Raw genomic sequence first — 72,089 nt, 5'->3', positions numbered from 1 at the left:
TCAGAGCTTATTTCCCATAATCGTGACCTCAAACATATTTTCAAAATTATAAATTTCAACATCTTCAAAATGAATATTTTGATCACTGACAGCTTATTCACCAGATCCACCATCAAGTGACACCGACACTAATATATGCGTTCAGAACTGGCTCTGCAGTAAATCTCTGAGCCATAAAAATTTTTGCTTTTTTTTTCTGCCTGCGGTAATTATGAGTGAAACGTCACTTCATCATTGTGTATCAGCCACCTTGAGGAATAAAGGTGAATTGCACTCATCCAGTCATCAAAGATTTAGGGCCCTATTTTAATGATCTGAGCGCATGGTCTTAAGTGGCCATGCACATCATGTTCACTCTTGCTAGTTTAACGATGGAAAAAAACGGTTAGCGCTCCATGCGCGGTCTAAAAGGGTTGTACCTAGTCTCTTAATGAGTCATGGATGTGTTTTGGGCATAACATGCAATAAACCAATCAGAGATCTCTCACTCCCTTTAAAATAGTTTTCTAGCTGCACTGTGTTGTATAAAAAACAGCTTCAGAGGGTCATCAGTACTGCAGAGGAAATCATTGGGTGCCCTCTCCCAACCTTAGGAGGACCTACAGAGTTCCCGCTGCCTCAAGTCAAGAGAGCTTACACAGCATCATAAAGGACACATCTCATCCAGGTCACTCTCTTTTGGTGCCCCCTCAGCACTTAGTGCCCTAAGCGCAGCGCGTGATGCACGTGGTGGGAGCGGTAGTGCTGATCCCAGGTCATTAAAGACCCGAGGTATGCATTTAAGGGTTAAATAAAACGGGCAGGAGGAGATCACTGGAGAATAAACCAGGAACTTAGGAGATTGCATACCACACATAAACAAATTAGAACTGACAAGAAGTAACTGAAACACAGGGCTATAAATACACAGGGCAAACAAAGGAAACAAGACAAGACACAAGTGAAACTAATCAGTAACTAAGACAACTATAGAGAGTAATCGGGAACTAAACTGAAAGGGAATACAAGAAACCGAAGCAAAACTGAATATAACTCTTACAGCAACCCAGTTACATTTATTTAATTTAATTTTACAATACATTTTTATTTAATAAATCCGGATTTTACACTGTATTTAAACTGTATCATTCGGACCATTTCTACATGCTAATCTCATTTCAATTTCTCAGTTTTTACACAAATTGCCTAAATAATTGAATTAATATTTGTATTAAAATGATCAATAAATAGAAACGTTTCGGTTACGTATGGTAACCCTCGTTCCCTGAAGGAGGGAACGGAGACGTACGTCGGACGTACCGACGAATTGGGATCACTTCTGGGAGCCCCTATCAGCTTCGAGCTATCTAGAACCGGCCAATGAACAATTGGCGCTCTGCCCCGCGCCGCGGGTATAAACAGGAAGCGAGAGCGAATGCACGCTGTTTTTCACTGAGGAGCCAAACGTAGTGGCTCAACCTGCAGTGATGGTACAGCAACTGTGGCGACGGGACGTACGTCTCAGTTCCCTCCTTCAGGGAACGAGGGTTACCATACGTAACCGAGACGTTCCCATTCAGTCGGTCACGTTCGACGTACGTACCGACGAATTGGGATCCCCTATGGAAAACGCCATAGTTACTACCACTTCCAGCTCCCAGCAATGAGCCCCACAGACCCCGATCTGATGCGGGCGGGAAAGTTCACGCAGGGAGAGTCCAAGCTGCTGTTCCGCAAGACCCACTCAGCTGACTGTATTGGATAATGCTGGGAAAGCGTGCCTGTGAAGGCAGCTGCGGAAGCCACATCATGCCCAGAGGGAGTTACCATGTGGAGAATACACGTATGGGCTGGCCGTGGGCAGCACAACATACGGAAGTCCCAGGGGTGGCCCCGGCCAATTAGGAGGGAGACAACACGTACCTGGGACGGCAGAGGGAACTCTGCCGAGGGAAAGACACGGGCTCGCCGTAGGGAAGAATGGAAGAATCCGTACCGTGGAAGAATACACATTTGGGACCGCCGTGGGGGTCACTACATATGGAACCCAGCCTAACACAAGTTCCACCAATGCATATGAGTGTTAGACCTGGCGTCGAACGCTCCGCCACGTCCGACTGCCGCGGGTTGCGGAGGACTCAACAGGGTTCGCCATTCCGGGGAACTCGACTGGAGCAAAATAAGCGCACGCATCCGTCTACCATAGGGGAGGGAATGGCGCAGCAAGCCGACACTAGAACGGGCACTTCGGTGTTACTGACTATGGGAAGTGAGCACACAGGAAGAGACCGGCTCTACACGGAGGCTATAGAATCTAGCGAACGTGTTAGGTGTCGCCCAGCCCGCAGCTCTACAAATATCTGTCAGCGAGGCGCCACAAGCCAGCGCCCAGGAAGAGGCAACACCCCTAGTGGAGTGGGCTCTTAACCCGAGCGGGCAGGGCACGTCTTGGGACTGATAAGCCAAGACGATGGCATCCACTATCCAGTGGGCCATCCTCTGCTTGGAGACTTCTGCTGTCCTCCGTAACAGACGAAGAGCTGCTCTGAGGTCCTGAAGCTTTGCGTTCTGTCCACGTATGTCCGGAGAGCACGGACGGGACAGAGAAAAGCTAGGGCTGGGTCTTCCTCCTCCGAAGGCAGCGCTTGCAGGCTCACCACTTGGTCCCGGAAGGGAGTAGTGGGAACCTTGGGCACATATCCAGCCCGGGGTCTCATGATCACATGAGAGTTACCGGGCCCGAATTCCAGGCACAATTCGTCGACCGAAAATGCCTGCAGGTCCCCTACCCTCTTGATGGAGGCCAACGCAGTCAGGAGTATTGTCTTTAACGACAGAACTTTCAACTCAGCTGACTGCAGAGGCTCAAAAGGTTCTCTCTGTAGTGCAGTTAGCACCAGAGTTAAGTCCCAAGAGGGTATGGAGGGAGGACGAGGCGGATTTAATCTCCTCGCTCCCCTAAGGAACCTGACGATCAGATCGTGCTTACCTAGAGATTTTGCATCTACGAGCTCATGATTAGCGGCGATAGCGGCGACATAGACTTTGAGGGTGGAGGGAGACAGCCTTCGCTCCAACCCATCTTGTAGAAAGGTAAGCACAGATGCGATCGAACATCTTCGAGGGTCTTCTCGGCGAGAAGAGCACCAATCGGCGAACAGGTTCCACTTCAACGCATAGAGGCGCCTCGTAGAGGGGGCTCTAGCGGAAGTGATGGTGTCAACTACCGCTTGCGGTAGGTCACCTAGAACCTCCGCGTCCCGTCCAGGGACCAAACATGGAGTTTCCAGAGGTCCGGACGCGGGTGCCATAGGGTGCCCCGTCTCTGAGTCAGGAGGTCCTGCCTCAGAGGAATGGGCCAGGGAGGTGCTGTCGCAAGGAGCACTAGTTCCGGGAACCAAGTCCGGTTGGGCCAATACGGAGCGACCAACAGGACCTGCTCCTTGTCCTCCCTGACTTTGCACAGTGTCTGCGCAAGAAGGCTCACTGGGGGAAACGCATACTTGCGTTCTTCCCGGGGCCAGCTGTGGGCCAGGGCATCCGACCCGGGGGACCCCTCGGTCAAGGAATAAAACCACTGACAGTGGGTCGTCTCTGGGGAGGCAAACAGGTCTACCTGTGCGGCCCCGAAACGACTCCAGATTAGCTGGACCGCCTGGGGATGGAGTCGCCATTCTCCCGGAAGCACCTGCTGACGTGACAGCTCGTCGGCCGCACGATTGAGCAGGCCCGGAATGTGAATGGCACGAAGCGACCTCAGATGCTTCTGACTCCATAAGAGGAGATGGCGGGTGAGTTGCGACATGCGACGGGAGTGTAGACCACCCTGTTTGTTGATGTACGCTACGGCCGCAGTGTTGTCCGTCCGGACCAGAACGTGCTTGCCTCTGAGCGGCACTTTGAAGCGGCTGAGTGCAAGACGAACTGCTAACAACTCGAGGCAATTGATATGACATTGCAGTTGAGGCCCCGTCCACAGACCCGAAACTGCAAGCCCGTTGTACGTGGCACCCCAACCCGTTGATGAGGCATCCGTGGAGACAACGGAGTGCCTGGACACTTGTTCTAGGGGGACTCCCGCCCGGAGAAACAGAGGGTCCGACCACGGGCCGAAGGTTTGGCGGCACCTCGGAGTCACTTGGACGCGGAGGGAACCGCTGTGCCACGCCCATCTCGGGACTCGATCGTGTAGCCAGCGTTGAAGCGGTCTCATATGAAGCAATCCGAGCGGCGTTACTGCGGCTGCGGATGCCATATGCCCCAGGAGCCTCTGAAAATGTTTCAGTGGTACCGCTGTCCTGCCTTTGAACGAATTCAAGCAGTTCAACACTGACTGGACGCGCTCCTCTGTGAGGCGCGCTGTCATGGCGACCGAGTCTATCTCCATACCGAGAAAAGAGATCCTCTGTGTGGGACAGAGTTGGCTCTTCTCCCAGTTGACCCGAAGTCCCAACTGGCTGAGGTGACTGAGCACCTTGTCCCTGTGTTCGCACAACTGCTCTCGCGACTGGGCAAGAATCAGCCAGTCGTCGAGGTAGTTGAGGATGCGAACACCATGCTCTCTCATGGGAGCAATGGCCGCCTCCGCAACCTTCGTAAAGACGCGGGGCGACAGGGACAGCCCGAAGGGTAAGACGCGGTACTGATATGCCCGTCCCTCGAACGCGAAGCGCAGAAAGGGCCGGTGTCGAGGGAGAATCGAGACATGAAAGTACGCGTCCTTCAGGTCGATCGCTGCAAACCAATCTCGGGGACGGATGCACCTGAAGATGCACTTCTGCGTTAACATCGTGAACGGCAGCCTGTGAAGGGACCGGTTCAGGAATCGCAGGTCCAAGATCGGTCGTAACCCGCCGCCTTTCTTGGGTACAAAGAAGTACGGGCTGTAGAACCCGGACCTCATATCGGCTTGAGGGACCGGCTCTATCGCATCCTTCGCCAGTAGGACAGCGATCTCCGCCCTGAGCACGGGGGCGTTCGCCTCCACTACAGTCGTGAAGTGAACGGCTCTGAACTTGGGGGGACGCCGGGCGAACTGAATCGCATAGCCGAGTCTGATGGTACGGAGGAGCCACCGAGACGGGCTGGGAAGCGCTAGCCAGGCTCCCAGACTCCGAGCAAGGGGGATCATCGGCACCACAGACGTACCCGCAGCGGGGCAGCGAGGCGGAACGCAGGGATCCGGCTCGGACGGCATGGGAGCGGCCCGAAGCGAGATCTGAGTGTGCTGTGCAACACTTACCTGCATCCGCGGAGGGGACATGCGAGTGTGGGGAGGCCGCTTGTGTGCGTCCCGACAGCCGGCATCCCCTGTCGGCGAAGGGAGAGGTACTTGAGGGTGACTTTCGGTGGGCGAGGTCCGTCGCCGTCCGGAGCTCCCGGAGGAGCTCTGGGTCAGGCCTACCCTCGTGCATGTCAAGGAGTGCTTGGGCCTGGTGGACCTGAAGCAACGCCATGCCATGCAAGGCGGACGCAGCCTGTCCGCAGGCCTTGTAAGCCTTCCCGGTCAGACCGGAAGAGAACTTACAGGCCCGGGACGGGAGACGTGGGTCACCGCGCCAGTTAGAGGCGGTCGCCAGACACAGTTGCATCGCGATGGCGCGCTCCACTGGCGGGATCTCCACGTAACCCTTGGCTGGCCCGCCGTCGAGGGTAGTGAGGGGGGAGGAGTCACTCTGCCGGTTTCTGGCAGAAAAAGGTGCCGTCCACGACCTCATGAGCTCCTCATGCACCTCCGGGAAGAAAGGTGTCGGGGTGGGTCGCGCTGGTTCTCAGGACCAATCGTCCAACCTAGAGGAACCAATCGTCCAACCTAGAGGGTTCGGGACACGGTGGAGGGTTCCACTCGAGCCCAAACCTTTCGGCGGCCCGGGCAAGCATAGCAGCCATCTCAGGGTCCGGGGCAGCCGTTGCCACTCTCCCAGAGGGAGGCAGTACAACTGACCCTTCATCCCCCGAGGACTGAAACTCCCCCTCCGATGCAGCGATCGACATCTGTTCGTCCGCTGGAGCTCCAAAAGTCACCACTGGTCTCCCGTGGGAGGGTCCAGCGGGTTCTCTTGGAGGCTCTACCGGCTGCGGAGCTGAGGGATTAGGGGCCTGCGGAGGATCGCTCGGCGGGTTTGCCCTAAACGTAATCCTCAGATCACCCTGGCCATCCAAAGAAGCAGGTCCACCCGGGTTAGGGGTAGACCTAGTTCGTGGGATGGGTAAGGGGACTCCCCCAGCCCGGAGGTAGGAGAGTCTCGATCTTAGCTCCGAGATAGTCATGTTCCCGCAGTGGGAACATGAACTATCCACAAACGCGCCTCAGCGTGCTGTGTGCCCAAACACGTGAGACAGCGATTGTGACCGTCAGCAGGGGACAGGGAACGACCGCATCCAGAAAAGCACGGGTGGTAAGACATCTTGAAAAAGACGGCACATCACCCGTGAAGCTCTTTTTGTGAGGAAACGCTCTGTGCTGAAGCACTCAGGGGGAAACGCGACAGCGCACGGGATTGTGTGCAGCCCGTGCCTGTACTCAGCAGGAAAACACGCCCAACCAGACCAACAGATTTGCTGTTGCTGTAATAACAGCAGTTTTTCTCTGCTTGCAGAGGCAGCCGATGAGTCAGCGCGGATCCCGCTGAAGTGTGCCGTCTCTCCAACACGCGTCTCCTGGAACTTCTCCGGTTCTTTCTTTCTCTTGCTGATAGCAGCGATATACTCATTGAATGAATGAGAGTCCTCTTCATCTGCCGTTTGGCTCCGAAGTGAATGACAGCGTGCATTCGCTCTCGCTTCCTGTTTATACCCGCGGCGCGGGGCGGAGCGCGAGATGCAAATCTCGCACGCCAATTGTTCATTGGCCGGTTCTAGATAGCTCGAAGCTGATAGGGGCTCCCAGAAGTGATCCCAATTCATCGGTACGTCCGACGTACGTCGAACGTGACCGACTGAATGGGAACTAACATTTGGTCAAAAAACTAACTAGCCTATGTGACTTCTTTATTTCAGCTAAATTTGCAACCCTTACTTGTTTCTATTTTATAGTAGTGTAAAACATTACATATAAAGAAAGTTAAACATCCTTTACTGACAATATGTTGTCAAAAAATAAAAAGTAAAATAAAAACTGTTAAATTTAATTTGTACATTAATAGAAAGTATCAATTTCAATGCCTATGCTCATTGATAGTCCATTTCACCTTGCAACTGGAATAAACTCAAAACTGAATTCATGTTTAAAATCTCTTCAGAAGGATGACACTTTGAAGTACATGAAAAGCTTTCCTAGTTCCTGTCCAATCTATCATTGTCATATACAAACTTCTGCTTCCCTCCCCTAAAGCATAAGCCAAAGTAAATAGTGATTTACAACCGTGATTCATCGGAGTAGCCTCATTAATTAACAAACAAGGATAAGTCTGGTCAAGGGCATGATCAACAGCATATACATCTGGCATTATATTAATACTTGCAAGAGTAATGTGACAAAGATGAATATTTTGGCAGTGATTTTAATATCCATAACAAACTAGGAGTTAAAGAGGAGGTTGTTCTGTATCTTTAGAAATATTATATAGCTTGTACATTTAAAAAATATAGCTGTAAAATATGAAATATACAATGGGCATGAAGAAGCAGTATACAGCCACATAAATGCATTAACTTTCCACATTCTTCAGCTCAATCAGAAACATGTTATTTGATGGTGGCATATACACTCACCTAAAAGAGTATTAGGAACACCTGTTCAATTTCTCATTAATGCAATTATCAAATCAACCAATCACATGGCAGTTGCTTCAATGCATTTAGGGGTGTGGTCCTGGTCAAGACAATCTCCTGAACTCCAAACTGAATGTCAGAATGGGAAAGAAAGGTGATTTAAGCAATTTTGAACGTGGCATGGTTGTTGGTGCCAGACGGGCCGGTCTGAGTATTTCACAATCTGCTCAGTTACTGGGATTTTCACGCACAACCATTTCTAGGGTTTACAAAGAATGGTGTGAAAAGAGAAAAACATCCAGTATGCGGCAGTCCTGTGGGTGAAAATGCCTTGTTGATGCTAGAGGTCAGAGGAGAATGGGCCGACTGATTCAAGCTGATAGAAGAGCAACTTTGACTGAAATAACCACTCGTTACAGCCGAGGTATGCAGCAAAGCATTTGTGAAGCCACAACACGCACAACCTTGAGGCGGATGGGCTACAACAGCAGAAGACCCCACCGGGTACCACTCATCTCCACTACAAATAGGAAAAAGAGGCTACAATTTGCACAAGCTCACCAAAATTGGACAGTTGAAGACTGGAAAAATTTTGCCTGGTCTGATGAGTCTCGATTTCTGTTGAGACATTCAGATGGTAGAGTCAGAATTTGGCGTAAACAGATTGAGAACATCATGCCTAGTTACCACTGTGCAGGCTGGTGGTGGTGGTGTAATGGTGTGGGGGATGTTTTCTTGGCACACTTTAGTGCCAATTGGGCATCGTTTAAATGCCACGGCCTACCTAAGCATTGTTTCTGACCATGTCCATCCCTTTATGACCACCATGTACCCATCCTCTGATGGCTACTTCCAGCTGGATAATGCACCATGTCACAAAGCTCGAATCATTTCAAATTGGTTTCTCTAACATGACAATGAGTTCACTGTACTAAAATGGCCCCCACAGTCACCAGATCTCAACCCAATAGAGCATCTTTGGGATGTGGTGGAACGGGAGCTTCATGCCCTGTGTGTGCACCCCACAAATCTCCATCAACTGCAAGATGCTATCCTATCAATATGGGCCAAAATTTCTAAAGAATGCTTTCAGCACCTTGTTGAATAAATGCCATGTAGAATTAAGGCAGTTCTTAAGGCAAAAGGGGGTCAAACACAGTATTAGTATGGTGTTCCTAATAATCCTTTAGGTGAGTGTAGGTCCACTGTCATTTTATTATAGTTATTTTACGGTGTTGCAGGGAAGAGGAGAGACAAGGAAATAATAGCTAGCAGCCTTTATTCCACAACCAACCAAACAAAGATAATCCAAGCTGAAAGGCAGAATGTGATAAATCCAAACAGGAAGACAATAAAAATCCAACAGGGAAACATGAAAATGTAACAGCTTTCCTACGATAAGTAAAGACAATGACTGACAAACAAAGACTGAAACACAAGGATATATACACAGGCAAAATAGAGGCTAACAAGGAAAATGTGAGGCTGATACAAGGTTACTATGGTGACTAACAAGGGTAACTAACTAGGCTTGCTATGATAGTCGGTGTTGCCGGTGTTACCTGTTTTCAGGCGCAACACCGCTTACATCATTACAAATGTAATATTCTATTTCAGCGAGTTTGTCATTGTTGTTGTGTTTTTCATTAAGAATAATAGGCTAATGAAGCAACCCCCCCGAATTGGCGCTAATTCTAAACCAAAAGTAAAATGCGCACGGCCACACTGTCATTCATGGTGCGTGTCCACTTGCGCGTTTTCAGTTCATTACTATGGAAGTTTCTTTAGGAATTCATTGAAAACACTCGCTTTGCTGTGTTCTATTATGAATGCCAGAGCGGCCGTGCGCATTTTACTTTCGGTTTAGAATTGTCGATTAAACAGTGGAAAAAAAATTCTCACCGTCACACCCCTAAGGGTAACCAAGGCAAACCACAGGAAATGGGAAACACTGGAACAAGGGGATCAGATTATCAACCTTATGTCACCATATGACTATAATCAGCTGAGAGCACATCTAGTTCCTTTTTGCTAAATGCCCATTTTAACAGACAAGTGTCCCAAACGTTTGTGGCTGTAGTAGTCTTTAATAAATCCAAAATAAACACTCAGGAGAAGAACTTAAACTTAAACAGAGCATATACGTTACAACAAAAAAGATTGCAGCAATTAAAATATCTTGTACAAATAGCTAATTTTAACATTTAGAACATTTTATTGCACAAACAAGTGGCTTCAGCTGTTTAGAGGTTCAATATCATGTGTTTTGACTTCATATTTGCACATATTCTGCACCGTTATTTGAATGTTTCAGAGTGAGACAAGTTAATGCCACAAAATTTCACAAAATTCCTCTAATCACTTATTTAACCTGGCATGAAAAGGAGGTTGCAATAGTCTTTTCATCCCTATTGTGACATATATCTGAGTGAAACGGTTTCTCGAACAAGAAATAAAATGGGAATTGACTGGATTGTTGGACCGTTGTGGTTTGCTATTGCTGTTATCTTATGTGATTGACGGGTTGTCCCGTCCTCATACCAGTAAACACGTCATCAGAGAAGAGAAGAAATGACACTGCAAGTCATTATTTTGATTAAAGATTATAAGGGCACATGAATTTAAAGTGCCCCTATTATGATTATGTTATCATGCAGTGTATAATATAGCTGTTTGTGAATGTAAACGTCTACAAAGTTGTAAAGTTGAAAGTGCACGATAAATAAAGCTATAGGGTACGTCTAAATCAGCTCCCTAGTTCAGTAGTGAAAGAATGTAAAGAACAAGGCCAGATTTTCTGGGTGAGGAACAAAGACTGTCTGAAAAACTAAAAGAGATTAACATCTGAATCCACTCATCCAATTATCACTCTCATCTGAGACAACATCCCACTGAGTGAATCGACTGAGAATGGCTCTAATTTACATGTACCTGAAACTTCCCCCAAATTCCTGGTCCCCTCTCCTGGGAGATCACTGAAATATACTCAAAATCTATTAGATTTAATGTCAATTCTCACTATACAGTATTATATGTGTTTGGTATCGTTTGAAATGTCTCAGTGCGAATGGTACAAAAATCTCATAATCACAGAAGTATACAAGAAGTTAATAAGAGTTTTTAGAGCTTAGAGGTATTTTACTTATGATGGTGGGTGTGGCTGTTGGAGCCATTTGGTTTCCTTTGAATCTAGCCAAATGGGAATTCGATTCAATTTAAATTCCCTTTGTTTTCATGTGTTTCTATTTGAAAGAAATCTCTGTCTTGGTCTGAGCAATATAAGGAAGTGGAGCAGAAAGATCGGGGCGCATACTGTAATGGAGTTGGCCCGTAACGTGGAGTGTCTTGACTCTCTGTGTTGCATAATATTCAGTCAAGTATCGATATCTTATTCTTTGCTACAGAGTATTTGATGTTATGTACGAATTATCTTTGAATTGATTATGTAATTGGCATTATACATTTACCTGACTGTTAATAAAATTGTTACATTTTGATCCTTCCTGAATTACTCTGTAATTATTAACTATCTCCAGAACAGAACGATATAATTGCAACAAAAGGTTAAAATGAAATGATTAAATGTATGATTAACTATTAGATATAAATGATCAAACAACCAATTGGCATTCTATCCTAAATTCGACAATATGATAAATGGAGTCAGATTAAAGATTTATTAGTTTTAAATCCATTCTACCCAGCTGAAAACAGAACGTGCAGCGACCTTCACCGTGGTTCGTTACCGATCATTGGAGCGAATTCAGCGGCCTTACAGTAGCCAGGGCAGTAGATCAGGGAATCAGTCAATGGGTTGACTCCCTGATCAGTGCCCTGACTACTGAACTAGGGAGCTTATTGAGATGCACCCATTGTCTCCCAAAAGATAGAATCGACTCAGAATCACATACGAGTCGTCTAAACTGAGTTACGGTTCTACGTCACCAGAAAATACATTTGCATAATACCCTATGTTGTACCTATGTTGTCCACATGTGGACAACTTGATCCGCCTTCTAACGTAATTTTACTGACGACTGCTTCTCAAATCTTGGAGTTCAACGCAGGATTGGCAAAACGCTTGCTCTTGAAAGATGGGTCAGTACCCAGTTTACTTGGACCAGCTTGCTCCTCAGAATCGTATCCTGTAAGTATGAATAATTATTGATGTATATATATGTTCAAAATACATAGTTTTGTGTTTTATATTGTGTAGGTCTCCGGCTAACTCACGTTATTACTGTCTTACTGAAATACTTCTGCTGATCAGCTGTGGGCCACTATTACCTAAAACTGTCCATTAATGCAGATTGTCGGTTGTTCTTACTACTTTGAGTAAAGATAAAGGATGGAGCAAGATTTGTTTTACAATTATTTTAATTACATCAGTCATTCACACTAGTGCTCGGCTAACGTATGCACCGTTATTGATACAGTTCCCGCATGTGCATTGCAATAAATTAGAAATATGCACATTGGTTTGTTGATGGACATACACTTGTTAATGCTGATGGTGAGGAATGAGCAGCGTATCACTGAGAAACGTCCTGCTCAAGTCGTCCTTGCAATGGAGGCTCGGGTTGAATAACTAGTTCTTTCAATGTTTCATCATCGGACGCGCGCTAAGATTAATATGGTAAAATAGACGTCATCGTTACTGTCTTTATAGTGTGTACAATCGCTGAGCTTTAGGAAGCCTCTGGACGGAACTGAAGTTCAGTTATAGGTGTTTAGCTTCCGAAACATGCGCTGTAAGTGGTAGACCAATCACAACAGACTGGGCCATCTGGCCAATCAGAGTAGAGCAGGCTCGCGGAAAGGAGGGATATAGAGAGACTGATTCACCTGTTCGTTTGAGAATCACTGAAAATGCGTGCAATGTGCAATGTATATATATAAATTAGTGCCTTTAGCCTTTAAAATAGCATAATAGGGGCACTTTAAATAAAAATAAAATAATAATGATGAGCACGGATAAAAAAGGTTTGATGACTACTGCAATATTCCATTAATTGAAGTTCAGTTATGGTAATTATTATGGTAATTACATTTATTGTCAATTTTGATTTCATATCTACTTTAAGACCTGTTGAGGTTTGTGCTGATGTTTGATGTGTTGCTGGAGTTTGGAAATTAGCATATGTATAACATAATTGTTTTCACAATGTCTTTGACATTGACCAATAGCCACTTTTGTAGTGCATAATTGTTAGTGAGCCTGCAACCCAATGACTGCCCAATAACAGTTCAGACATTTGTCATGCTCTGGCTTCATCTGTCAGAAGATACATGTCAAGGATTTGTCAAAATGTCAATCATTGTTATCATAAAATTACTACACATCGCTTCATTTGTCCAATTTGTTTATTAATTATCTCCAGCATTACCACAATGGCCTTTGATTGTTTTAATTGCAATCTAGTTACGCAATGTTCCATCCTGCCTGTTACGTGGATCAAATCTCCAGTCTGACATAGAAGTGATCTGGAACTGCCCAGTTACCCTTGAGTTTGATAATGACAGAATAGCATCACTAAAGAATATTGATCAGTAAACTCTGATTTTCCTCATAGTACTTGAAAAGTGCTTGTGTCTACATTTATTTTTGAACCCTCTATTGGAAGACAAATCTGGCCTTTTCCGCAATATTCTTTTTCTTGTGTTGATTTATTTCCTTTTGAAACATGACGTTTGGGCCTGACATCTCTGAAAGGCCCTGCCCTGTAAACTTTTACAATGGTCTTTAGCATCTGTAGTTCAATGGAGCAATATTCACAGCGCTTGACTTTTTCCACATTTTATTATATTAGCCTTATTCCAAAATGGATTACATTCATTATTTTCCTCATATTTCTACAAACAATACCCCATAATGACAACGGGAAAGAAGTTTGTTTGAAATCTTTGCAAATTTTTTAAAATAATTATTATAATAATCGCATGTACATAAGTATTCACAGCCTTTGCCAGTAACTACTATTTTTCCATATACCGGAAGATTAAGAACTACACAGGCTCATAATTAATGTGAATAATACATGATATATTATTAAATCTAAAGGGAACATCATGGTAACCCACTTTTGCATTGTAATTCCTTCTGACAGACTTTAATCATTACAAATGGGTTACCATGATCTCCACTTTCGAATATTGTTCCAAATAATTAGTAATTCCTTTAGAAGGATGTAGTCATATCCCTTCCAAACCCAATGACTTCAGTGACTAATAATGAGTAGTCATGCTTTTCACTTTAGAATACTGATCAAAATAATTAATTCAGTATATGATAATTCTTAAGTCATTACTGGGTTACCATGACTTTCACTTTAGAATTAATTATACATTATGCAGTATTCACATTAATTATGAACCCGTATATAGTAGTTCTTAGTAGTCCTCCGGGAGTTATTAAAAAATAGTAGTTATTGATTAGCTAATGGTGAACTACCTCATTCAACTGAGCATTATTATTTACAAATTTGTTAACCAGAGTTTCTTGTTAGTTAATAATTCATTAATGATGGAACATTATTCTAAAATGTTACCCTTATTTTGTATGACAGTGCTAATAAAATACTTTATTGTATGCTTCTCAATGCAGGTAACAATCAATCAATGATGACTAAATTGCCTAATTCAGATTAAAACAAGCCTCCAACAGAAAGGTTCAAATGATCAACATGTGTTCAGACGTGCACTGGGTCATTAGATGCTTAAGGAACAGATCTTCTGCATCTACTTAATCACCTCTCCATTAAAAAAAAAAAAAAAAAACACTCCTCTTTTTCATACATGAATCCAGTACTTTATTATAGACTCACGTGAATAATAACCCATGATTTATATATTTATTACTTTAAACAAGTAATTATCTTCCACTTCGATTGCCTCTGCTTCGTGAACAGTAAATTACACCGCAATTATAGGTTGCATAAGTAGCCCTGGTTGCCTTTTTAACAGAATGTGATTTTGTTGAAGTGAGAGTCACCCACTGTCTCTGATCCACATCTGCCCATGTCCGCCTATCCTCTGATATTGCCCAAAAAAGTGTGCTTTATATTGAATGTGCACTTGTAGTGTAAAAAATTACTTACAGATAATATAGTATTGACGAAATTAAAGGCCACTTAAGTGTAGTTAAAGATAGTAAGATAAAGTTCAGCTTACTGCATTTAATATAAATTAGCCTGACGTCGTCATACTCAATTCTAGCCAGAATATGAGTCTGATACTGCTCCGTTGGGCTGTGATTATGGGGTGTGTTTCAACATGAACCAGGAAAGACCTCAATTGGATAGCCCTACAACCAATCAGAGCAAAGGAGCGACGCATAACGTTAGTTGTCAAATGTCAACAGAACTCAACTGCACTGTGTTGCCAAGTCCGCGGGTTGTTTTCCATGTCCGTGGGTTGAAGCAACCCCAATTATGTGATATACAGACACAGGAATGCAAATTTTAGCAGGCAGCCCTGCCAAAATAACACACATTTTACCCCCTAAATGCCATTTTTTTCCGGAGAACCCCCCCCCCGGAAAGCTATTGGGCTTGTTTTTTGACTAGTTTTGAGTAGCAATTGGGCGGGTTTTGTTGTAAACACCTGGCAACCCTGTCTGCCCGCACGCTGGAATAAGTTACGATATAAGAAAAAGATAAGTGTAAGCGATCTTTGCCGGTGTTGTAAAAAAAGATTTAAAGGATACACAGAGTACTTACCAACACGATCATCATTTCTGAGAGAAATAGTAAAGGTGAATGCATATACGAACAAGTTCTCCATTTAGGATTAGAACAAATTCAACCCAAGCGCCTTTGATGACGTGGATGATTACGTTACTGTTTATCATCTGTCCATCATCGTCTAAAGCCCGCCCAGACAATTTCATTGGTCCGAACAGTTTCTGTTCGGGCATAATTACTCCTCTACGGATCAAGTCCAGACTGAACTGCCTAAGCTCAAATGTTGTGGGCGGGGCAAAGTTCGGCTGGCATCCAGGCTAAATATAAATCCAAACTATATTACATTTTCATTTAATTGCTTTTTAAATGTAATTAGCTGTCCGAAAACAGATTTTTTTAAAGGTTTAAGGTGGCGTGGCAAAAAAAGTTAGAGAACCAGTGGCCTACGGTGATTACAGCCCTGCTACTTTGAAAAATAATCCTGGACTTAAAGGTGCAGTGTGCATCTAGTGGTGAGTTAGTGAATTGCAACCGCCCACCGCTCACTCCTCCCTTTCGAAGCAAATAGAGAAGCTACGGTGGCCAACACAGTGTCTTATTTTTTGCTGGGACAAAATGCTAAAAGGTTAACATGAAAAACAACCACTCAAAGTGGTTATTTCACATGGTAAAAATGTATACAGTGGGGAGAACAAGTATTTGATTCACTGCAGATTTTGCAGGTTTTCCTACTTTCAAAGCATGTAGAGGTCTGTAATTTCTATCATAGGTACACTTCAACTGTGAGAGACGGAATCTAAAAAAATCCTGAAAATTTAATTGTATGATATATGAAATAATTAATTTGCATTTTATTGCATGACATAAGTATTTGATCACCTACCAACCAGTAAGAATTCTGGCTCCCACAGACCTGTTCGTTTTTCTTTAAGAAGCCCTCCTGTTCTCCACTCATTACCTGTATTAACTGCACCTGTTTGAACTTGTAACCTGTATAAAAGACACCTGTCCACACACTCAATCAAACAGACTCCAACCTCTCCACAATGGCCAAGACCAGAGAGCTGTGTAAGGACATCAGGGATAAAATTGTACACCTGCACAAGGCTGGGATGGGCTACAGGACAATAGGCAAGCAGCTTGGTGAGAAGGCAACAACTGTTGGCGCATTTATTAGAAAATGGAAGAAGTTCAAGAAGATGGTCAATCTTGACTCGGTCTGGGGCACCATGCAAGATCTCACCTCGTGGGGCATCAATGATCATGAGGAAGGTGAGGGATCAGCCCAGAACTACTCAGCAGGATCTGGCCAATAACGTGAAGAGAGCTGGGACCACAGTCTCAAAGAAAACCATTAATAACACACTACGCCGTCATGGATTAAAATCCTGCAGCGCACGCAAGGTCCCCCCGCTCAAGCCAGCGCATGTCCAGGCCCGTCTGAAGTTTGCCCATGACCATCTGGATGATCCAGAGGAGGAATGGGAGACGGTCATGTGGTCTGATGAGACAAAAATATAGCTTTTTGGTCTAAACTCCACTCGCCGTGTTTGGAGGAAGAAGAAGGATGAGTACAACCCCAAGAACACCATCCCAACCGTGAAGCATGGAGGTGGAAACATCATTCTTTGGGGATGCTATTCTGCAAAGGGGACAGGACGACTGCATCGTATTGAGGGGAGGATGGATGGGGCCATGTATCGCGAGATCTTGACCCGAAACACACAGCCAGGGCAACTAAGGAGTGGCTCCGTAAGAAGCATCTCAAGGTCCTGGAGTGGCCTAGCCAGTCTTCAGACCTGAACTCAATAGAAAATCTTTGGAGGGAGCTGAAAGTCCGTATTGCCCAGCAACAGCCCCAGCACCTGAAGGATCTGGAGAAGGTCTGTATGGAGGAGTGGGCCAAAATCCCTGCTGCAGTGTGTGCAAACCTGGTCAAGAACTACAGGAAACGTATGATCTCTGTAATTGCAAACAAAGGTTTATGTACCAAATATTAAGTTCTGCTTTTCTGATGTATCAAATACTTATGTCATGCACTAAAATGCAAATGAATTACTTAAAAATCATGCAATGTGATTTTCTGGATTTTTATTTTAGATTCCGTCACTCACAGTTGAAGAGTATCTATGATAAAAAATTACAGACCTACATGCTTTGTAAGTAGGAAAACCTGCAAAATTGGCAGTGTATCAAATACTTGTTCTCCCCACTGTACATATGCTTATATATAACATTAAAAAAATCAAGGTTGAAACTCTGAGGGCTGCTATTGTCCATTTCTTAGTATAGGACAGTAATCAGGCACTTGAATGCAAAGAATGAACTGAATTATGAGTTGCGTTCCACTGTCAACCTTGTGTGGGAATAGAAAGTGTTAACAATTTCTGTGAATGTTTATTAATATAAGGCCTTGAAAGAAGGCTTTAATTTACCAATAAGGATTGTGACCTGAAGTTTTTTAGTGCTTTTCAAATCTCAAGGAGACATTCCCACAAAACTGAAGACTAAATGGACGTTAACAAGCACAAAATTCATTTCATAACTTAGTACACATCCATGGCTATCATAAATAATTAAGTTGAACATTTTATTCAAACAAAACAAGTAAATGACATTTGAGGAGTCATCCTTTACTGACTCTCATGTTTTTGCAAATCACGGTGACTTTCTTTTTCTATGGAACTTAAAAGGAGAAATTTGGAATACAATGAGCACTTCTGCATTCAGTCGATGCTTTAACCCAAAGTGACTTACATTGTAAATTGCACAGTTCATCAGTTCATTAATTCCCCTGAAATCGAACTCATGACTTTGCCATTGCTACCACTTATAGAAAGCTTTACTGTGCAAGCGGTCAAGCTCCGAAAAGAGCAAAAGAAGCTCCATCAAACAGTGTCTACAATTCCTGCACCATATGTTAGCTTTGTATGAGGAACCGACTGAAAATTATGAAATCTAATTCACAAAAATGTTATTTGAGCATACTCATAGTTTCATATTAATTAATAGTAAATTCACTTCTGTTTAAAAGTTTGGGGTCAGTAATATATATATATTTTTAAAGAAATTCATACTTTTATTCAGCAAGCACACATTGAATTGATCAAAAGTGATAGTAAAGACATTTAAAATGTTTCCAAAAATAAATGCTGTTCTTTTGAACTTTCTATTCATATAAAGAATCCTGGATCCTACAATGTGTTCTTTCACTGTTCATCCTTAACCTTTTTATTTACTAATAATTCATTTGGATTTCATGCGCATTCTCAAAGAAAGGCAGTTCTTGGAGTTTGCGTGTAACTGCAATTCACACCTAATTTGCACTGACAGGTTTCAGGTTTCATCCCAATTATCACATAGCATGTCCAGAGGTCCCCCAAACAATAAAAGAAATCAATGGTTTTCTTCATAATTCAAAGGAGGAGGTTAGATCTTGACATTCAGTCCAATTATTGTCATAGTAGCACAAAGAACTGTAAACAACCTATCAGATGATATCCTGTCGAATGTACTTTTTCTCGTTGACATACCTATTGTGACATACTGATATCTATTCAAGCTACTGCGAACATTAGAAGACACTCATTTTCACCTGTAACCGCTAGAAAGGTGCCCGGTCGTGACTCCACAGTGGGACAAAAGCATGAGGAGAATGAACATGTCACTGATGTTTTTTCACAGTGAGGATAATTGGTGCTGGTTGACGTCCACCCTTCACTGATGGCCACCCCCTGTGACGCAAGTGAAAGGTACGAACCAGCCCACTGCAGCGAGAACATGTGAGAGAGATACGTAAAGTGCCCTCCTACACGGCCCCCACTGAGTCAACAACACACACACTTACACAAACCTCAGCGTGTCTGGGGCTGATTGATGGTGTTCTCGTGTAGGACAGTAGAATAATGTCCCATTGCATTAGTAGAAAGAGATTGCATTTAGTCACGCGTCCCTTCAGTCAGGGAAGGGGACAATGACATCATATTAAATACTCCATGGCGGGCCTTATCAATCACACTTTTCAAATTAAAGATGTCGAATTTAATTTGATTCATGGAAGCAAATAAGAAGCACAGCCAGGCAGGGACGGTCTACTTCTGCGAAGGTTACTGCTGGAGTCTGAAATTACATCAAAACTGCATGGGAGCGCTCCTAGAGCTTATGATGAAACATGCCAAATAAAAAAACTAGATCCACAGTGGATGAAGAAGAATAAGATGAAGAAGAAACGTGTCCACCAAATCAAAGTCATGCGGTCAAACCCACATGCAGAAAACTGCAGTAAAAAAAATTAAGAGGAAATTACATCATAGAGAGGACCACAGCAGACCCTCATGATGGTGTCAATAAGTGTCTTAAATTATCTGATGATTTCAGTTTGTTATGATAAGGGAAGATTCCCTTGTGAAAAAGAAGTGTGTTTAATTGTAATGTGTCTCCCTTCAAATCTTAAAAGTAAACTTTTACTTGCAGATAATATAATATTAATGAAATAAATGGCCACTTAAAGGGTTTGATGTTTCTTTTAAAAAGTGCACTTTGTGATCATGTAAAATAAAAATTTCATTCAAAGTACATTTTAAATATATTTTTTTTAATAATCTGTTTGAAGTATTGACTAACATAATAAAGCACTTGTTAGGGGCCAAGCACCGAAGGTGCGAAGGCACCTATTGAAACCGTTCCCGTTCCTATTATTAGGGGCCAAGCACCGAAGGTGCGAAGGCACCTATTGAAACCGTTCCCGTTCTTATTATTAGGGCCCAAGCCCAAAGGGCGCAGAGCCCTATTGTTCCCCTAAGGATTATTCTTTGTTTTTTTTTTTATTTTTTTTTTCGACTTCTCGGGTACTTTTGGGGCACTTAACATGCTCGAAAACTCTTGAAACTTCGCACGGGCGTCGGAATGCGCGGCCATCAGAGCCGGGCTGAAGCTGGTACCCGGGCGTGGCAGGGGGGCTCGACAGCGCCCCCTAAAGTGGGGTCTGAAAACTTGGTCCATATATCAAACACACTTGCACGTACATGTATGAAACTCGGTACACATATAGACCTCATCGGGCCAAACAACTTTCGTGCTCTAAGTTATGCGTCAGCCCTACAGGAAGTGAGCTATTATGGCTTGTTCGGAAAACGCATGCTCTGGAATTTAATATACTCCTCCGAGGCCATTGTTTCGATCATTGCCAAACTCGGTCAGCATCAAGTGAACATATCCAGGATGCTAAATTGCGAGCGGATTTTTGATATCTCAAATGGTTTGGCCGTGGCGAAGCAACGAATTTATGGCGAGAAAAGGGAAACAGGAAGTGTATTTTAACTTTTGCAAACATGGACTGATTTGGATGAAACTTCAGCTGTGTGTTCGTTGTAAGAGGCCGATCACATGGATATGACTTTTGTGAGTCAAAGTTATAGCGCCACCAACTGGCAGCAGGAAGTGTGTCACTTTCAAAAATGCTTTGAATCACCATTTTATTTTGACCCGATTTATTTCAAACTTCATCAGTATAATGTGAAAACATGACAGATAGAGACGTATGAAATGGATTCCTGAAATTTCAAATACTGTTGCCATGGCAACGTGTCAAAGTTGAATAATCTTTTGGCTGTTTTGAGGCTCTTAGCATGCTTGAAATTGCTTGAAACTGCTTGAAACTCAACACACACATCAGAGATGTCAGTCAGTACACATGGGCAAAGCATCAGAAATGGGCGGGGATGAGGGCCTCTCTAGCGCCACCTTTTGACAAAAGTGGGGGGGTTAGTTTTATCTTCAGTCACCAAACTCGGTACATATATTGTTCTCTTCGAGCCGGACAACTTTCTAATTTACAGTCATTAGCTCCGACCAACAGGAAGTCAGATATTTTGGTTTTAAGGTGAATTTTTGGTTAAATCGGGGTCTGAGTTTTTACGTTCTCCTCGTAGGCGATTTATTCAATCTCCACCAAACTCGGTCAACATGAAACAAAGATACGGAAGATGCTAAAATGTGAACGGATTTTGGATATCTCAAACGGTGTTGCCATGGCGAGGGATTAAATAAGGACAAAAAAGGGGAACAGAAATTCTCTCATATCTTGTAAAATCATATTTTGATTTCAATTAAATTAAGATTGTATGTTTGGCAATTGAACTTAGATTAATTTTAAATGACTATACTATTTTTCAGATGAATATATATATATATTTTATAAATATTTATTTGTATAATGTATTGTGCCTGTGTGTGCCCTCCCCTCAATGAACACAAGATGGCAGCATTGTGTTAGTTTTGAAACAGGATAAAAAAAAAATATTCCATCTCTTCAAGGATTTGTCTGTGTGTGTGTGTGTGTGTGTGTGTGTGTGTGTGTGTGTGTGTGTGTGTGTGTGTGTGTGTGTGTGTGTGTGTGTGTGTGTGTGTGTGTGTGTGTGTGTGTGTGTGTGTGTGTGTGTGTGTGTGTGTGTGTGTGTGTGTGTGTGTGTGTGTGTGTGTGTGTGTGTGTGTGTGTGTGTGTGTGTGTGTGTGTGTGTGTGTGGGGACTGGTAATCCCTGATGTTGGGTGCTGCCCCTTTAAGGACGTTGTTCCGGTGAGCGCAAGTGATGTGATCGTGCAGGAAGAAGTGCAGGGAAAAACAAACTGAACTTAGAGAACTGAGTGAGAAAGCCATGTTGATCTCAAATGAAGATTTGAACATTTAATAATTCCAGCTAAAACTATTATCTTACATTATATTCCCAGCGTGGTGAGTAGTGTTATGTTGTTTAAGTGTTGTGATGGTTTGTGTATCACTATGAAGATCGCTATTTGCGATTAGCGCCTAAACGCCTATATGTTATTTGTTTTGTTTTAGACATTTACAGTTTGTATTGCCTGTAAAATATGTTGCATTTAGTTAAACAAAGTTTAATGCTTAGTACACAAAGCTGATGTTACAATGTTTTAGAAACGTATTTGGTGATGTGAACATTACTAGATAATAATTGTGAATTGTTTTGTGTTTGCAGTTTGACCACACACGCACACACATAAATGTGCACAAATACTCAACTAAAGTACCACCAAACTCGGTCAACATGAAACGGAATGACTATACTATACTTTTTTAAGACCTTCTCAAAATATTTAAAGACCTCATCGGCGATGAGAACTACTGTTGAGCAATAAAATAAAAATATATAATCATAAGCTATAACAAAAATATATATTAAATTAGGTGAGTGGATAGTTAAAAAAATTTGCAATTACAAAAAGTAATTCTTGAAAAAACATCTCTGGACTAATTTTATAAAATCTAAAAATGTTAATGAAAAGGTACAAATTACTTTGTGTTCTTATTAAATACATTTATAAAAAAAAACAATTTATATTTAATTTATATATGAATGTAAATAATTATATGGGCCTACACAAATAATATAACATTTCAAGATTTATAGTTTATTGTAAACGTAATGTGCAGCTCTGTAAAGGGGCAACAAATATATGATAGATACGTGAGAACAAGATTTTTTTTAATCATCTTTAAGTGCACAAAACTATGAAAATATATGAAAGCGTGGCACAATGCGCTTATGCGCATCCCGGGTGCAGAATGATGCGCTTAAAGCAACATGGAGTCAGAGGGCGCAGTGCACCGCGAGTGCACATTAAAAAGTTCACGGCATAAAGAAACGATGAGCGTTGAGCGCACAAATCCTAGTCTACTATGTATATCGGTCGGTTTCTTCACAGTTTTAAATTCCGGTTATTGTGCGTGTGATGCCTTGTGTTGTCACCCGGGTAGGGAGCACAACATCGTTCAGAAACCGCTAGATAAACTCCAGGAAGATAAATTATTTTATCTGCATATCAAGTATTATAACGGGAATATATCATCTTGGAGTGAGCTTTACCGAGCAGCTGACTGACTGTAACCAAACACGACGCGCAGTTTGAATGCTGAACGGAGAATGATGGACAGCTACAGCGGAGGAAAGACATTCAGCTATGGAATGGCTTTAGATGACTTTGTACTAGCAAATCATAAAATACTAATAAAGATTGCTGAAAGATCATGTGACAATATATATTTCTGATGATTATTTAATTACCACGACATGCCTAATCTGAGCAAGTGACTGCCTGTCTTGAGTTTTGTCGACAGACGGAGGTGGCACGAAATGTGACGGATGCGGCCGCTATGCAGGAAAAACCATAGAAAAACCCTGCGGCCATTGTTTAAACTCATCCTACTCCAACCAGGAGTCCGCAAATTTACATTTCCCCATTTCGGAGTCTGTTTCGCAACGTGTGGAGGGCGACACATCACCTAACCGCGCATTTCGCAAAATACGTGACATCACCCATAGACGGTGTGCACGCCCGAGCTGATCTCACTGACATATCACTATTCAGACAGGACTAGTTTTCTAAATTATATTTGAGTTACAATTCTCATCACCCAACATCTGTGATTTCAAATATATTCAAAATAATGTTTTCAGAGATTGAAGTAAAAAAAACTTTCTCCCACCATTTAGATTTTAGATTTTATTTCTTTTTGTTGTTAAAATCTTGTGAATCTTGTTCAATGTGCAGATTGCCTCTCTCTCAGTCCTTCCCCTCCCCCCTCACTCTCAGGCTCACCCTGGGTGTGTGTCAGTGATGCGCGGGTCAATGTATAAACAACCCGCACCCGACCGACGTTTTCAACTAACCCGCCCGCAACTCGGACCGCAAAAAAAAAGAAGAAAATATTGTACCCGACCCGCTTCCTGACCCGCATTTTTTAAAAGTAGTAAATGCTCATCGTAGCTCATTGGGCCATTGAGAAAATGTTTCAGGCCCTGGCGTGGTGCGCTCAGAGGTGCAGCAGCGAGAGTAGGAAGTTCTTGAGGCGGCCCATCATTTTCCATTTCAGCTCCAGATGCATATTATTGATGAACGCGATGTTTATGTTTCGACCCGGCTTGAAGAATTCATCAGCCCACATTTGGAAAACATTTGGAAAAGTGTGAAAGCCCTTAGGAGCGCAAACTGTTATTTTTCTGAATGCTGTATGATATAGCCTAGTGTTAGGCTTGATTTATTCATTTATTTCGTTTAATTTTCTTAACAATTAAGATGCTGCATGTGTTTATCCAGTCTAATCGAAGTGTGCGTCTCTCCCCCGACTTTCCCAACAAAAATCCCGCCCCCTCTCAGAAAATACATAAAACTGACTTTAAATGCGTTTAAAAGTAGCCTATTAAAATGGTACAATGGCATTGCTCAGTTCAACGTTTTGGGAAATCGGGCATTTTGTCCCGCGTCAGCATTTATTCAAAAGTTAATAACGCTCAACATTCAAAAGGTAAATAAGGATTTATTGACGATCCGACCGACCGTGACCCGAATATCATTAAAAATATTTTTGGATGACTCGTAACCGCGGGTAACCGCGGGTGGCCGCGGGCACCCGCTCATTTTGGATCAACCCGCGCATCACTGGTGTGTGTGTGTGGGGTCTCTCTCTCACCCTGTGAGTTTGTGTGTGTGCCTTTCTCTCTTGATGATGATAATTTACCCCTTTCATATCATAGACTATCACAAATAACTATCACTTGTGAATAAGTAAAAAAAGAACTATACAAATACCTTGAATTAAATACTGGCCTTCTGGACTTATAACATTTTGAGCAGGAAAAGATAACTTTTCACATATTTGAAAGAGATCTATTTCATCCCATGACATTAAAAATCATCTACATTTAAATGACATCATGGGTGTGGCTTGTGGTGATAGTGGCACCAGCTGCTGCGGTAAATGTGACATATTCGAGCGATTTAAAAAAATTATCCTGTTTAAATGCATATTGCCTGCCGTGCACAGTTATGCTGATGCCACCGGCGTGGCGGTGCCACCGGCTTGGGCCCGTCATCGCTGCTCGCAGCTTTAATTATTATTCATCTTCTTCTTCTTCTTCTTCTTCTTCTTCTTCCGCCACGAAGTCTATGGCAGCCCATAGAACCGTATGGTAAAAAGTTGTGAAATTTGGCACACTCATAGAGGACAGTCTGAAAAGTCACCATAGCAAATTTGGAGTCTCTAACTCAATCCCTCTAGCGCCACCATCAGTCCAAAATTTGACTCATGTTTATGCTAATAACTTTTGAACCATAAGGGCTAGAAAGGGCTTTTCCTCTGATTCCTTGGCTCAAGACGATTCGATTGCACCCTATGACGTCATTTTCCGTCATAAAAATTTTCCCGCCATTTTTAATTTTCCGAAAAACCTACTTTTACGAACTCGTCCTAGACGGTTCATCCGATTTGCACGAAAATTGAACCAGATCATCTTCAGACCATGCTGACAAAAAAATCAAGTTGATTCGTCAAATCATTTGCGATAAACGCGCAAACAAATTTTACGTAGCGGTTTCAAAAACACACTTAAGGCAATATCTCCGCAACGCTTTATCGTATTCAAACCAAACTTGGTACATCTAATCACAATCATGACATGAGGCGACATGCAGTGTTTCGGTGCAGCGCCACCTACTGGTCCGGAGATACGAAAAATGGCTATTTTTGCTTATAACTTCTGAACTGTTTGTCCAAAAATCATAAAAGTGGTCTCGTTACATTCAGGACGAGTCGTCTGATATTAAATTTTACCATATCGGCCATTTTGGCTGCCGGCCATTTTGAATTATGTGCTAAAATGCTGTATTTTATGAACACATGAACGGATTGTTACGAAACTCGGTTTGTGTCATCATCACGGTGCCCTGAATGAGCCCAAGAAGTTTCGAAACAGCGCAACCTAGTGGAGAATTTTTTTTTTCAAATGCTTATAACTTTAGGTGAGATTGACTTATTTTCATGAGAGTAACTTTTTTTGTCTCCTGAATCCTCGCCGAGTCCAACGATACCAGACTTGCCAGGTTTCGGCGTATTATTTGTGCAGCGTTGTAATTTAGCACTTTAAAAACATTAGCTGATATCTTCGAAACCGCTAGTCCGATCGAGACGAAACCAGCGTCAGAAGTTCGAAAAACATAGGTCGATAGCTAAACGGCAATGCCCAAATGTCAAAATATTGATAGTAAGGGGGTGTACAATCCAATCAAACTCAGGTGTCAGTCATTTTTCATGTGTTTTTTCATATAAATGTCTATAACTCCAAAACTAAACAAGATATTTTCACCAAAATTGACACAGACATGTATGGGCTCACTCCGAGGACACATAAAAAAATTGTAGGATTGTGCCACTTCGTGGCGCTATAATATAACAAAACATGAAATTACCATTAACTACAATGCAGTATTATGATATAAAATGCTATGCTTTACAAATGAATTGGTGTTTTATTACGAAACTTGGTATGTGCCATCAGCACCATGCCTTTAAGCTACTTAAAAGGTTTCAAAACAGCACCGCCATGTGGTCCATACTTATAATGAAATGGCCTCTTGTGGCTATATCTCTGCAATGACATATTGACACTATATTGACACCCTGCTTTGATATATTGACACCAATCTTTGCATGTGTCATTGTTCCCTTATTTTGACCACACCACATCAATTTCGTAACCGTGCCACCTATTGGTTGAAAGTGATAAATCATTAAATCATTATTATTGACTGTATTTATCATTTTACAGCTATTTTGCCTAAAATCACCTTCATAGGTCTTTAATTGCTCATTGCTCCAGTTGATCTGACATTGCCAGCATTTTTGGCATGTCTTGTCTTTTTCTTTGCGCTTGGCCCCGGTATTGCTGCTTGCAGCTATATTTATAATTGTAACTGTAGTATTATTCAATATTATATACAGTATATATAAAATGTACTTAATTGCAACTTCATCATAACAAATGTGTAATTAAAATGACATACAAGTTTCAAAAGAAAATAGCATATTTTAGTTGACCATAAATGCTTGGCAGTGCATTCGGCAGTGCACTTAAAACATATATACCGGTATAAAAAAAAAAGAAGTAATTATGAAATTCCATATAAAGATATATTTAGGTACTTAATTGGGTCAAGTTTAGATAATTGCATTTAAATTTTAAATATAATACATTTTAATGTAATTGCAATTAACATGCAATTAATTGTCTGAAAACATTACAATCACTTAAGTATATTATTTTTATATATATTATTTCCTCTTTTAAAATGTATACTAAAGTGTACTTTTTCACAAGGGTTAATTCAGGCTGTAAATTGTCATGTGGTGCACCTCCCTCAAAATATAATAATTTATTAATAATAATTTATGATATTGGTATCTTGAAAATATATTAAAAACGTATTAGTTTATTAAGATATGTCCGCTCACATTCAAAGTTTAAGGAAATATATCATATTTAACTTGGTTACACCACATGAAATTTTTAGATGTATTAAGTTAAAACTTTTTATAAACGGTAAAATAGTAAAAAATTTAAAACATGCGCGTTCATCTTTTTATTTGTATTTTATTTTTTATTGTGGACACTCATTGACCTATATAGTGATCAAAACTGCAAAGGTAAATCCTCTACTACAAAAGCACTTCGGAGGCTCCATTAGCAGCTGTTCCGGTGTTCTCATTCATAATCATTGCATTCCAGTCAGGGAGTAATAAACGTGGTTTAGGGTGACTGAAAGCGCTGCCAAACCCCCTCCCATTACGCTTGGCAGGGTCAGGCCCATTCAGCCCGCATCGGGAGTGCAGCGTAAGTGTACTACCTTAATTAATTAAAGTCTCTCTAAATGGGAATGTCTCTTCTACTGAATAGAAATAGGAAATTCAATAGAGCATCTAGAGGACATGAAAAATAAGAGGGAAGTTAGTTGGCCATTGACAGGACAGGACTCATCTGTTCCTGTGGGGAGACCGGATGGAGTCACATTTGCCTGATTGCTATATTTTTAATGATTTAATTTGCTTGAGCATCTTAAAGGGATAGTTCACCCAAAAATGAAAATTCTGTCATCATTTACTCACCCTCAAGTTGTTCCAAACCTGTACGAGTTTCTTTGTTCTGAACACAAAAGAAGATATTTTGAAGAATGTTTGTAACGAAGCAGATAGAGCAACCATTGACTACCATAGTATTTTTTTCCCTACTATGGTAGTCAATGGTTGCTCTATCTGCTGATTTTTGGGTGAACTATCCCTTTAAGTGGTCAATAATGCTCAGTTTTATGCAGGGAAAACACTTGTATTTCTTGTATTTACCTATTAACATGATGCCATATACCATAGATAATAAATTACTTGAAAGAGGTCAAGAGAAACCAAAGAACCCTGTTGAATTTAATTTTGAGTAGGATTTTTAATTATTTATTTATTTTACTTTTTATCATCTGGCAAGCAAATTGTATGATTACTTACAAAGGAACACCTTTCCTCAAAAAGCTAAATATTCAACATGGATCACGTAATAAGCTGACTTTTTACAGTAGGGTTGAGGTTTTGAAAATTAGCAATAGTAATTGCCAGAGGAAGCACCACTAATAAATTGAAGTCAATATAAGGAAAATCATTTTAGTGTGTTAGTACTCAAAACTCAAAATTATCTGGAAATTCTACTGGATTGGAAAATACCCAAACATGAATTACTATAATTATTATCCACTATAACCAAGATAAATTGAAGAGGGAATTATAAAGAACATACATAATAATAGCAAGAAATAATAATAAAATAAATGATTGTATGTGGCCCAGACTGTTCATCTGTGCTTGGAATATCTATATGTAAACAAAAAGTGCATATTTGCAATATAATTGCTCTACAGCTTGCTTGCGTTTCACTTCATATACTGAGAGAAATTGGAAAACGATTTTAATTTGTATCAGCTATAGATATATGGTCATCTCTGTCTACTGTGGATCTTCTCCAGCCTTCTAGAAATATAAACTAAAGCCTCTTTAGCCTAAAGGACTATAGGGCATATGTATAAAATATAACTGAAACATCTTTAGACTTCAATATAAAATAGTATGGTAAATATCAGGCCAGGAAGAAGTAACATTATGTCTAAGTTAGATATATTGCCAAGGTTGTGGTTGCAATCCAACATGGATAACAAAGAAATTTAATCTAAATAGTCTTTAATCCACCAACAGGAATACACGGGAGAATCTCAGGAGTACATACACGCTTACCACACTTAATAATGACGAGGAACTGAACAAAATAGGGAGTACTTATACAAGGTAACAAGGGAAATGATAGCTCCAGTGTAAGTTCTGGACCAGGAAGACTATAATGCAACATAATTTATTCATAATAATAGGTCTACCCAATCACTGCTTGACACCTGGAGTATGTAAGCACTGAATTCTCTGGGTGTTCTCAAACAAAAGGCTGCATCCTACCGACACTGCGTCCATCCTAGTCCAGTCCTTTTAAAGCTTTTAGGCTAGTGTCCTCTTCAGCAATTAAACACTAGAATGAGACGGTCTAGTAAGTGTGCATGGCTACGTCACACATGTTCCCGCCCCCGCAGTCATGTCACGAAAATACTATTAAAACGTAATTTTGGGAAAATACTATTACAATGAATGACAGCCGTCTGAGGTCTCCCAGCAGCTTACATTATGGTCAGTTTAGTGTTAGTGATAAATTTACAGCAAAACAAAAGAAAACATCTATGCTTTCATGTCTGAAAATATAATTTTTGTCTTACTTTTCTTCATAAACTCAGACAAGCTCAGTACCAACTCGTTTTCCATCAGTTTATTTTTGTGAATTTAAATGTGTGCAAAGGATTGTGGGTGATTTAAGGCCGTGAAGGATACATTCGATTTGAAGGATATATCCCTTCCAAGGATCCTTCAAATTGAGAAGGCCTTCAGCGACTTTTGATGACGTGGCACCCGAGATATGCAGCCTTCCATTTGAGAAACTCCCTCTGTTTCACATTCGCAGTTGATGGCGCTGACATTCCCCTCCATCCTCCCCACCACCACCAGGTTGGCTCTGTCCATCCATCGGGGGTATGTTCCCCCTTTCTTAATTTTCAGGCAGGATCAGCCAAATCTACATCGCCAGAATTTGGACTAAAGCTGCTTTCACATGCTATCGGAAATTTCATAATTCCCACTTCAGAAGTCGTAATTACGAACTTGTTGCATTCAAGTGCTTTGTTGTCGGATTGAACAGGAATCATGGAGGACACCAGGTTTATTCTTGCCTATTTATTGGGAAAATCTTATTAAACCAAAATGTTATGAAGTGTCCCATGCACTGACAACCATAAACATGTACGATGCTATCCAGATAGTCCGCTTGCTGACGATTATGTAATTTCGGTCAAATGTAGGCTGTATTCATTGTGTATAAAACATATATTACGCTTCAAATGATTACTCGTATATGTAAATATGCACTAAATTAATGACAAGACGATCTAGCTGTTTTGAGGAAAAAAACTAATAAATTGTTTTCTCAGTAGTTCTCTCCGCCACCATGTTTAAAGTTTATGGCACGCCCATCTCGGGAATTTGGGTATCAAAATTATTTCCGAACTTTCCAGTGGTAAACACGACATTAGAGGGCGCTCATGTGCAATTTTTACCTAGGAAACTTGTATTTACGATAATTCCGATAGCATGTGAAGGCAGCATGACTGTGCGTTCACACCGCCAGTGACCAGAGCGTCAAAGTGGCCAGAAGTCATTCATTTTCAATGGGAGCCGGCGACGAGCTCCGGCGAGAACGGCGCAGCGCGTCTTGGACGATTTGGCCGTCAAGGAGAGTTGAAATCAGGGGCACGTTCAAGTTCAAACCGGTGCGCAACATTTTGCTACAGTTTCCGGGTTGAACGACATGTTTCCTGGAAACGGTGTGCAATGGTGTGTAACAGGGTTTGAAATACGTTTTCTCTTGTTTGGTGGGTGTGTCAAATATGTCAGCCCAATCAGCAGCAACATGTATATAAACCACGCGGTATTAAAGAGACTTTCTTTAACGTCTCTGAGTTCGCATGGGTCCAAGTAAAGTTGTTTACAAATGTGTCCGCTGCAGCTCAGTATACGCAATAATTGAAGATATTAGAAAACATGATTGTCATACATGATGAGTTTTATAGTAAAAATATAGCATATCAACATGATGATGTAGTTGTTTATATTTTTAGCTTCATTGCAAGGTAAGTTTATTTATATAGCCTACCAAATTTCATACACAATGGTAATAAAGTGATTTACATAAAAATGAGAAAGAAAATACAAGGTATAAAAAGTAATAACTAGAAATAAAATGATTTAAATTATAATTGATTACCAGGAGATAACAAAAGTTAATTAAATGGGATGGGGATGTTTTCTTTTATTCTGGACGGCAAGGGCAATGCTTGCATCGAGCGTATTTTGAAGTATTAAACATGTATTTATATTGATTTCCGAAATATTGATTTCCTAAAATTCTTCAAAACAAACACAAAGAATGGCCTTCTCAGCTAGCCTGGTCCTACCAGACTCTCTAACATTTCATTTGTACAGAGAAAGTCTGGCCACTCTCCATTGACAAGAGTTAACTTCCTTGAAGGCGGGTACTCTGTTGAAGTTTAAAACTATTGGATCTGCCCAGAGCCACTCTGGATCTGCCATAACCAATCGCTAATGTTTGGTCATGACGCATGTCATCACAAACTAGCGCACAACATCAACGTCATCATTCTCAGCCACTCCCTCTGTTCGCTGATTGGACCAGTTAAAATTTGACCGGAGAAAACTAGAGAATATACCGCAATCCCGTAACGGAGTACAGAAGGAAAAGGAAAATTGATCGGAAGTACGTAGGAGGGCGGAGCCAGGCTACTTCTCAGCTGTGTTCAACGCGGCACCGTTTCCGTTTAAACTGACCGCAGCCCTGGTCAACTTTATGGTAATGAGCTATGACACGGTTCGGCGGCAACCAATAGGAAAGTAGAAGTGCTCCGCTTGAGAGGATTCCAGAGAGCACATTGCTGCAAAGCACAGTGCTGTAAAGCACAGTGCTGTTCCCAAGCAAAATGGAGGAGAGGTTGATCATTTCTGTGGCGGTTTTGATAAGAAGGCGCGCAACACTATTTATAGGCAACATTTTCGCTCTAGAAGGCTTGTTTTTCAGCGGGAATGCAATTAAACACCGATTTGACCAATTGCATTAATGCTGCACTTCAACCAGGACAGTTATTGTAATGTAGACTGCACACAAATTAATGTTAATGTTAATTAAAGACCAAGGCTAGTAAATGTCTCCTAAAAATTGCATGTTGAAATTAGACTAGCACTTAACCATGGACACAAAAGCCACAGCGCACAAATGGCTTTTAATTGGTTTATTTTGTTAGCGTTATGTAACTATAATTGTTAAGTTCTTTCCATCGATCAGTTTTTATTTCTTAACTCTTATACTCTACTTGTGGTCAGTCAGCACAAATGCCGATCAACATGATTGTTTGCTTTGGCCCCTTTAAATAAAGTTGAAAAAAAGACCAAGCATTCGATCTACGTCAGAGCGTCAGCGCGTCCACAAATCTTTCTACAGCGTCATTGGCAGGGCGGATTTTGATACTCTCGCCGGCAGCAGTGTGACAGCACAGTAAGGATGGGGCCTATACGTCAAAGAACTTTTCTATACAACTAAACATGAATCGCTGTAGCTCACTACCATCTGTTTATACTTTGTGGGATAAATACCAGGTAAACATTCACCTGCCTTCTGAACTAATTAGACAACAATTGAATGCAATAATTAACTAAGAAGACAAATTAGGAATCAATAAAGGCTAAACTGAATTGAAGCACAATAAACAAAACACAATCCTGACTGATGTTGTGATGGTTTTCTAAATTCATTCTAGCAAAGTCACAAAAAAAAAAAAAATTTGGCCAAAAGCAATTTGACATTTTGAAGCAATCTCTGAAAGTTTTGACCACTGACCTCAAACATATTTAATATTGAGAACTCTTGAGGTTTGTTTTGAAAAAGAAAAGATAGAAAAGAGGTTTACAGCTAAACCTGCGCTCCTGCTGCACATCACAAAACTTGGTGGTAAATACGGGTCTCAAGTCTTTATCTTACAAGGTGAAACATTTATTCGCCTTCTATTCAGATTTGTATTCCTACTGTATGACACTGCAAAACAACAGAACACAAGACTAGAAACCAATGACAGATTACGAGAGCTCCATTCAAACGCAACTGACCTGTCCTCCCACACACTAACAGCCTGCACACTCCCGCAATAACACTTGTACAAACAGATGATCTAAAGCAGCAGCCTTACTACTGCCATTATGATCACCAATATTTGATAAAGCGCTTATTACATACTAAAATGTTCTGTATTGAAGTCTGTAAATTTTATAACACGATCAGCTTGTAAAATATAAATGCAAACAATCCAAATGTCCAATTACATATTGGATTATGCTTCTACCTGTTATGGGTATTAAGTGTTTTTGTGTTTCGTTGAGATTAGGACTATTAAAGGCACAATAAGTCATTTTCATCACTAGAGGTTGCTTATTCTAAACAATAGTGTAGCTTGATGATGTCTTGATTTGGTGGAATCATGGGAGTTGTTGTCTTCACCTCTACAGCCGGTGGAAAAGAATCCGACTGGACTCGGGCAGAAATCATATTCATTTATGAGCTAATGTATGAAAGATTTATTAATGTCACTGTAGTATGAAGCAGGGTAGGGCTGAAAGCCGCTGGAGCGATTGCTAATGAGAGACAAGCGTGACACACGGCTTGAGAGCAGGAGCTTTTATTATGCCACAGATGACCGCTTCCGCTTCTTCCGCTCATGCGTATGTGGGATAACGCAGTGCTGTTTTATCATATTAAATATTTGAGTGTGTTAAAAGTTATGTTATAATGCTACTCTGTGCATTCTCTCGGCAGCTATTATGAGACACTTGTTGCACACTACAGTAGGCTAGATTGATATTAGGCATGGTAAAACATGGTACTCGCGGTAAATCAAGAAAACAAGATTTAAACAGTAAGACTGACTGTGTTGAGCTACATAACAATGATTGGTTTTCTGTCTATGAATGTATCCAAAGAGTTGCTCACCTGTCTAATAAAACACATAATATCTTAAAGGGTCTTTGGTGTTTCCATGGTTTCTACAAAATAAAAAATTGAGGGTAACGCGAACAGGGTAATGATGTCATATAGGCGACGCACGGACATAGTCCATGTGCTGGTTATAATTGCTTATTTCTCACATTCTTGGAAACATTTGGGATGATGTACCTGTAAGTACATAAGTCAACAAAATATATAATGTAATATATAACATTGTTCAAGTGGATATTTTAATCCAAAAATCTTACATATTGTGCCTTTATGTTATTCATAGACTTTTAGTTTGCATCCTTTCTTTTCCTGTGTTTTATTCTGGTTAATCTGTTTCCTTGGTTACTCATGATTTAATTAATTTGTTACATTTATATAGCGCTTTTCTAAGGACTCAAAGTGCTTTACATAGAATGGGGGAATCTCCTCAACCACCACCAATGTGCAGCATTCACCTGGATGATGCGACGGCAGCCATATTGCGGCAGAACGCCCACTACACACCAGCTGATTGGTGGAGAGGAGACAGAGTAATGAAGCCAATCGTATATATATATATATGCTTGGGGATGATTAGGAGGCCATGATGGACAGGGGCCAATAGGGCTCGGGCGTATGACGTCATGACTTTGCGTGGCGGCCATGTTGATGGCCTCATTTGCTGCTACTCGGACTACTGCGCACTGTTTATAGACGTGCTCCCTCTCAGTCGTGTGTCTTAATTTGGCGTTATTATTGGAAACCATGGTAAACCGTTGCTGCATTGTGGGGTGTAACACTAGATCACATAATCGCCATGGGAAAAAGTTCGATTTGGATTTGGATCGCGGCTGTAAGACAAACTGTTACCTGGGGATATGGTGTTGGCTGATCGCGGCTTTGACATAAAGGACAGTGTGGGACTTATGTGTGCCGAGGTAAAGATCCCTGCTTTCACAAAAGAACGCTGTCAGCTGGATGCAAGAGATGTGGGGAGCACAAGAAAAAATGCCCACCTCCGAATTCACGTGGAAAGGGTGATTTGTAAACGTCCGCAACAAGTACACTATTTTGTCAGATAAAGTACCGATTCACATGGTGTTGCCAAGCAAGGACGAAGACATGACATTCCTCTATAAGATTGTGTATGTATGTTGTGCTCTGACAAACATGAGCCCTAGCGTTGAAATAAAATAAATGTGCATTAAATACAGCCATAAGTGTCTGTTGCATCCATACCCACAATCTTCAAAATAAATATACTTAAATCAATATAATGTGCAAAAGCAAGAAGTGTCACACAATCGCAATAACCGTATAATGTGCAAAAGCAAGAAGTGTCACACAATCAGATATTTTTCAGTGTTTATTTGCAAGTAGTGCAACCCGAGAACACAGAACGGTGCAGAATGCTTCAAGGTAAAAGGTTAACGTTACATAGGCTTCATGGTCTGCAGCTCCTGAACCCATCCATTTGTGAACTGCAAATTTCATATGAATCCAAACCGTTAATAGTTCCAATTTTGTCCATATACCGGTCCCTGGCTTCCCTATTTAACGTATCCCGGTAAATTCCACATCCTTTTCGGGATTTTAACATAGTTTTTCTTTCTCCCAACTCCGCTTCTCCTCGTTCGATTTGCTGTATGTTTACATTCGCGAGGCCATCAACATGGCCGCCACGTCCCAGAATGCAACGCAGCGCCCGAGCCCTATGAGCAAATTTGGCCAGGATGCCGGGGTTACACCCCTACTCTTTATCGAAGGACATCCTCGGATTTTTAATGACCACAGAGAGTCAGGACCTCGGTTTAACGTCTCATCCGAAGAACGGTGCTTGTTACAGTATAGTGTCCCCATCACTATACTGGGGTGTGACCCACACAGACCACAGGGTGAGCACCTCCTGCTGGCCTCACTAACACCTCTTCCAGCAGCAACCTAGTTTTCTCAGTTGGTCTCCCATCCAGGTACTGACCAGGCTCAGCCCTGCTTAGCTTCAGTGGGAAACCAGTCTTGGGCTACAGGGTGATATGGCTGCTTCTGTATTTATACCCCCCAGTTCATGTTTCTAGTTTTCCTGTATTACTTAGTATTTTAGTTTTGTTTAAAGGGATACTTCACCGCTGGAAAGACGAATGTGTATTTAAATTAGGTCATTTATGTAGTAGAAATGTGAAATTATTTTAGAAGTTGGTGCCTTCTAGACTGAGAAAAGCCAGAAAATGTATTTTTGGCTCATATGGATGAAAGACAACAACTCCCAAAATGCACTTGCTTCGCTGCCCTCCGAGGCCACTCTCAAGCCACACCTACCGGTTAAATCACTTGCCCACCGCGGCACCGCCCCCACCATCGTTTACATTTTTATAGTAATAAAATAATTTAGCTTAGTTAGAGAACAGACACAACAATTAAAAATTGAACGTATCTGACTAACACAGCATGAGCTGAATGAGAGTCGCAGCACAAACGCAGCAGGAGTCAGATTTCATTCATCGCGAGAGCGAAGAGCTAACAGACAAGATGATCGCGGAAGATTTGGTTTCAAAGCGAAATGCGCCTATTTAAGTCATTGTACGGTTTTGTTGTTGTGTTTTTAATAGGCAATTCAAGCCACCCGCCCCCGAATTGGCGCTAACTCTAAACTGAAACTAAAATGAGCACGGCCGCACAGTCATTCACGGTGCGTGTCCAGTCTGACGCGTTTTCAGTTCATGCCTATGGAAGCTTAACTTTCATAGGAATTTATTGAAAACACTCGCTTTGCTCCACACCACTCCGTTATCAATGCCCGAGCGGCCGTGCACATTTTACATTCTGTGAGTGAGATCCCTCCCCCTATGGGCGGGTTGAAAACATGGGGAACTAGCTCCTACTACTGGCTATAGCCTCTGGCCAAAAAAGCCTCCGATGATGCTAAATGACGATTATTGGGTCATCAGAGTTTTTTTTCCAGACAAAAAAATACAGAAATATCTCATCTCAGGCGGACGTGAAGGAGGGAAGCACGGTCATTCGAATATACTACCGGGTTTCTACTGATACAAAGCTTAATGCTAATCGCTGAAGTAACCTTTTAATAAGGTAGCTACCGTTTGCACTTAACTTAAATCTCCTCCTTTGCAACCCCACAGTGTACTAATGATCCCAAAAAAATCAATAGATTATTGAGTGGCTGGGGCATAAATCTAAATAAACTTAATAAAACTTGTTGTACATACACTACCATACAAATTAAATCAGGGGTAGAGATTTAGATTTAGTAGAGATTTATAATGTTACAAAAGACCCATATTTCAACTAAATGCTGTTCTTTTCTTTGTTTAACTTTCTATTAATCAAAGAATCAAGAAAAAATGTATCATGGTCAACATTTCAACATTGATAAGAAGAAATGTTTCTTGAGCACAAATCATCATATTAGAATGATTTCTGAAGGTAATCATAGTAATGATCCTGAAAATTCAGCTTTGCCATCACAGGAATAAATTACATTACAGTTTTTTTTGCAGTATTTCTGATCAAAACATAAAAACATCTTACCGACTCCAAACTTTTGAATCATAAGCTTGGTCCATTGACTATTGATTTGAGCTGCAAGACATGAGAAACAACATATTAGGTATCAGCAGTATTCAGAATAAACATGAGTCAACATAAACCCCCAGGTGATAGTGTAATTGCTCTTTGCACGCTTCAGTTTCAGTTCATACTGTCTCACTCACTCAGATGATATACAGCTCTAATGAGAATGACATCTACAAATGTTAAAGATGGGCAAATACATTGGTTTTTCAGATTCTTCAAAATTAACCAAATATTTAATATATTAAACCCCAGGAAATGAGTCTCACTACCCATTTTCTACATTAACTCACTGGATAATTTCAACTGACAATGTGAACTTGCAGGTGCTGTGAATTTTGGAGATTTGTTTTTAGAGTATTTTGAGCTGTTTTGTGCTTTGAAATGGGTTGTTTTTATGATGGCTGTACATTGCTAAAACTACATGTGATAGCCTATAGATTCTGTTTATAAAAAGAAATAAATGGCACCTCTTGTATTGCTTTAACTACATAAGCAGAGTAATTCAACCTGCAATCTTCTAACATTTTTGGTAGGCTAAGTTCGCCAGGAGGGTAAAAATCACAACCACTGTTCAAAGAAAAATGAGGTATACTTGTGCTCTTTTAGGGTGAACACTGACCATTAGTGCTATTATTTTCCTCATAGACTGTTCTCTTTCAACGTCTCCAACTTTGCATTCTGACTTCTAATGCATTTTGGGGTAAAACTTTAGCGTTGTGTTCTTAGAAACAAGAAGTTCTGCATAATCAGATGGATTCTTGCGCAGATGAATCCAGAAAGAAAAGATAATGAATCTATCTTATTTTCTATCTTCCATTCATTATCCATCTCTTCTTCAGACACACTTCTGCCTAATATACTCTTTCTCTTGTACCTTCCGTCATCTATGAGAGTGATTGAGAGTTTATATTTCTGAGTAAACAATTTCAATATAAAATGGCATTGGAAGCAAAAGTTAAATTTTTCACTAGAGAACTATTCAGCCTACTGTAAAAACACTGAAAATGGACCTAAAAGAGCTTTTTATGATTTGACTGAAAAATGACACCAAATTCTGTTGGTGTAGTAACCTAATCTATTTCATTGAATCCTATTACAACTATTTTTGATGAATAAAACCTGCCTGGCCAAACATTACAAATGTTAGACCTCTGGATTTGTTTTCCAATATTTGATATCTAGTGTCAAACATTTGGCAACAAATTATTTCTGAACAGCTGCATTACAAAATGTCAACCATATCTTCTCATCGGCAGTAAAAATGAAAATCAAAGACATTGTGCGAAAACCACATTAATCAGTAATTGTCCACCACCCTCACACTTGCTGCTGGGTTGTTTCAGTTGTGTTAGGCGATCTTAGCAAGAAATAACATTTGCATATGATATTAACAGATGATTAAATAAAGAGACATCATTGGCGCTGATAAAGGCACTCGAGGTATGAAGTGCTGTTCGGTCTGTATAGACTCTCTCTGTGCGCTGAGACAAAAGTCCTTTCTCATGGAAATCAGTCGTGTCTCCACTTCCTCCGTGGGTCATCCACCTCTGAGTGTCCTCTCCCTGCTTTTCATTAAAAACACGAATTTAACCCTGTACATCTGTACAGTTTTGTAACCCTGTGCAAGCCTTGTGGGCTGTGTGCAACACAAGCCTACTGGTCCCACTTTATATAAGTGTCTTTAACTACTATGTACTAAAAATTGAATTAATCCTTTGATACAATACACTTCTTGTGTACATGTTTTTACATTGTACTTACATTTTAAAAATATGCATGTAATTACATCTTGATTTCTGTAATTACATCTACAATTACACCTTAATCCACCCATAAACATAATCATATACCACCAAACCTGTCCCTAAATTTAATCGTATCCCATAGCAAGTGCTTTCAAATAACCTGAACAGATGTAAATTAATTAAAATGATGTCTTTTGACGCAAGAAGCCTACATAGTAGCCTAAAGACTTGTCAAATACGATGTGACCGCCTACTCTTAAAATAATAAAGGGTTTTATAGCCTGGTGTCAGTATAACATGGGTTTTGCTCATCTGAAGAACTTAGAATATAACATTAAGAACATTTTAACCTTAAAAATATCAGCTCAAAAGCCGTTCATCCCACAAAAGTGGTCATAAAAAAAGAAAGATGATCTTTTTTAAAGAGCTTCATTTGTTCATTAACCTAATGCTTGAAAACAAGTGATGTTGTGTTGAGCCGTTGGACTCGCGAACCCAAGACAAAAGCAATCTCCTTCAAGAATTCAGTCGTGATTCTTACTCAGAAAACATAAATGCTTCTTCTTTGTTTAATTCCTCTCTAACTGTTTATTCTATTTCCAAGACAGTTCTGAAGTTGCTCACCTACTTTGACGCAAAAGAATCAGTGTTAAACGAGCCATCTGCATTCATGTTTGCACGGTTGTAGACGGAACTTCATAAAACATGCGTCGAATTAGCCAATCATAACGTCACCTGTCTGCAGTCTACATACTGATCAGCACACGTCCATAAAGTCACGGACTGTCCGAACCGGGACTATTTCAACTTTACTTCCTCTAGCAATGTGAGCGAAATATTAACAATGTGAGTCATTGTACGTTTTAAAGCAATCTGACTAATACATGTATTTGTTTTTTTTATCGATTTTAAGCGTCGGAAGGAACCTGTCACCTCCCTGTTGCTTTGCTATAAAGCCGAGCGTGCGAGTCAGTACGGTCACGGAGACGCGCATCGGACGCGCGCACTGAAGAACTGTGTTATATGTGGAGGAAACTGTTCACGCGCAGCTGACAGAACCCTGAACAACATACTCGAACAATACGACTTGTATCGACGTTTAGCAAGCTTTCTATTCTTTAAAGTGCTTTGGGAAAGGAAAAGGAAAGTTACTGGGAGAAACATGAAATTTCTCTTACCGGTCGTAGTAATTTTTCTTGTTTTGTGTCAAGTTTTTGGAGAAGAATTGGGTCCAAAAGAAGACCTTGATTATTGGACAGGCAGCAATCAGGTACAGGTGAGTTTTTCCATCTTTGACTGTTGTCAAATAAAAGCAACTGTTACTATTTGACATTTTATGACTGAATTTATGGACCTTTTATTAGTGCATATGCCATAACAACAACAAAAACACTCTTATCAAGATGTCTCATTACATTGACTAGGCTATATTATGTTTGTATAGTATATTAATAATTATTATTAAGAAATCTTATTTGAAGAGGTAATTATATTTAATTATGCAACTTTTCATTATTATAGCTCAGCTTCATAGATATTATAACAGAAAATATCACAGTCGACATTACAGTGAGCATATTACGTGGTAATAACTGATAAAGCACTGTGTAATAATAAGCAAAATTATATAATTATTGTTTGGTTATTACTTGGATGTAGCAATATTCAGGTTTGAGTTGGACCAAATGCAATAATTTAGAAATTAACCATAAACACCCCCCATGGCAGTAACAGACCTAATTATAGTTTCATGTAAAATGTGTAACATGGAAAATATAATAAAAATGTTATCAGCTGTATTCATTTGATTTCACTGGGTAGTTAGAAAGGATTGAATTACAATATGCACAGGTCGCTGTCCAGTGCTGAATTGCTCAATGCTCATATTGCTTGTTTGAATGGAGCACACGTTTCCCATTTGACATTGCGGGTTGGAAGAGAGCCAAGCACTTATGTCTCTCATGCTTCTTGTGTCTATAAACTGCATCTTTGCAACCGCTGTACCTAGTGAAGTATTTACGGGCTCAAAAATGGTGGTGGAAAACTATGAAATTTGGTGAATTCTGTTTTGGGATGCATTGGAGAGTTATAAAATGCTAATTGTATCAAAATCGGCAAGGGTTCCAGTGATCTTATATTGTGAGTGGCATCTATAATGCCAGGGGTCTAATGCTCCACTAATCAAATCATCTCTTGTAGGATGAGTGGCTTCAGGCGGATCCCTTCAGAGAGATACTAAGACGTATGACGAGGAAACCCCGACCTCATCAGTTCATTGGTCTGATGGGGAAACGGTCCTCTGGTAAGACCACAGTCCTATATCTCAGGCATATTGTAAAATATTCAAATCAGATGTTGATAATATGTTTTAACTAAAATGCAGCAAATTACAAAAATGCTTTTGACCTCTGACATCCCTTTCATTCTTCCACCCCCACAGCAAATGCACAGATTACACGGAAAAGTAAGTGATCTAAAAAACACTCATGCATACATTGCATATATTATTTGTTAAATGCTTACATTTGCCTAAAAGCAAAGATTTACATATACAATCACACATTTTCAGTGCTTTTTCTCACCTGAACTGTAAAGAGAGAAAACCTTCATCTTTACAAATCCTTGATCTTTGCTGGTTTTACACAAGCTCAGTCACATTCAAATGGAATCTTGAGAGTTTTAGCGACGCATGATTCCTTCTAATGGAAGGTCACAACCTCAAGGTCTTTTTTTACAGTAGAATAAAAACAACTGTAAAGACATAAAATCCTTCAACTGCTCTCAGCTTCAACAATACCACAGAACTATGTGTGCGTGTGTGAAAGAGAGATTTATATATATATATATATATTTTATATATATATATATATATATATATATATATATATATATATATATATATATATATATATATATATATATATATATATATACACACACATACAATTTATATGTATATATATATGTGTCTTTGTTAGGGTTGGGATTGGTTTAGGGTTAGCTGCATGTAAATAAGCATCATTGTTAGCTATTTCTATAATAACTACATATAATGTGCAACAATGTAACTGTAAAATAAAGTGTTACCTAATTTCTTTTCCCTCTGTTTTCTAGGGCATAAAATCAATTCTTTTGTGGGGCTGATGGGTAAAAGAAGCCAAGAGGAGCCAGGTAGGAACAGCAGAACCTCTCAAGTAGTATTAGAATTGTTGTTTAAATCAATGATAGTGATAATAAAAACTAGACATGTTTTAAAATTGAGTTGAGATATTTGTAACCCCCGACCTTCTCTCTTCACAGAATCGTATGAATGGGGAACAGTACAGATCTACGACAAAAGGCGTTGATGGCAAAAATGGATCATTGTCACATCCGCTTCCTTAAGGATCATTTCATTATGTGATACTCAATTTTTTTCTTTCTTTTTTTTAAAAATTCAGTTCAGAAGTAAACATTCTTATTTCACATTGTGAAATAAGGCCACACCTGTGTCAGTTTATGTATGTCAGACATTTAAAATACAGTCCAGCTGTGATCAAATGTGTTTATGTCGCAACATCTTTCCCGGTGTTGTGGAGCATTAAAGCAAATCTGTGTCCTTCTGAGGTACTCTGAGATTTGTGCTGAAAATGTCAATACATAGTGCCTCAGTGTTTTCACCATGACTGATGATGTTATAATACCAACAGTCCGGGTGTGATGTCATCCTGCGCATGTCCCGTAACTGCTATGAGCAAAGGTTTTGCTATCTTGATATCTCTGTGTGATTGTAGCTTGATATTAAAAATATTTTCTTTATTGGTGGAAATTTTAATTCCTTGCAGTATCGTTGAATGTGTGGCATATCTCAGTCTAAAGGTGCTTTCACAGTGGCACACTCACTCCACCTGCAGGCTACTAGATATATTTTAAAAATCAACAAGCATTCTTTTCAACTGCATCAATAAAACACAACTCGAAAGGTATTTTGAAGAAAGCCTTTATCAATATCATAACCAGATCTTTCAATGCAATCACACTAAACTCTCCAAATTAATTGAAAAAATGTCCTAAACTATTCAATGTAGAAAGTTCAAGTGTCTTTAAACATTCAAGCCATTTCATTCTCGAATTCAAAATCCATTTTCTACCAGATTATGGTGATGGTGCACCAAAGAAAATATAAATACCACATTGAGTATTAAAAAAAAAGAAAATTTTAACCTTTAAAATTTCACATCTCAATATTAAGCCACCAGTTGAGGCTAAACCATTGAACCCTACTTTAACCAGTGCTATTCATTCAACTCAAGACCCTTACAATAACAGTTAAACGGTTTTTTTGGGAATAAACTAGCCAAGTAGTTACTACATGTCAATTAGCTGACTTCATACACACAAATACACTCATTAATGGAACGGTCCACTAAAGGAACCTGGGATAAGTGCATAGATCAATTGCACAGTGGTAACAGCTCGTAGACTGTTAAGATATTCATTCAGCCCAGATATTACAAAAAATAAATAAATACAATAAACTAAATTTATTCCTGAACCCCTTCAAAAAAACAACAACAACAACAACAAAAAAACATTACTGTTCAAAGGTTTGGGGCCAATAAGAATACCTTTTTTTTTGGTAACCTTATTGTAAAAGTGTTACCAAGGCTTTTTTAAATTATTTTTTTTAAGAAATTAATGCATTTATTCAGCAAGTACATATTAAATTGATCAAAAATGACAGTAAAGACTTAAAATTGTTACAAATGATTTCTATTGCAAATAGTTAATTTGAGCTTTCTATTCAAAAGAACCCCAAAAAAGAGAGACATAATTTTTTCTCTTTTGACTGGGGTAATAATGATGCTGACAATTCAGCTTTGCCATCACAGAAATAAATTGAATAAAAAATTTTTTTTTAAATAGAAAGTAGTTATTTTAAATTTGAATAATTTTTCACATTAATACATGATACATGGCCTTAATGTTTTTGAAAGAAGTCTCTTATGCCCACTATCTAACCGACCTCAAACTTTTGAACAGTAGTGAATATCACTAGTTGCTAATGTAAAATAAATGACTATGGAATCTCTTTTATTTTTTTTACTTGAACTTTGCTTACGGTGTTAATTAATATTAAAGGTTTACTACAGTAACAAAACGAAGAAACAATGGTTACTGTGCAAGTTTCTTAAGGGATTCCTTTAACCAACAAGCTACACCAACCTACTAGTTTGCGTTTAAGAAACATGAGCCGAATGAAGTATGCAAGGCAGCTTTGAAGGCCTGAAAAGTTGATAAGGCCTCTTTTTTATCTTTTGAACCATTGCATGAGCTGAAGAAAATCACATTAACCTGTGAAGAACTGACCTTTAACAAATGTCATCTTTAGGAAAGACCAAACAAACCAGCTTAAAAACACATTTTGGTAAACTGAACAGAGAAAGTGGAGGCAATAAAATATATTATGGTAATGTTTAAATCGACTTCATGCGGCAGACACGTATGCTATAGTGATTGTATTGTTTAGCCAGGGTCTGAAGTTTGATGCGATTACTCGTCTTTATCAGGCTTGTAGATGGACAGGGTTCTGGCCGAGGGGTCAGTGGCCTTGATCCAGCGAGGCATCCAGTAATGGGGCGTCCACTCACAGCGGCCGGGGAAATTCTTCTCAAAGATCTGCCTTATGAAGAAACCCTCTTTGGTTGTGGGTGGGTTGAAAGGGAACAACTTAGCAGCCTTCTCCAACTGAGAGCCATTCACCTGAAAAGGAAAAGAAACATTCAAGGAAGAGATTAAAAAAAAGAAGAGGCTTTCAAAGGGTTAGTTCACCCAAAAATGAAAATTCTGTCATTAATTAAATGACTTTATTCAACAATTTCTTCACATCTGACACTCTCCTATGCTGTTGATGTAGTAAATACGGTGCAGCGCATCAGAGTTACATCAGAGCTATGCCAGAACGCTGGCTTACCATTGGCTGATGCTGTTCTTGTGAGCACCACAACGTATGCGTGTGATGCTGACGCAGGAGCTGGCCAATGTAAACTGCATAGGAGACTGACACAGACGATAAGAAATTGTTGAATAAAGTAAAGTCATTATTTTTGTGCACAAAAAATATTCTTGTTGCCTCATAAAATTACAGTTGAACCACTGTAGTCATATAGACTAATTTAACTAGGGATGCGCGAGACTAGCTGACTATTCGATTAAACAATACTGCTGCTGCTAGTCAACTTTGAAAATACTAGTCGTTTACTTTTTTTATTTTCTTGCACATTTAATGTATTGCTTTACATTTTTACAATGGCTACGTTTAAATTACATCATGTTAATGTTACATCTTGAAATTAATATATTATTTAGCAAAGTGTATATCTGCAGCAAAACAATATCCTTTAATTTTACCTCAGGTTTTGCAGTTTACTCTGTGGCGCTCGCGGGAGGTACAGATAAATCTTCACTCGGAAGGTGAGGGAGGATTTTGAAACCCTACACAAAACTTTCCCCTTTTCTTCTGTCATATCAAACTATTAAGCACGTCAAGCTTTTCTTGCGATTTTGCCACCTGTCATGTGTACAATGCGTTTTCATACACGAGAAGCGTGTTCAAACCCGGACACACATGTGGTTGCAGTGGTAATGAACAATACCTTGAATAAATGTCTATAATGGCTAACGTTGCTTCAGTGAATGCTCAAGTTTAATATACAATGATCATAATGCAAGGCAAGCATGTCGCATGCATCTGATTTATTTTTAGTGGCATTCAGTATGGGATTTGACTGTTTATAGATTAAAGGTTTAGTGTGTAATATTTATGAGGATCTATTGACAGAAATGCAAAATAATATACATAACTATGTTTTCAGTGGTGTATAAAGACCTTACATAATGAACCGTTATGTTTTTTTTACCTTAGAATGAGCCATTTCTATCTACATACACCACAGGTCCCCTTACAGTGAAATCGCCATTTTGTGCCGTCATGTTTCTACAGTAGCCCTAAATGGACAAAATGCTCTACAGAGCGCTAGTCACTCTCTGCTCTCTCTGACAACAACATTTTTGTAAATTTTTTGCCCCCATAGCTTCTCTATGTGCTTCGAAAGGGTGGAGTGAGCGGTGTGTGATTGCAACTCACAACCTTACCACTAGATGCCACAAATTCACACATTGCACCTGTAAGTGTTCTTTCAAATAGATCGATCACACAGACCATCTCCTGTGGGCGGTGTTAGACTAGTCGGTCACAAAATCTCCATTTAAATGGTCATGAACTTAGTCGTTGCGCACATCTCTAATTTTTCCTACCTTTCTGGACCTTGAAAGTGGTAATTAAATTGCCGTCTATGGAGGGGTCAGAGAGCTCTCGGATTTCATCAAAAATATCTTAATTTGTGTTAATAAGGTCTTATGGGTTTGGTACGACATGAGAGAGTAATTAATGACAGAGTTTTCATTTTTGGGTAAACTAACCCTTTAAAGTGCTGTTTCATGTACATGTGCATTACCTTAGACTCAATGTGCTCCTGCAGGCTAGTGTACCAGGATTTCTTCATGGATGACAAACCATCACTGAAGGCCTCTTTCCTTCGCCAGAGAATCTCTTCTGGGATCAAGTTTATCCCTTCAAATGCTTCCCTCAAGAGATGCTTCTCCACACCATCCTGTGCCGATCAAACAAGTAATTCAGTCTGGTTTTAGGGGGCATTTATACATCAGCCTTTTCAACTAAAAAAAGAAAACTTTTCATGCATTTTGGCCATTCATGTACATGACAATGTTTTGGGGGCCTGAAAACAGGCTTCAAAGTGCAAGTTTTTGCAACTAACATTGCTGTCATCTCCATATCATCTACAAAAACGCAAATTTGTTAAAATAAGTTGTGTAAATGTACTATCAAAAAAAAGAAAGGGAAGATAAACCATGCAAAGCACATCAAAATAATACATTTTAAAGAATAAAAATGTTTGGTTCCCATTGACTTCCATTGTCCATAATTGTTTTTTTTTAAATGTCGTCTTTTATGTCCTACAGAAAAATACATTCTGGTTTGTAACAACATGAGGTTGAGTAAATTACGGTTTTCATTTTAACATCTTTAAGGGTTAGGGGTTTGTCAAACTCAAATAATTAAACTATGTATAAAGCAGAGTAGCCGCAGCAGGGACGGACAACCCACCTTAGGCACCCTCATCCCTTCAGGCAGAGAGAGGAAGTATGCAGTAAACCTATGGTCCAGGAAAGGCACTCTCAACTCCAGGCTAATGAAAAAAAAAAAAACAGTTTGGAGTGACAAATACTATGACATTTTTTGTGTTGCTGTGGGCAGGGAAGAGAAGGAAAGGGACATTTAGCCTTACCCATGTGCAGCAGTGGTTCGGTCTGCTCTCAGCCCATCAAACAGATAAAGCTCTTCCAGCAGACGCACACTTTCCTCAGCACCAGCTTTATGTGTTGGAGCCTAATTTAAAAATGGGTCAAATGTTCAGTTGAAAGCCGAGTCATAAAATACAGCAATAATGCATGCCATGACATGACAGTAATGTCTTATATACTGAAAAAAAAATAAAATTAAGTCACCAGTTGTGGAAAAACAAGCATACTTCGAATGGGCACTTGTAGTGTACATCAGATCTCAAGAATATTATACCTATACCTGATAAACATATGAATGAGTTGCAAATTTAAAAAAGGTTCTCTATAATTCTCTATTAAAAAAACTACTTCAAAATGATGTATGATTTGTTTGAATCAGAAAAAAAAAAAGACTGCGCAACACCCATTTGTGTGCCCCAGGGGCCGTTTTTGTACAGAATGCAGACAGAATGCGTTTTTACAGTGAGAGGCGCCTTTTTTTAAAATAGTTCCCTTTCAGTCGGTCACGTTCGATGTACATCATACGTCACCGACGAATTGGGATCACTTCTGGGAGCCCCTATCAGCTTCGAGCTATATAGAACCGGCCAATGAACATTGGCGTGCGAGATTTGCATCTCGAGCTCCGCCCCGCGCTGCGGGTATAAACAGGAAGCGAGAGGGAATGCATGCTGTCATTCACTTCGGAGCCGAACGGCATTTGAAGAGGATTCATATTGCTTTAAAGCTGCTATCAGAGTTTCAGTTATTCTGAAGAACCGGAGAAGAGGTGGAACGCGGTGTTGGAGAGACGGCACACTTCAGCGGGATCGCGGTGCTCACAGCTGCCTTGGAAAGAGCGAAAAAACTGCTGTTTTCACAGCAACCTGTGACTATCTTGGAAATAAGGTTGAGACTCACCTACCTACGGGAAGGCGGAGTCCCCTTACCCATCCCACAAATCTAGTTATATTCCTAACCAGAATAGACCTATTTCTTCAGATGGCCCGGGTGACCTGAGGATTACGTTTAGGACACACCCGCCGAGTCAGTCTCCGCAGGCCCCTATTCCCTCACAAGTTCCGCGGTAGAGCTCCCGGGAGAACCCGCTGGCCCCTCCCATGGGCGGCCAGCAGTGACTTTCGGAGATCCGGTGGATGAACAGATGTTGATCGCTGCATCGGAGGGGAAGTTTCAGTCCTCGGAGGATGAAGGTTCGGCCGTACTGCCTCCCTCTGGGAGAGTGGCAACGGCCGCACCGGACCCCGAGATGGCTGCTATGCTTTCCCGGGCCGGGAAAGCTTGTGTGGAACCCTCCACTGGTCCCGAACCCTCTAGGTTGGATGATTGGTTTCTCTGGGAGGGTCGCGCTGGTTCTCAGCGTCCCGCCCCGATACCTTTCTTCCGGAGGTGCATGAGGAGCTCACGAGGTCGTGGACGGCACCTTTTTCTGCCAGAAACCGACCGAGTGACTCCTCCCCCCTCACTACCCTTGACGGCGGGCCAGCCAAGGGATACGTGGGGATCCCGCCAATGGAGCGCGCCGTCGCGATACAACTGTGTCCGGCGACCGCCTCCAACTGGCGCGATGACCCGCGTCTCCCGTCCCGGGCCTGTAAGTTCTCTTCCAGTCTGACTGGGAAGGCTTACAAGGCCTGTGGACAGGCTGCGTCTGCCTTGCATGCCATGGCGTTGCTTCAGGTCCACCAGGCCCAGGCACTCATGGACATGCACAAAGGTAGGTCTGACCCAGAGTTCCTCCGGGAGCTCCGGACGGCGACGGACCTCGCCCTCCGGATGACGAAAGTCACCGTCCGTTCCATCGGTCAGGCAATGTCCACGCTTGTGGTCCAGGAGTGCCATCTCTGGCTCAACCTGGCCGACATGAGGGAGACAGACAAGAATCGGTTCCTGGACGCCCCCATTACGTCGGCCAGGTTGTTCGGCTAACGCAGAAACGCATCTTCAAGTGCATCCGTCCCCAAGATTGGTTTGCAGCGATCGACCTGAAGGACGCGTACTTTCATGTCTCGATTCTCCCTCGACACAGGCCCTTTCTGCGCTTTACGTTCGAGGGACGGGCGTATCAGTACCGTGTCTTACCCTTCGGCCTGTCCCTGTCGCCCCGCGTCTTTACGAAGGTCGCGGAGGTGGTCATTGCTCCCATGAGAGAGCATGGTGTTCGCATTCTCAACTATCTCGACAACTGGCTGATCCTTGCCCAGTCGCGGGAGTAGTTGTGCGAACACAGGGACATGGTGCTCAGTCACATCAGCCAGTTGGGGCTTCGGGTCAACTGGGAGAAGAGCAAACTCTGTCCCACACAGGAGATCTCTTTTCTCGGTATGGAGATAGACTCGGTCGCCATGACAGCGTGCCTCAACGAGGAGCGTGTCCAGTCAGTGTTGAACTGCTTGAATTCGTTCAAAGGCAGGACAGCGGCACCACTGAAACACTTCCAGAGGCTCCTGGGGCATATGGCATCCGCAGCCGCAGTAACACCGTTGGGATTGCTTCATATGAGACCACTTCAACGCTGGCTACACGGCCGAGTCCCGAGATGGGCGTGGCACAGTGGGTCTTCCGTTGTGTTGACGGTTACCTTGATTAGACTGACAGGACAGCTGATTCGGGGGTGTTTAAAAAAAAAGAAAGAAAAAAAAACAATGCGTTGTTACATTTTTGCATGCCAGAACAATGGCATCCCGGTACGTCGTAGGCTACACTTTTTTTCAGATTCACAAACTTTCATGGATTTCAAGGACCCGTGGGAACCCTGACATTTAAATAGATTTTCATGTAATTGCAATTAACATACAATTATGTGTCCGTAAACATTACATTCAGTTTGCACTTTAGCATACGTTTTACAGGAATAATATACTTAAGGTGTACTTTTTCACAGGGGATACTTTGCTATAAAACTAAGAAAGTTGTTAGGATACTTTATCTAACGGAATAACATTCATACATTTTTAAAATGCCTCCTACTCGTCATAAATGTTCAAATACTTTTTAGAAACACTGTCAATTTGCACACCTTAATCATACAATAACATGTACCTTATGAAAGTAGATGTATCCTTGTGTCAGCTCATCTGAACCTTCACCTGAGAAAATCACAACGCTGTCTGTCTTCTCACGGATGTACTTTGATACCAGGTACATGCCTGCAGACAAACACAACACAGAAAGATCACTAAATGTTCATGCTGCCATCTAGTGGCTGAAAGCAGACGCTTTTAGACAATATTGTTCATACTTATGATTTGTTCTAACTTCTAACACCAAGTATTAAAGGGGTCATGAATTGCATTCTTTTTATTATATTATGTTTCCTGAGGTGCACTTCTAAATGTTAATATGATTTTTACATAAAAAAATGTCAATTTAGAAATACAAGACCATTTTCTACCCTGATTTTAGCCCTCTGATTTGAACGCTGTTGGAAGTGCCATTTCTTTTGTGAGACTTCAATGTAAACACCCACTGCTGATTGGCTAACATCTTTGAAAAAAAGTATATCATGTGGAAAACTCTCGAAAACTTAATATGTTTTTTACTATTAGCTGTGGAGATTAACTAATTGTGAAAGTGTTTATAGCATTATGTTTAAATCTACTCCCGTCACATGAATGGTTACCGCGATGAGCATTGTAGCCGATGACAGACATGAGTGCGGTTATCTCGTCAATTCAACACGATTTCTGCACTCTCATGAATGCTTTCATCATAACTAACAGAGCAAGATGTAAACAGCATCATTGATTATAGCTGGAGTTTTGGCCAGAACTGATGCAGAAACAGCAATAAACGATTTTGAGACAAAGAATATCTGACTTAGGGCTGTGCGATATCTATGGAGTGAAAACAGTATCAAAGCCTCCCACAAACGCACAAAATGCAATGCAATCAAAAAACATCCAGAGAAATGAATGCTGCCTTTTGGATTATTCAGTTTGAAGGCCCATTAGCGCCCTCTGGAGGAAGACACCAGATCACATCTTTGCAGGTAATGGGGACAGGTAGGCTTGTGGGCTTTGGTGAATCAAGGCTGCGGAACGACAGTCTCAAATGATTTGACAAATACAAAACACGTATTTCACAGACCTTCTTAAAGGCAGAACACCAATGCAAAAGACTGCCGTGTGCACGGATCTGTGGCGTGAATGTGTGGATCTGTGGTGTAGTGTGCATGTGTAGATTGCCGTGTGTGTGTGTGTGTGTGTGTGTGTGTGTGTGTGTGTGTGTGTGTGTGTGGATCTGTGGTGTAGCGTGGCGTGGCGTACATGTGTGGATTGCTGTGTGTGTAGATTGCCGTGTGTGTGTGTGTGTGTGTGTGTGTGTGTGTGTGTGTGTGTGTGTGTGTGTGTGTGTGTGTGTGTGTGTGTGTGGATCTGTGGTGTAGCGTGGCGTGGCGTACATGTGTGGATTGCTGTGTGTGTGTGTGTGTGTGTGTGTGTGTGTGTGTGTGGGCATGTTTTTGTGAAATATCAGGACACAAATGTGTATAATGACATGGGTATGACATAGGTATTACAAAAAGAGGGTGAAATATGAGGACGTTCCCCATGTCCTCACTTTTCAAAATGCTTATAAATCACACAGAACAAGTTTTTTTTCACAGAAAGTGAACTGCACAGTCTCCTGTGAGGGTTAGGTTTAGGGTTAGGGTCAGTGTAAGGGGATAGAAAATACGGTTTGTACGGTATAAAAACCATTACGCCTATGGAATGTCCTCACATTTCACAAAAACAAACATGTGTGTGTGTGTGTGTGTGTGTGTGTGTGTGTGTGTGTGTGTGTGTGTGTGTGTGTGTGTGTGTGTGTGTGTGTGTGTGTGTGTGTATATATTTTTGGATTGGTGCGTGCGCGTGTGGATCTCTCACATGCATTTGTGGATTGCTTTGTGTGGGTGTGTGTGGAGCTATTCATATATTCTGGGATTTTATCGATAACGATAATTGGACAATATATTAGTGATTTTTACTTTTATAAAGCCTTTTTCTCTAACCTAATTATATGCATGCATAATTTTTTTGTCAAATTCTTACATTTAATCAAATTAAATTCTAATAATAAGACACAATAGGGCTGTTACCAATCAAATCTATCAACATAATTAATCTCAATTCATGACCCCGTTAAGCTTTTGCATGCATCTCAACCGGCATTGTTTGTGCTACAAATATAATTTACGCCACAAATCAGGCATCTTGTTGAACAGGTATGCCATTTATTTCTTGTCCAATTAAAAAAAAATGTGGAAACCAGTTTTTCAAGCAGTTTCAAACAGTCTGTATTACACAGATGAAAGGAAAAAGCACTATGAGAAAGAGCAGAGAAAACAAATGGGAGATCACCTCGTGCTGAATCGTCCTGCTAACTAACTTTCTAAGCAGTATAATAATAATAATATATATATATAAGTTTCAGACCAGCATTATCTCTAATCCAGAGAATTCACATGGTCACACAGTCAAATGAGAAGATCAGAGGAGTGGTAGCTAGCTAAACCCTAAACCCAACTGCTAGCGGTGCAATGACAGCAGGATAGTTTTATTATCGACGCTTTGTAAATGTTGTGCTTGTTTAAAAATGCAGATATGCAAAAGGGAATCAAATTTCACATTCTGTGCTCCACACAAGAAAATGAGTATCTGAAGGAATTGATTGATTTACTCTTTAAATGCCACATCCATCAAAACATTTTATGAATGAGATCTCCTGTACTCACCGACAGAGGCACGTACAGTGGTGATGTCATAACTCTCCAAGTGAATGATGACTTCCTCCAGCACACTGATCCCCTCCTCAGGTGTGAAGCTCACCTCATGATGTTCACTGCCAATGTGGTCTGCCACCTGCCACATGACACCAGGTAAAACCAAGCATTTCTACTACCAAACACTCAAAAGTACACTTCCCATGAAAAAGGCACAATTATTTTTTATTTATCCATTTATTTATTTGTATTTACAAATGGTCAACCTTTATAAAACTTTGTCAACCTCAGGTCACACTAAATATTATATGAGCCATTTAAAATTTCTATGAGATTTGCAATTACCCGAATTTTGAACATACAGACATTTGTGCATTTATTTCATAACTAGTTTGACAACCTTAATATTCCCATAAATTAAATTTGCTAGATTATTTTCTTTATAACAATAACTTTAGGTTGAAGACTGAGCGTGATAAATCCAGTTTGTGGAAAATTTGTCAAAAATAGAGAGATTAATCATCTTTCCTGTGCTGAAAATAGGCTAATAAATCTTCAATGTCACAATTTTAAGGAATGTTACAGTTTTCTAATGGAGGGAAAAGCATGCTGAAACAAGGGTGCATATGAAATGTGGGACGGTGAAATGTTTCTGATAATAAATTAGAAATGTTTATACTTAACTTATATTCAATTGGTGGTAACAGTTGACGTCAAGATAACTTAAAGGAAGGGCATTTTATTTAAAATCAGCTACTTTCATAGTGAGTTAATAGTTCATTAACCACATCTAATAGCTCTTACACAAAAATACATGGGATTGTGCCTCTAATACTGTAATGTTTGCTGTGTTCATGAAACATGCTTCTGATATGAACGTAAAGTACATTCGACATGCTACATGTCCAAATTGACTTACCTTGCGAGCAGCAGCGACATCTGGGCTGTCTTCTGCACCAATGGAAAAGGTCTGAATGGGATATTTCAGCTGCTCCTCTTTGGCCAGTTTCACAAGTGTTGCAGCTACCAGACTTGAATCGAGACCACCTGGAAATACAAAAATCATGTACAGTGTGAATGTTAAAAATATATCTATATATCTTACCTCTCAGGTAGGTCCTTCAGAGTGTCATGGAGAGGTGAAGTGTCTAAGTCACATCATCTAGCTACTGGAGTTCCCCAGGGCTCAGTGCTTGGACCACTTCTCTTCTCCATCTACATGTCATCACTGGGATCGGTCATTCAGAAACATGGCTTTTCCTATCACTGCTATCCCGACGACACTCAACTCTACTTCTCATTTCAACCAGATGATCCATCGGTTGGTGTTCGTATCGCTGCTTGCCTAACAGACATTTCTGCCTGGATGAAGGAACATCACCTTCAACTTAACCTTGCAAAGACAGAACTTCTTGTTGTCTCTGCCAACCCAGCACTTCACCACAATCTCGCCATTCAGCTAGGTCTGTAGATTTGCATTATACAACATTAGGAAGATTAGACCCTTCCTATCAGATCATGCCACACAACTACTGGTCCAAGCTCTTGTTCTCTCCAGACTGGACTACTGTAATGCTCTTCTAGCGGGCCTTCCGGCATGCACTATCAAACCCTTGCAACTGATCCAGAATGCAGCGGCGAGGGTGGTCTTTAATGAGCCGAAGAGAGCGCACGTCACGCCTCTCTTCATCAGTCTATGGTCTGCACTGGCTACCAATAGCTGCTCGCATCAAATTCAAGGCACTGGTGCTCGCCTTCAAAGCAACCACTGGCTCTGCACCAATATACCTAAACTTGCTCCCCTTCAGACTTACACACCCTCCAGGAACTTACGTTCTGCTAGTGAACGACGCCTTGTGGTGCCATACCAGAGAGGTATGAAATCGCTCTCACTGACCTTTTCCTGGGCCGTTCCCACCTGGTGGAATGACCTGCCTGGTGGAATGACCTGCCTATCTCAATTCGTGCAGCCGAGTCTGTAGCCATTTTCAAAAAACACCTAAAGACACATCTCTTCCAACAGCACCTGACCAATCAAGAATAGCACTTTTCATTCTATTAATTTTCTGTCTGTCTAATTTATTTAAAAAAATAAAAAAATAAATAAAAATGTCCTGTGTGTTCTGAGCTAGATTAACTGAGACTTGCTACAGCACTTGCATACTGTTGCCCTTGGCTGTTCTAGTTGCTTCTTTTGCTCTCATTTGTAAGTCGCTTTGGATAAAAGCGTCTGCTAAATGACTAAATGTAAATATCAGTTAACTAATACACTAAATAAAAAATAAATGAGCGCAGACACCTGAGAGGAGGCAACCGATTCTTCTGTGTCCCATCAAGCGTTTCTTTACCGCATTTTCAAACAGGATCCTAATGTTGCTCTTGACAGTCTCCAGTGCATAGCCTGATGAAAAGAAATGAATTTCTCTTTAGTTCAGACTGGTGGTAAAATAAATGGTGGTGTAAAGCAAATGTAAACTAAAAGGATTGAGATGTTCCAGAGATATTTTGCCCAATCATCTGGGTATGGTTGCACCAGTTGTTCAGAAGTCCATATAAGAGGCTTACTAACTAGTAGCTAGTTTGTAACTAACTCATGTCATATTTGGTCCTACCAAATTAAGTGCAATGACATTTACCTTTTATGGTTTGATAGCAACCATCAAATTTGTCAGCAAAAGTTTTCCAATTTTATTTTTATCTATTTTTAAAATAGCAATAAATACTGATAAAAATTTATTATGATTGGTTTTATTTGGCATGCATAGAGGTGTGCTATTTAGATTGGGTTTGAGTTTGAGCCACTAACAAGTCAGTTACACACATATTCCAGAAAGCAAGGTTAACTTACCGTCACATATACCTTGAACTCTCGGTTAATTAACACAAACCTTGCTTACTCAAGATATGCTGGTTCCAAAAACGTGTCCAAGTTAACACACAAGACATTCCAGAGCGACGACTTGATGATTCCCCATGGAAACAGATGCTAAAGTGCCATTCTACTTCCTCTTCTTTTGTTTAATGGCGGTTTACATAACCTACTTAATAACAATTTTTTTCAATCTTTTCATTTAATAAGTAATCTTTATTCACCGAGAATAAGGATTATATTGTTTGTTTGATGCTGATTAATTGAATGCAAATCCTTGTGTGAAATAATAAAATAAATAATATATTTGAATTTAATTTACATTTAAACATTACCTTGTTATGATAGTGCTTTAGAATTAATATATAGTATTGTATATTATATAACAAATTTTGTTCTATTAATTTAACTAAATAACACACATCCGAATACCTCTTACTTATGCAAACTAACCCTAGAACATAACCTGCTCCGGCTACTTGTATACCCTGAAAGTTACCTCCGGTTTTGGAACCGAAAGTTGAGCAACTGTGCTGCGTTTTAACTTATGCACAGTCCCTGCTCCATAGAAGAAGAAAAAAATTAACCAGTTTTTTTTTCCAATGAACCAGTTGATCCGGTTCACACAACGTGACTTGATTCAGTCAAGCAGTTAACACCCCTTTACAAGAAAAAAAAAACAGATTTACATTTAAAAAAATAAAAAAACATCTTAATAATAGGTTACCAAAAAATGAAACTTCTATCATAATTTACTCACCCTCATGTTGATCCAAACCTATAAGACTTTTGTTTATCTTTAGAATACAAATGAAGATATTTTTAATGAAATCTGAGAGATTTAGTCCAAATCCAAAGCTAGCAAGTCTCTTCAGAAAATTTGGACCAAACAGCTCAATTCATATGGATTTTCACATTCTCTTTTCCTCGTCAATGGAAAGACTCTCATATTTCATTTAAAAATATCTTCACTTGTGTTTCAAAGATGAACGAAAGTTTTATGGGTTTGGAATGACATGAGGGTGGGACAAAACAATGACAATTTTCATTTTTGGGTGAACTAACCCTTTAAAAACAAACTACTTTCATGCTGAATATGACATCTACCTGTGCCAAGACAATCAAGTTTGTTATAGGTGGCATGTTTGGGTTTGTCTGTGCAGCAGTGGAAGCGATCCATCTGAACAGACTCCACTTTTCCATTGAGCTTCAAGTTAAATGTCTCAAAGTGCCCTGGTGGGAAGGGGATGATCTTTGCAGGAGTGGGCATGGAGTGTGTGATATCTGTCAAACCTGTTTGGATTAAATCAAAGATAAAATACAAAATTATGTAATACAAGTTGCTCAAAGTGAGCAAAAACACAAGTTTGTTTTTCACGATTCATTGTACCTTTGGCCTCAGAACAGACAGCTAGAAAGCCATCGTCAGTGAGCATCCTGAACAGTGGTCTCACGCCATAGGTGTCCCTTCCCAAGAAAACCTTTCCATTAGCAGTGTCCAACAAGATGAAGGCGAATACACCATCTAGCAAGGAGGCCATCCGTTCGATTCCAAAGCGATCGTACAGGTGCAGAAGGATCTCTCCGTCAACTTTAGTCTGATGCTCAAACTCAAATTGATTCTTCAGCTATAAGGGATAAGATTGGACAACAGATGTTAAAGTCGGCATGAAGTCAAAGTTGACCCCATTTAGTTTATTAGCTCACATTTCTAGTCTTGTGGTAAACAAGTCACCGGTGCAAGTTAATCCACACACACACACACACACACACACAAAAAAATCTTGTTAATCTTTAACCAAATTGTACTTCCCCATAGTAATGACCTTCCTTCTACAATGACGTCAGTTTGACGGCTTGGGTATTACATCCCCTCCAACTGTCATTTTGATGTGAGAATTGACTACTTTTCTAGATCCAACCAATTCCCAGAGGGAAAAAAAAAGAAGCCATGGCCTCTATGTTTCTCTCCATTTCACTCAGGAAATACAACAATACTGAAGTTGGGTGCAACTTCCGGTTCACTTGGACTTCAAAGTCAGCAAAAAAGTATTTTCTTCTCGAATTTGTTCATGGATTGTCATGTGAGTGACAGGTTGTCCCGCCCTCACGCTGGTAAACGCATAATCAGAGAAGAGAAAAGATGTCGTTGCGACAGTGGGAAGGGTTATTTTGATTAAAGATTAAAGGGCTATTTCACCCAAAAATGTAAAATATATATATATATATATATATATATATATATATATATATATCTGTCATTAATTACTCACCCTCATGTTGTTCCAAACTCGTAAAACCTTTGTTCTTCTTCGGAACACAAATTAAGATATTTTTGATTAAATCCAAGAGCTTTCTGACCCCACATAGACAGCAACACAACAACAGCTTTCAAGGCCCAGAAAGTTAGTAAATGACATCATTAAAATGGTCCATGTGACTACAGTGGTTCAACCTTAATGTTATGAAGCGGCAAAAATATTTTCGTGCAAAAAAACAAAACAAAAAAAAATAACTTTATTCAACAATGTCTTCTCTTCCCTGTCACTCTTACGCTATTCACGTTGTTGGGCTAGTCACACAGTGCAGTGCTTCCGGGTTCTACAGCAGAACGGCAGCTCACTATTGGCTGAGCACCACATGCATGCGTCGTGGTGCTAATGTGAATCGCGTAGGAGTGACAGACGAGAAGAGATTGTTGAATAAAATCGTTAATGTTTGTTTGTTTTTTTGCGCACAAAAAGTATTCTTGTCGCTTCATAACATTAAGGTTGAACCACTGAAGTCACATGGACTATTTTAACAATGTCTTTACTACCTTTCTGGGCCTTGAAAGTGGTAATAACGTTGCAGTCTATGGGGGGGTCAGAAATCTCGTGGATTATCAAAAATACCTTAATTTGTGTTCCGAAGATGAACAAAAGTCTTATGGGTTTGGAACGACATGAGGGTGAGTAATTATGTGGCGAGGTGGACGAGCGAGAGACATGGGAGGAGCGAGCAAGATCGGTGTGCCTGATTATAGAATAGAAGTCTAAAAATAGAAGTCTAATAGAAGTCTAAAAAGTCAGAAAGTTAAGCTACCTAGTACCTACCGTGACGTGGTTGTAGATCTCGCCATAGCAACATAACCAGAGGTAGGGGAACTTATTGATTCGCAAAGGCTGCATGCCATGCAGCTGGTCCACTATAGCTAGGCGGTGAAACCCAAAGCAGCAGTTGGTGAAACCGATGACATTCTCAATGCGGAAAGCGTCTGGTCCACGATGAGCGATCTTCATGGCATTAGTGCACTGGTTTGCAAGGCACTCATCACTACCAAACACGGCCCATATACCACACATTCTGATGCTATGGATTAATAAGAACATAATATGTATTACCAAAACTAGTAGGAACCCAAGTAATTTCCAAATTTCTCAACACATTAATTCAAGACCACGGAGTACCATGTCTTTTTGACATGTAACATGCTAATATTAACAATATTCTTTGATTTTCTTGTTTCAGTTGAACAAAAACTGATGTTCACTGGACAAGAGCCTCTAAACCTGTGTTTCCCGTCTGGAAGCAGTGAAAGTCAGGTTTCCGAAGTAAAAATCCCATTAATTTTCCCATTCATACAGACGCATGTATCTTGTAAATAACAGGTGCATTTATCCTGTAAATCTGACTGGAAAAACATGTCCCCACATAAAAAGTAATACGGTTTTTAACCACAATTGATCGTCTTGTGCTGGTCTGCAACGAACCAGGCATTACATAACGTACGTTGAAAAGGTCACCCCGAAAGTGGGCGGAAGTACCACCCCATTGTTTACAAAGCGAATGTTCAAAGACTAATACAAACGTTTTTTTTAACAAAACAGGTAAAACAATGATAAATTAAATAATAAATATGTAATTCAACATACAATAAAATGTGAACGTTTTTAAACAATGGGGCGGTACTTCCGCCCACATTCGGCATGACCTTTTCAACGTACGTTACGTAATGCCTGGCTCGTTGCAGACCAGCACAAGACGATCAATTGTGGTTAAAAAGTATATAGATTTTAATTTTTTTTTTTAGAAAATGACAGGTGGTTTCACTAGATAAGACCCGATTCCTCAGCTGGGATCGCGCAGTACCATTTGAAGCACTTCAAAAGCCCTTTGAAACTGCATTGATGTGGACGTTCAACATTTTGGTTGCAATTGAAGTCCATTGTGTGGAGAAAAATCCTGAAACATTTTCCTCAAAAAACTTAATTTATTTTCCACTGAAGAAAGAAAGACATGGACATCTTGGATGACATTGGGGTGAGTAAATTCAGGAAATTTTCATTTTGAGGTGAACTAATCCTTTAAAGAGGAGTGAATGCTTAGTTTTCGTCTCTAGAGGTCGCCTATTCAAAACAAAGGCGTAGCTTGATGACGCAGAGATTGAGTGCGGAACCTTGGGAGTTGTAGTCTTCTAGAAAAGAATCGGGACGGGACACTGGCAGAAATCATGTTCATGGAGGAGATTATTAACGTTACTGTATAGGGCTGCACAATATATCGTTTTAACATTGATATTGCGATGTGCGATGTGAAAATGCCCTTCTCGGTGAGCAGTGGCGGCTGGTCAATGGAGGGCGCTGGGGCGCTGCCCCCATCAAAATTCCAGAAATATACATGTTTACAAAAAGGATATAAAAATGAAAAAAACATAATAATAATTTACTCAATACGACATGCCGGCTGTTAGTAAGAGCCTCAGCATTTAATAAAAACTGGCTTTGATGGGTTAACTAATATGTTCTTCAATATGTTTCATGCGGTTTCATGCGCGAGGGACACCGGACAAATGGATGTCTATCTAAGTCCAAAAATATACGGCAGTATGTGACCTGAAGCTGGTCTCTAATCGGTTTTTAAAGATCCTCCTCTGGACGCAGGTCGCTTCGTCCCTGGCGAATCAGAATTGGATGTGTGTAATTTTATCCAATCTGATTGGTTCTCATCACCTGTCATTCAGCTTTACGTTCTTGGCCTCTAAAGCGAAAGTGCGCGGGCGACACAGTCACACCGACTCCGCAAAAACCTTGTTATGATGATCACTTTCGTAGAGATGGCAGCAGTTAAACCAAATTCTTTCACAAGGCGTTCGTTGGAAGATCCCGAACCGGACCAACGCGATTTACAAATCCAGCAGCAGGCCAGTGACAGAGGACGCAGCTGCACTCGGAGCTTCACGCGCTTGTTATGAGAAACGTAGGTGGCTGGCTGGATGTGTTGTTAGCAATGCCCTTTATTGCTTTCCCGGTCTTTTATTTCAAAGTGTCGGTACTGAAGTTTTGTGGACAAACAACATAATACGCCCCCTCCCAAAAATCACCAGCCGCCACTGTCGGTGAGTATCCTCGTAAACACAGTCGGTAGAGAGAAAACGGATGTGTGCCATTTATATTAGTTCCATGCTTTCGTCTTTGTGACGGGTGCATCGCCCACTTCACATTTTGGTCTTTACCATGGAGTTATTTGTGGAGTTTAATTTAATGTTTGTTACTTTATTTAAATCCCTGTATTATAAGAACAACACAGGACAAAAGTTTATTAAAATCTTGAATATACATAAGGGTGCACACTACTTATATTTCTCTTTGCTGTTTAACTTTACCTGAGTCCTAGATTACTTGAGGTCCATGAAGTGACGGCCGCATTCCATGTGGCAGCAGACAAAGAAAGAGGCAGGGCTTCAGCCTCCAAAATTATGCTGTTCCAGAGGAAGTTGGACTGTACCATCATGTGTTGATTCAGGAGGGATCTTTAGATTTATTTTATTCAGTTATTTGGTTTGAGTATATTCTTTTCATATGTTTGGTTATATGATTGTATTATGTTAGGCATGATATTGGATATTGTGTTGTAAATGTTATTTTGTTGGTTAACACCAAGCCTTTAGAGCAACCATTGACTACCATAGTAGGGAAAAAAATACTATGGTAGTCAATGGTTGCTCTATCTGCTTGGTTACAAAAATATCTTCTTTTGTGTTCAGCAGAACAAAGAAACAGGGTGAGTAAATTATGACAGAATTTTCATTTTTGGGTGAACTATCCCTTTAAAGGGATATCAGTCTAATGTACCAGCAGCTGTTTGTGTCACCAATGGGGATAAAACAAAAAAAAGAGAAAGAGAACTTTTGTAGCTTTAAGAAAGATTGTATTAATGAATTAATTATATTGTTCATTTTATTTATACAGTGAAGACTGTTATTTTACATTTGATTATTCAACTGTTAGATTTACCTGAAAAACAAAGCACTGCTTATTTCAATTGTTTCTTTCTTCTATTGTATGTATCTATGCTTGTAATTTGTTTATCATTTTCTATGCAGATTCACTCCCCTTCACTCTTCTCTTTCTCGCAGACGTTTACATTTATGAAAGTTTTATGAGACATATGCATCAAGCGCATGGCAATGTATGTCCCATCTGGTAGATCAGCACGTTACAGACAAATGTGCGCATCTACCACACACACACACAGGACATCAGTTCTGACTGAATCTCTTCACAAATCTTCCCTAGTATTTATTCGTTGGCGAGAATGTCAATAGATTATCGATCAAGTTTGCCGGGTGAAGACATGTTCTAATCACATTTTAGCACATTAAAATGCAAACCAATATCACATATAAATAGTACTACCTGTAAAGGTGCTTGATTTGGTCTGAATAGATTGAGCTACCCGTCCTTCTTCAACGAAGTTTAGCTGATGAAACACACGTGTAGTGTTTCTGCATGTGTCCTTGACTCTCATCCAGTGCCTGAAGTGGAAAATATAAAGGTAGGTAGGCTACTTTAGTCAATAATTCAAAGAAGGTCCATATTAAAGCTCTTAACTTGTACTCAGCCTTAAAACTAAAATTTAGTTCTTGTAATTGTTTAACTATAGCATTTGTTACAATAAGGGTTTATTTACAAAGCAAGATGACGGCTCCACATTACCATGCAGGCCAATGTTAACTTTTTTCTTTCTTTTTTTTAATCAAATAGCAACACAGTTAGAAACTATAGCTTCAACACCACAGGTGTAATATACATCTTTAGTAAAAAATCTATTCCCTTAACTGATTATCTATTATAAATTATACAACTAGTAATTTTTACCACAATAAATACAACAGCGTGATAAATTCTAGTAAATGTGGTCATCGGGAGTTTAAAAAGCTTGCCAGATGATGTTTTCTCCTCTTTTCATCAGTCATTTTAGTGGCTGTTTTAGCTCATGTTCGACTTTCTCTGTAGCGTTGTAACATTCTCAATAGAATTCAAATGGGACGCACATTTTATCATCAGCATCGCATAGGTATGGAACGCCAAAAGGGTCAAAATACGCAAGTAACCAAACGCCTTGTTTATAGAAAACGCTGTTATTTGCGGTGTTTTAGACGAAAAGACGGTGCAAAATACGGCGTTCTGTAGTACAAGCGGCGTAAATGACGGCGTTTTCACCGCAGAAACGCTGTTAATATCGGCGGTTTTGATCCGATCCAAAACGCTGTTCATTTCGCCGTTTGGCGTTCCATATTACGCCGTCATTTACGGCGCTTCAGTCTGTCAAAGACGGCGTAAAAAGCGGCGTTTTCTATAATATTCAAACCAGCCCCTCCTTTTACTACACAGCCCAGCCCCATTAAAAGGCGGTAAGACATGTGTAGTAGAATGTCGATCCACCTCAAGAGTCCTGTCTTTTAACGCCATTGCGACTGATATTTGAACTTTCATCATGTGATATTTGTATTTTTTCATTGGACATATGTGTATGCGCCTTTTCCTTAATAATATATGCAAAAGTACAACTATTTTATAATCTTTTGTGTATGTTATTGTTTGTGAAAACCACAGAGCTATCATTTGCGTAGAGGTTTGTTCACAAGGCAGTGACAGGAGTTCAAGTCCGAGGTCCGAACATACCCTCTCTCTCTCTCCTTTTCGGTTGTTTTGTAGGCTATTATTCTTTTTTTCTTTTTTTTTCTTTTTTTTTTTACATATTTGCAACTGTATGTTGCTGACAACTGGTTAACTGACAGGAAATGTATCCATAATGCTTTTGAACAGGCGACCTGACGTAGGCTATGCTTTAATAGCCTACACGTAACAGCTAAAACCTATATCTTAGTGTTGTGTATAATGGCTTTGGTCGGGTTTATTGTTGATTGAAAAATATTTCCCACACAAAGAGTTTGTTTTCGCCTACTTGCAAACCTTGGGCATCTACCTATAGGTTTCTGACCAACAAAAATATATATATATATAATGTATATTTACATTAACCCTGCTTTGTTCTTAAAGGACAACTCCGGTGAAAAATTAACCGAGGGGTAGTTAACACATGGTTACCGAGTAGATCGTTCTCTGGGATGCGTTTTCATGAAAATCGAATGTAAACAGTTTTATCTCTAAAAACAGATTAGCTTATAACGCTAGTCTATGGGGCATATAATAAGTGAAATTAAATCGCTAGTTAATACCACTAACAAGGCTCAAAATAGCCTCACACTAACATGGTAGCATAATCAGGGTCCCTACATACAAACCAAAGCATTGAGAACTTTGTAAGTGTACAAACAGTTTAATAAGAAGATACTTTATAAGCCATCTTGGAAAACAGTCTCAATGAATCGAGCCACGTACGCTGTGCTAAGTGAGCTGGTCGATAGGAATTAAGTTCAGCTTAGCACAGCGTTCGTGGCTCGATTCGTTGAGACTGTTTTTCAAGATGGCTCCTGTCTGTATATGCGTAATGTACTGTCTTTATAAAGTATCTTCTTATTAAACTGTTTGTATACTTACAAAGTTCTCAATGCTTCGGTTTGCATGTAGGGACCCTCAATATGCTACCGTGTTAGTGTGAGGCTATTTTCAGCCTTGTTAGTGGTATTAACTAGCGATTTAATTTTACTTATTACATGCCCCATAGACTAGTGTTATAAGCTAATCTGTTTTTAGAGATAAAACTCTTTACATTCGATTTTCATAAAAACGCATCCCAGAGAATTATCTATTCGGTAACCATGTGTTAATTACCCCTAGGTTCATTTTTCACCGGAGTTGTCCTTTAACCTGATTAATTAATTTCTCTCTTACATCGAGCAATACTGCTGAATAACTAAATCTAAACACATTATTGGTCACAGCAAATACACAATGATTATCTCCGTCCTGTAGCCTATTTCCCGACATTATAGCTGTTCTTTGTGTGAAAGTGTGTACAATTTCTAGCAGGGCGGCGCGCATTTTCAGTTCAATCATAAGAATAATCAATACTGTCAAACATCCAGAGACAATTCCTAGACCATGGCGCTATATCTTTTTTTTTTTTTTTTATCAATAGCCTACATCCTTCTTTTTTAATAATTTAATAATAAAGCACATTTTTTATAATTTAGCCAAGCAACGTGTTGTTGTCATTAGGCCTAAAGAAAACGTATTTAGTTTCATATTTATGCTTAAATATGACTATTATAAAGTTTTAGTTTTTTTATTTAATCTAAGTTAATTATGGAAAGTGAACTGAACGAGTAAGATCATGTGCAATAGGTCTATGTCGGGAGACATGGAGAGGGTCACACATGATTTTGACCATTTTGTTTAGTGGAAAGCCTTTCTTTAAATGATGGCGTAATATGGAACGCCAAACGGCGAAATAAACTGCGTTTTGGATCGGATCAAAACCGCCGATATTAATGGCGTTTCTGCGGTGAAAACTCTGTCATTTATGCCACTTGTAATACAGAACGCCGTATTTTGTGCCGTCTTTTCGTCTAAAACGTCGCAAATAACGGCGTTTTCTATAAACCAGGCGTTTTGTTACTGGTGTATTTTGACCCTTTTGGCGTTCAATACTTTTGGAGCCAGACGGTAAATGCACCTACAGTGATTCGCGCGCCACTTAATAAAACATTTGGTCGTTATAAAGGCGAGAAGTAGCGGTACGCAAGAAAAGGTGCAGGTACACTTAAGAGTAAAATGTAGAGGTGCTGGAGCCGGTACTGCGTTTTATAACAAAAATTTTATAAAATTATAAATTTTATAACAAAAGAGGCATGTCTTGAAAGGAAATCTTTATATTTACAGGGCTCAATGCAAAGGACCTTTTCTACAGGTTCATTCTGATCCGGATTTTTACTTGCCCTGCAAAAATGTACACAGGCCCCACCACAAAAAATGTCTTATTAGTATTTTAATAAATATTAAGACAAGTAAACAGTCAGTAAGAACAAATTACAAGCAATAGCACAAATAAATAGCAGGGCAGGACTGAGGGTCCCTGGGCTTGAGTTTATGTTGGGCTCTGCCTACGCTAATGATCATTATAGCAAAAAATTCACACAAATTTAAATATCCTTTGAGGTTCCTACACTCTAAAAAAAAAGGTTCTATATGGCACCAAAATGGTTCTTGGCTCGTAATCATAGGGGAACTTTTTTAAGTGCTATATAGCACAAATTTTGGTGTTTCAGTGGTTCTTCAGCGGTTCTTCAGAGGTTTTTCACTGGTTCTTTGACTAAGGTGCTATAGCACCACTAACTATGGTGCTATATAGCACCAAAAGTGGTTCACCTATGATTACGACGAAGAACCATTTTTGGTGCCATATAGACATTTTTTTTTAGAGTGTAATTAATATGCAACATGCCTAGCCTAGTCAAAGTTTAGAGGTTTTATTATAATACAATAAAATACAGGATGTGTCTCTTTTCAATTCCATCAGAATAAGACAACACTGTATGTCTATTACCAATCAAATAAAGTCAGTATCAACAAAATCCATCAATGTATTTACACTTAATGCAACTCAGATGCAGCATGAATGGATTTACACTGCAGTTGCATAATCAGTGTTGGTGCAATGCATTACTAACTAATTGATTAATTACTTTAATTTCAAAGTAAAGTAGGAATTACTCTTAATTTCAAAGTAATTTACAGTTACTTCTGATGTGATTTCAAATACTGTACAATTCTATATAAAACAATAGTGGATTTAACATAAAAATTTTACATCTTATGTTAAACTGTAATGTAACCTTCTCTCTTTAAATATTTTGGTCAGTTCAAGAATAACTTATGCAATTTTATATTATTTATTTGAAAGAATTAAAAGAGCAGGTTTATGTCTATCTTTTTTCAAATGGTCGAGATTAATATGGGATTTAGAAAGTAATTGGTAATAAGTAATGGAATAGTTTTTAGAAAGAGAATAATTGTAACGTAATCTAATTGTTGAAGAGGCTACTTTTTAAATATGAAACTAAAACCGCCAGTAGGCCTAGGTTAGCTATATTAAGGAGTGAGTTGAATTCAACTGATTAATTTATTTAACTTAGCAAACGACTGTATTTATGAATGGGTAGCATAAATAAATAATTCGTCATAATGATTCGTTCAAATACGCTGATTATTTTAGGAATAAAACACAGTGTTGCTCCGAGACGCAGCGGTCGTGCTGTTTGTTTTGTTTTCTTTGATAGAGCACAAACAGAATGTGTTTATGGAAGTTACTCAGTTACTTATTTTTTTCTGTTGTCACAGTGCAGATGAAGACAGCACTGTTGCTTGTGTGATAACCATGATTCAGATCGCATAGTTTAGTGGGAAAATAACAGAAATTATCATTCTCTGTAAAGAAATGACGCGTGAACATGAGATGCAAAAGAGAACAGTCTAGACGCGGCTCTCAGCGAGCGAGTCTTTTTGCGGAATTATTTAAAATCGTTTGAATGCTTAATCTGAAAAAAGAGAGACTTAAATCAGGCTTTCTAGTTTCTAAATAACAAGCAGATTTTTTTGATGGCAAGCAACCGAAAACAGTGATCTCTCTCAAAATCTGGAGCTGAAGTATATATTGAAATCGGTTATTTGCCGTGGGGCCAGGGTGGGCCAAGCTTCTGATTGGTCAAGCTTCTGACCGGGCCTGGGGATAAGCCCGGAGAAGAAAGTCGGATGGTTTTACCAAATTCAAATGAAAGTGGGAGAGATTAGAAGTGCAGGAAAAACAGGATAGATGAGATAATAATATGAGGATATATGATTTGGACATTAAAGACTAAACAGTAGACTTTATAAAATGGGTAAACAATACGTGAGGGTATTAGTCTATATATTTTGCGGGCAAGAAGAAACAGTGTGTTGCTATCTCTGCCCCGCTAGCACTTGGTTGGGAAATATGCGTATGTGTGACGTAGTGTGTGACGTAGTGGGTCAGGATGTGTATGAAGAGTGTAAACAAGGTATAGCGGGAGAATCAGTTTTGAGTTTTATGGTGCAAATGAAGTGGTGACACAGTCAATGCTCCAGTTGAATGCTAGTAAACAAAGTGCAGTTATGCCCGTGAATGTGTAACGTTTCCACTGTGAGGAATAAAGCCTGAGTTCATTGCTGAAACCTACCGACGCCTGACTGTTTTGTGCTTCGGCTCTGTTAGCCCGGACCACTAGATGTAAGTTACCTGCCACGAGCCAAGTTATTATTTTGAAACCAGCTCGCGCCCAACTACGGTTCGATGCGCGGAAGCTGGGAAGGTAACACTGGGGGCTTCGTCCGGGATCTAATGAGCAAAAGAAAAAAAAGTTTTGTCAGACGCGGAATGACGGCACGCGGGGCTAGAGTTAATGCTAGCACGTGGATGAAGAGGCCTGTCGCAATGGAAACCTCAAAGGTAAGCACCAACCCATTTCTTAAGGATATAAGAGACACTAATATGGACCCAGTTAATCACAGGGACGGCCGAAATGCCGACTGCACCAACCATTTCGCGGCTGGCATGGAGCGAACGTTAGCCGCGGACGGAGCGACTGTTTACGGCCGGATGCCGTCATTCAATCTAGCTTTGCCCCTCACACCACCGCCGCCACAGTTGACTAACCAATTCCTAATGTCCGGGGAACTACAAAATAAAGCAGACGATGAGTCCATGTACTTTCATCAGTAAACTTGTGACTGTTCAAAACTTTTGGCAGCCAGCTCTCTTGCAGCTTTACCGTACGGTTTGGGAAATAGCCCCGCTCCAACGTTTGCCCCACGTGCTGCTAACGAAAACCCCACAAAACCCTTTTTCCCCGGCCCCTGCATTGCATGCCCAGTTCGCTTCGACACCTTTTCCATTCTCAACCATGCCCTGGCCCGTGGAACGTTGTGGAGTAATAAACTACAATGATAACTATGCCCCAAACCATGATCAATACCAATATGATCAGTCAGCTGCAGAAAGGGCCCAGTCGGTGCCACGGCCATCACACACAGCGCCAGCTGTTGAAATAATGGACACTAGTGATGATGAACATTTTGTATATAAAGAGAGAATTACAATATTAAAGCAAAGCCATTTTGATGGAACGGGCTCCTGGAAAGACTTTATTCACCGGTTTGAAAGCTGTGCAAGGGCAAACCATTGGTCAGAAACGACAATGGTGGTTCAACTGAGATTCAGCCTGACTGGTGTGGCTGGAGCTATCGTTCATAAAAACCCCCAGATTAGACCGGCGGGGGGCAAAGGGTTAGGGGACAAAATGAAAAACTGCACGTATTAAGGGACAACATCTATGAGAAAGTGTCCATTGTGTATGCTGACCGTACAGAGCTGGAGCAGGACGCCATTAGTGTGGAGGTTTTCACCAACACCCTGGCTGATGCCGAGGTAGTCCAAAAACTACTGGAAGAGCAGCTGCGCACCCTATCCAGAGCATTTGACATTGCACACAGCTACGAGACCACCAAGAGGGCCGCCAGAACAGTCACACAATTCATGCAGCCTGGCCAACTTGTGTAGAGCCAGTGGGAGTAGCTGTTTGGTCCATCAACTCGCCAGAGAGGGCTCCAAAATTTAATCAGCAATGGCGCCAGAAGAGAGACACAAATGTCAAAACACCTGTGGGGGATGTTCAATGCCACAACTGCTCAGGTCTAGGGCATATCCAGAGAAACTGCCCTTCCCCCCGTCGACCCAGGCAGCATGTCCAGACCGTCAATAAGAACACAGCACCCGACACAGGTATAGTGGTCAGCTGCACTGCCAATCAGGAAGATGACATGCGTGTTAAAATATTGATAAATGGACTGGAAATGTGTGCTCTGTTTGACTCTGGTGCTAGGAGGAATGTGTTTCCCCTCCATCTCTTTAACTCCATTCCCACAGAATCCAGAACCACAATAGAGCCATTTGTCGCACATGTGCTACAGGGCATTGGCCCCACTGGTCTGGCAGTGCTGGGGGAAGTCAACCTACCAGTACAAGTTGGGAGCAGAGCTACCAATGTGTACTTTATTATGGCTGACACAGCAGAGAACACAGAGGTTATCCTAGGGCACCCCTTCCTACATCAGACAAGTGCCCAGCTGGACTATGGTCGCTGGGAGATAACCCTCTTCGGATAAAAGGTACCTCATTTCAACCCAAGCCATCAGTCCCGGGCGCACATTGTCAGAGGGGCCCGTACAACAGTGTTGGAGTCAGGGTGTGAGTATGTAGTGCCTGGCACCGCCCACCTTCATCATGCTGCTGAGGGAGACCTGATGCTGAGCCCAACCAAAGGTTTTATCGAAAAGCACCCCGTTCTAGTGGCTCACATCATCGTGCAGCCGCAGCGGTCCACCAACGTCCCCATCAGAGTCTTCAACCCTGGTGCCTTACCTGTCACTTTGAAGAGAGGCGCCGTGGCAGGGATTTTACTGCCAGCCACGGTGTTGGGGAAGGTGGAACCCCAGCCACCCCTGGCCCCATCAGCCCCTGAACCTATTAACTCTGTCTGTGTTTCTTTACCCAGCCACCTCCAGGTCCTGTATAACAAAAGCTGTGCTAGCCTGTCCAGGGGCGACCAGGAGAGGTTGGCCCGCCTGCTGTGATCGTACAGTGATGTCTTCTCCACGGGGCACACTGACCTTGGCCGTACTGGCCTCGTGCAGCACGACATCCTCACCCCCCCGGTCCACCTGTGAAACAGCAACCACGCAGGATGGCTAGAGACAAACAAACGGCAGCAGACCAGCAGGTACAGAAAAGCCTGGACGCCGGAGTGGCCCAACCCAGCAATAGCGGCTGGGCTGCACCAATCATTATGGTTCGAAAGGAGGACCAGATGTTACAGCTTTGTGTTGACTACAGGCCTTTAAATGAAAGAACCATAAAGAATGCTTACCCGCTGCCCCGCATCCAGGACACCTTGGACACACTGTACACTGGCCAGGTACTTCAGCTGGATTTAACATCAGGGTACTGGCAGGTGGAGATGACACAGAGAGCCCGAAAAGCCTCTGCTTTCTGCACCCGTAAGGGCCTGTTTGAATAGAACGTGATGCCGTGTCCTGGCCGGGTTGCAGTGGGAGACCTGTTTGGTCTACCTCAACGACATCATTGTCCTGGGGTGGGATGGAACTGAAATGTTGGAGCAGCTCAGT

The 72,089-nt window shown here is 40.6% G+C and overlaps 2 protein-coding genes across 3 annotated transcripts; one reads left to right on the top strand and one right to left on the bottom strand.

The window, feature by feature from the left end:
- Positions 1-40,476: 40,476 nt before the first annotated feature.
- tac1 (tachykinin precursor 1) lies at positions 40,477-43,521 on the top strand. Of its 2 annotated transcripts, none has more exons than XM_079829154.1 (5): positions 40,477-41,000; positions 41,924-42,026; positions 42,165-42,188; positions 42,839-42,895; positions 43,025-43,521. In XM_079829154.1, the coding sequence occupies exons 1-5, from the start codon at positions 40,887-40,889 to the stop codon at positions 43,069-43,071; spliced, it is 345 nt and encodes a 114-aa protein (XP_079685280.1). In that variant the 5' UTR covers positions 40,477-40,886; the 3' UTR covers positions 43,072-43,521. The 2 variants fall into 2 exon arrangements, with proteins under 2 accessions (XP_079685280.1, XP_079685281.1); XM_079829155.1 differs by having other exon boundaries at positions 40,711-40,994.
- Positions 43,522-45,235: 1,714 nt separating this feature from the next.
- On the bottom strand, positions 45,236-60,005 carry LOC307133982 (asparagine synthetase [glutamine-hydrolyzing]-like; the record flags this gene model as incomplete). The annotated part of the gene is made up of 11 exons (XM_079829400.1): positions 45,236-45,466; positions 47,221-47,376; positions 47,892-47,973; positions 48,073-48,173; positions 51,131-51,237; positions 53,805-53,931; positions 54,712-54,839; positions 56,092-56,193; positions 57,769-57,954; positions 58,052-58,289; positions 59,757-60,005. The coding sequence occupies 11 exons, from the start codon at positions 60,003-60,005 to the stop codon at positions 45,257-45,259; spliced, it is 1,686 nt and encodes a 561-aa protein (XP_079685526.1). The 3' UTR covers positions 45,236-45,256.
- Between the last annotated feature and the right edge of the window lie 12,084 nt (positions 60,006-72,089).

Source organism: Gobio gobio (assembly GCF_949357685.1).
Source record: "Gobio gobio genome assembly, chromosome: 11".
Classification (NCBI taxonomy): Eukaryota; Metazoa; Chordata; class Actinopteri; order Cypriniformes; family Gobionidae; genus Gobio; species Gobio gobio.
Note: the sequence above shows the minus strand (reverse complement) of the source record. Positions and strands in the feature narration are given on the sequence as shown.

Bases quoted from the DNA above. Each gene is read 5' to 3' on its own strand.
- tac1 (XM_079829154.1), top strand. From the start codon at position 40,887: ATGAAATTTCTCTTACCGGTCGTAGTAATTTTTCTTGTTTTGTGTCAA. The intron at 42,027-42,164 runs GTAAGACCACAG...CCACCCCCACAG, and splicing joins GATGGGGAAACGGTCCTCTG to CAAATGCACAGATTACACGG. The intron at 42,896-43,024 runs GTAGGAACAGCA...CTCTCTTCACAG, and splicing joins AAGAAGCCAAGAGGAGCCAG to AATCGTATGAATGGGGAACA.